Genomic DNA, 72,089 nt, shown 5'->3' with positions numbered 1-72,089 from the left:
CAGTCTCTATTGCACTCCACACTGCCCTTTCCCACCTGGACAAGAGGGACACCTATGTGTGAATGTTATTCATTGACATTGATGCTAGTTAGGCGGGCGGGTGCTGGCAGCGAACGGTTGAAAAGCATGCATTTGGTTTTACTAGTGTTTAAGAGCAGTTGGAGGCTCGGAAAGAAGTGTTGTATGGCATTGAAGCTCATTTAAAAATACATTTAAAAAAATAAAACATTTGGAGGTTAGTTAACACAGTGTATAGAGGTGGATCAGAGAATCACCAGCAGCAAATGCGACATTGTTGATGTATACAGAGAAATGAGTCGGCCCGAGAATTGAACCCTGTGGCACCCCATAGAGACTGCCAGAGGTCCGGACAACAGGCCCTCAGATTTGACACACTGAACAATGTCTGAGAAGTAGTTGGTGAAGCAGTCATTTGAGAAACCAAGGCGAATCTGCCGATAAGAATGTGGTGATTGACAGAGTCGAAAGCCTTGGCCAGGTCGATGAATACAGCTGCACAGTACTGTCTTTTATCGATGGCGGTTATGATATCGTTTAGTACCTTGAGCGTGGCTGTGGTGCACCCAGGACCAGCTCGGAAACCAGATTGCACAGCGGAGAAGGTATGGTGGGATTCGAAATGATCAGTGATCTGTTTATTAACTTGGCTTTCGAAGACTTTATAAAGGCAGGGTAGGATGGATATAGGTCTATAACAGTTTGGATCTAGAGGCAGGGTAGGATGGATATAGGTCTATAACAGTTTGGGTCTAGAGGCAGGGCAGGGTAGGATGGATATAGGTCTAACAGTTTGGGTCTAGAGGCAGGGCAGGATGGATATAGGTCTATAACAGTTTGGGTCTAGAGGCAGGGCAGGGCAGGATGGATATAGGTCTGTAACAGTTTGGGTCTCGAGGCAGGGCAGGATGGATATAGGTCTGTAACAGTTTGGGTCTAGAGGCAGGGCAGGGTAGGATGGATATAGGTCTATAACAGTTTGGGTCTAGAGGCAGGGCAGGATGGATATAGGTGTGTAACAGTTTGGGTCTAGAGGCAGGGTAGGATGGATATAGGTCTATAACAGTTTGGGTCTAGAGGCAGGGCAGGATGGATATAGGTCTATAACAGTTTGGGTCTAGAGGCAGGGTAGGATGGATATAGGTCTATAACAGTTTGGGTCTAGAGGCAGGGCAGGATGGATATAGGTCTATAACAGTTTGGGTCTAGAGGCAGGGCAGGGCAGGATGGATATAGGTCTGTAACAGTTTGGGTCTCGAGGCAGGGCAGGATGGATATAGGTCTGTAACAGTTTGGGTCTAGAGGCAGGGCAGGGTAGGATGGATATAGGTCTATAACAGTTTGGGTCTAGAGGCAGGGCAGGATGGATATAGGTGTGTAACAGTTTGGGTCTAGAGGCAGGGTAGGATGGATATAGGTCTATAACAGTTTGGGTCTAGAGGCAGGGCAGGATGGATATAGGTCTGTAACAGTTTGGGTCTAGAGGCAGGACAGGGCAGGATGGATATAGGTCTGTAACAGTTTGGGTCTAGAGGCAGGGCAGGATGGATATAGGTCTGTAACAGTTTGGGTCTAGAGGCAGGACAGGGCAGGATGGATATAGGTCTGTAACAGTTTGGGTCTAGAGGCAGGGCAGGATGGATATAGGTCTGTAACAGTTTGGGTCTAGAGGCAGGACAGGGCAGGATGGATATAGGTCTGTAACAGTTTGGGTCTAGAGGCAGGGCAGGATGGATATAGGTCTGTAACAGTTTGGGTCTAGAGGCAGGACAGGGCAGGATGGATATAGGTCTAACAGTTTGGGTCTAGAGGCAGGGCAGGATGGATATTGGTCTGTAACAGTTTGGGTCTAGAGGCAGGGCAGGGCAGGATGGATATAGGTCTAACAGTTTGGGTCTAGAGGCAGGGCAGGATGGATATAGGTCTGTAACAGTTTGGGTCTAGAGGCAGGGCAGGATGGATATAGGTCTAACAGTTTGGGTCTAGAGGCAGGGCAGGGTAGGATGGATATAGGTCTGTAACAGTTTGGGTCTAGAGGCAGGGCAGGATGGATATAGGTCTGTAACAGTTTGGGTCTAGAGGCAGGGCAGGATGGATATAGGTCTGTAACAGTTTGGGTCTAGAGGCAGGGCAGGATGGATATAGGTCTATAACAGTTTGGGTCTAGAGGCAGGGCAGGGCAGGATGGATATAGGTCTGTAACAGTTTGGGTCTAGAGGCAGGGCAGGGCAGGATGGATATAGGTCTGTAACAGTTTGGGTCTAGAGGCAGGGCAGGGTGGATATAGGTCTGTAACAGTTTGGGTCTAGAGGCAGGGCAGGATGGATATAGGTCTATAACAGTTTGGGTCTAGAGGCAGGGCAGGATGGATATAGGTCTGTAACAGTTTGGGTCTAGAGGCAGGGTAGGATGGATATAGGTCTATAACAGTTTGGGTCTAGAGGCAGGGCAGGGCATGATGGATATAGGTCTGTAACAGTTTGGGTCTAGAGGCAGGGCAGGATGGATATAGGTCTATAACAGTTTGGTTCTAGAGGCAGGGCAGGGTAAGATGGATATAGGTCTATAACAGTTTGGGTCTAGAGGCAGCGCAGGATGGATATAGGTGTGTAACAGTTTGGGTCTAGAGGCAGGGCAGGATGGATATAGGTCTATAACAGTTTGGGTCTAGAGGCAGGGCAGGATGGATATAGGTGTGCAACAGTTTGGGTCTAGAGGCAGGGCAGGATGGATATAGGTGTGCAACAGTTTGGGTCTAGAGGCAGGGTAGGATGGATATAGGTCTAACAGTTTGGGTCTAGAGGCAGGGCAGGGTAGGATGGATATAGGTCTATAACAGTTTGGGTCTAGAGGCAGGGCAGGATGGATATAGGTGTGTAACAGTTTGGGTCTAGAGGCAGGGCAGGATGGATATAGGTCTGTAACAGTTTGGGTCTAGGGGCAGCGCAGGATGGATATAGGTCTATAACAGTTTGGGTCTAGAGGCAGGGTAGGGCAGGATGGATATAGGTCTGTAACAGTTTGGGTCTAGAGGCAGGGTAGGATGGATATAGGTCTAAGAGTTTGGATCTAAAGGCAGGGTAGGATGGATATAGGTCTGTAACAGTTTGGATCTAGAGGCAGGGCAGGGCAGGATGGATATAGTTCTGTAACCGTTTGGGTCTAGAGGCAGGGCAGGGCAGGATGGATATAGTTCTGTAACCGTTTGGGTCTAGAGGCAGGGTAGGATGGATATAGGTCTATAACAGTTTGGGTCTAAAGGCAGGTTTTGTTTTAAATAAAAGCCTATCTAAGGGGAAAATCACTCATTTCTGCCTCCAGGACAAGACTCATCACAATAAATGTTAACCTGCATAATGACCCAGATCAGTCCTAATTCTCTCTCTCTGTTTTGGTATTAACCAGCAGCATTAGGGAGAGGCCTAACTGGCCCGATGATTTCATCCATGTGTAGGATTTCAATGCTTTCTCAGTGGGAGTCCTATGGTGACGGTCAGCGAAGAGGACACGTCCTCATCCATACAATTTACATCCATTTCCACAGACGAAAAGTTCAGACGACTTAAACTTTTCACGGGCCAATGGAATGCATTAGCATAATGGAATGCGTTAGCATAATAGAATGCGTTAGCATAATAGAATGCGTCTAACCAATAGAATTAGCCAACGGAATGCATTAGCCAATGGAATGCGTTTAGCATAATGGAATGCGTTTAGCATAATGGAATGCGTTTAGCCCAATGGAATGCGTTTAGCATAATGGAATGCGTTTAGCATAATGGAATGCGTTTAGCCCAATGGAATGCGTTTAGCATAATGGAATGCGTTTAGCATAATGGAATGCGTTTAGCATAATGGAATGCGTTTAGCATAATGGAATGCGTTTAGCATAATGGAATGCGTTTAGCCCAATGGAATGCGTTTAGCCCAATGGAATGCGTTTAGCATAATGGAATGCGTTTAGCATAATGGAATGCGTTTAGCATAATGGATTGCTTTTAGCCCAATGGAATGCATTTAGCATAATGGAATGCGTTTAGCCCAATGGAATGCATTAGCCAATGGAATGCGTTTAGCATAATGGAATGCGTTTAGCCCAATGGAATGCATTAGCCAATGGAATGCATTTAGCATAATGGAATGCATTAGCCAATGGAATGTGTTTAGCATAATGGAATGCGTTTAGCCCAATGAAATGCATTAGCCAATGGAATGCATTAGCCAATGGAATGCATTAGCCAATGGAATGCATTTAGCGTAATGTAATGCATTAGCCAATGGAATGCATTAGCCAATGGAATGCATTAGCCAATGGAATGCGTTTAGCATAATGTAATGCATTAGCCAATGGAATGCATTAGCCAATGGAATGAGTTTAGCATAATGTAATGCGTTAGTCAATGGAATGCATTAGCCAATGGAATGCGTTTAGCATAATGTAATGCATTAGCCAATGTAATGCATTAGCCAATGAAATGCGTTTAGCCAATTAGACACACTCCACAAGCGCATAGACCAAAATGTATCCGTTGTAATTTGGTTTCCGTTCTCCACAGATCCGTCTGAGGGCGCTCTTACAAGTCCTGTCACTGAACGACACTCACCTTGTTATCCCTATGAGCTATGACATAGGTCTCCATTCTGTCTAGGTGTGGCCGGATGGTGTCGCGCTCGGCTAGTTGATCTGAGCGACACTCGCCTCATCTCCATTCTGTCTAGGTGTGGCCGGATGGTGTCGCGCTCGGCTAGTTGATCTGAGCGACTCTCACCTTATCTCCATTCTGTCTAGGTGTGGCTGGATGGTGTCACGCTCGGCTAGTTGATCTGAGCGACACAATTCCAGAACCAACTGATGGAGTAAAAAAAAAAAAAAAAAAAGTCTGATTTTTAAGAATTCAAATCAAATTAGACTGGTGGGCGGAGCCAGGGAAAAATAAACATCATATCGACTGCAGTAGAGATGATCCATTTCTCTTTTCAATCCTATTGGTAGACGCTTCATGTTTCAGGAAATAAGAAACGTGTGCAAGTGGGAGAAGACTTTTTCATGGGACTATACCTGTTTCTATAGCAATACAAGGCTGTGGGCTCCCCGAGTGGCGCAGTGCTCTAAGGGACTGAGTCTCAGTGCTAGAGGCGTCACTACAGACCCTGGTTCGATCCTGGGCTGTATCACAACCGGCTGTGATTTGGAGTCCCATAGGGCGTCGCATTGGCCTATTGTCGTCCGGGTTAGGGTTTGGCCCGGGGTAGTCCGGGTTTGGCCCGGGGTAGTCCGGGTTTGGCCCGGGGTAGGCCGGGTTTGACCCGGGTTTGACCGGGGGTAGGCCGGGTTTGACCCGGGTTTGGCCGGGTTTGGCCCGGGGTAGGCCGGGTTTGGCCCGGGGTAGGCCGTCATTGTAAATAAGAATTTGTTCTTAACTGACTTGTCTAGTTAAATAAAGGTTAAATAATAATAAAAAGTATAGCCTAGTTGACCGGCTAATTATGCCATATAGAACTACTCAGATTATAACCAAACGACATGCATCTAATGAAGTGACCTTACCCCCGGTGTTGAAACAAGACGTTCTCCTGAGTCTCGCCTTTCCATTACCCATCAGCCCCCTCTCTCACCTGTGCTCTCAGATCCATGACGAGTTGGACTTTCTCTCTGTAACGCATCAGATCAGAAACTAGGTCCAACACAGTGGTGACAAACTCCTCCACCGAGCCGTAGTCCAAGACATCTCTCCTCCGAACAACATAGAGCAGCAGACACCAGCTGCAGTGGACGAACCAAGAGAAGCAGAGACGATAGGGGGACCTACAATAGACACCAGCTGCAGTGGACGAACCAAGAGAAGCAGAGACGATAGGGGGACCTACAGCAGACACCAGCTGCAGTGGACGAACCAAGAGAAGCAGAGACGATAGGGGGACCTACAGTAGACACCAGCTGCAGTGGACGAACCAAGAGAAGCAGAGACGATAGGGGACCTACAGCAGACACCAGCTGCAGTGGACGAACCAAGAGAAGCAGAGACGATAGGGGAACCTACAGTAGACACAAGCTGCAGTGGACGAACCAAGAGAAGCAGAGACTATAGGGGGACCTACAGCAGACACCAGCTGCAGTGGACGAACCAAGAGAAGCAGAGACGATAGGGGGACCTACAGTAGACACCAGCTGCAGTGGACGAACCAAGAGAAGCAGAGACGATAGGGGGACCTACAGCAGACACCAGCTGCAGTGGACGAACCAAGAGAAGCAGAGACGATAGGGGGACCTACAGCAGACACCAGCTGCAGTGGACGAACCAAGAGAAGCAGAGACGATAGGGGGACCTACAGCAGACACCAGCTGCAGTGGACGAACCAAGAGAAGCAGAGACGATAGGGGGACCTACAGTAGACACCAGCTGCAGTGGACGAACCAAGAGAAGCAGAGACTATAGGGGACCTACAGTAGACACCAGCTGCAGTGGACGAACCAAGAGATGCAGAGACTATAGGGGGACCTACAGTAGACACCAGCTGCAGTGGACGAACCAAGAGAAGCAGAGACTATAGGGGGACCTACAGTAGACACCAGCTGCAGTGGACGAACCAAGAGAAGCAGAGACTATAGGGGGACCTACAGCAGACACCAGCTGCAGTGGACGAACCAAGAGAAGCAGAGACGATAGGGGACCTACAGCAGACACCAGCTGCAGTGGACGAACCAAGAGAAGCAGAGACGATAGGGGGACCTACAGCAGACACCAGCTGCAGTGGACGAACCAAGAGAAGCAGAGACGATAGGGGACCTACAGTAGACACAAGCTGCAGTGGACGAACCAAGAGATGCAGAGACTATAGGGGGACCTACAGCAGACACCAGCTGCAGTGGACGAACCAAGAGAAGCAGAGACTATAGGGGGACCTACAGTAGACACCAGCTGCAGTGGACGAACCAAGAGAAGCAGAGACGATAGGGGGACCTACAGCAGACACCAGCTGCAGTGGGACGAACCAAGAGAAGCAGAGACGATAGGGGGACCTACAGCAGACACCAGCTGCAGTGGACGAACCAAGAGAAGCAGAGACGATAGGGGACCTAGAGTAGACACAAGCTGCAGTGGACGAACCAAGAGAAGCAGAGACTATAGGGGACCTACAGCAGACACCAGCTGCAGTGGACGAACCAAGAGAAGCAGAGACGATAGGGGACCTACAGCAGACACCAGCTGCAGTGGACGAACCAAGAGAAGCAGAGACGATAGGGGGACCTACAGCAGACACCAGCTGCAGTGGACGAACCAAGAGAAGCAGAGACGATAGGGGACCTACAGCAGACACCAGCTGCAGTGGACGAACCAAGAGAAGCAGAGACGATAGGGGGACCTACAGTAGACACCAGCTGCAGTGGACGAACCAAGAGAGGCAGAGACTATAGGGGGACCTACAGTAGACACCAGCTGCAGTGGACGAACCAAGAGATGCAGAGACTATAGGGGCACCTACAGTAGACACCAGCTGCAGTGGACGAACCAAGAGAAGCAGAGACTATAGGGGGACCTACAGTAGACACCAGCTGCAGTGGACGAACCAAGAGAAGCAGAGACTATAGGGGGACCTACAGTAGACACCAGCTGCAGTGGACGAACCAAGAGAAGCAGAGACGATAGGGGGACCTACAGCAGACACCAGCTGCAGTGGACGAACCAAGAGAAGCAGAGACGATAGGGGGACCTACAGTAGACACCAGCTGCAGTGGACGAACCAAGAGAAGCAGAGACGATAGGGGGACCTACAGCAGACGCAAGCTGCAGTGGACGAACCAAGAGATGCAGAGACTATAGGGGGACCTACAGCAGACTCCAGCTGCAGTGGACGAACCAAGAGATGCAGAGACTATAGGGGGACCTACAGTAGACACCAGCTGCAGTGGACGAACCAAGAGAAGCAGAGACGATAGGGGGACCTACAGTAGACACCAGCTGCAGTGGACGAACCAAGAGAAGCAGAGACGATAGGGGGACCTACAGCAGACACCAGCTGCAGTGGACGAACCAAGAGAAGCAGAGACGATAGGGGGACCTAGAGTAGACACAAGCTGCAGTGGACGAACCAAGAGAAGCAGAGACTATAGGGGGACCTACAGCAGACACCAGCTGCAGTGGACGAACCAAGAGAAGCAGAGACTATAGGGGACCTACAGTAGACACAAGCTGCAGTGGACGAACCAAGAGAAGCAGAGACGATAGGGGTTCTAGAGTAGACACAAGCTGCAGTTGACGAACCAAGAGAAGCAGAGACTATAGGGGGACCTACAGCAGACACCAGCTGCAGTGGACGAACCAAGAGAAGCAGAGACGATAGGGGGACCTACAGCAGACACCAGCTGCAGTGGACGAACCAAGAGAAGCAGAGACTATAGGGGGACCTACAGTAGACACCAGCTGCAGTGGACGAACCAAGAGAAGCAGAGATGATAGGGGACCTACAGTAGACACCAGCTGCAGTGGACGAACCAAGAGAAGCAGAGACGATAGGGGGACCTAGAGTAGACACAAGCTGCAGTGGACGAACCAAGAGAAGCAGAGACTATAGGGGGACCTACAGCAGACACCAGCTGCAGTGGACGAACCAAGAGAAGCAGAGACTATAGGGGGACCTACAGTAGACACAAGCTGCAGTGGACGAACCAAGAGAAGCAGAGAATATAGGGGACCTACAGCAGACACCAGCTGCAGTGGACGAACCAAGAGAAGCAGAGACGATAGGGGACCTACAGCAGACACCAGCTGCAGTGGACGAACCAAGAGAAGCAGAGACTATAGGGGGACCTACAGTAGACACAAGCTGCAGTGGACGAACCAAGAGATGCAGAGACTATAGGGGGACCTACAGTAGACACCAGCTGCAGTGGACAAACCAAGAGAAGCAGAGACTATAGGGGGACCTACAGTAGACACCAGCTGCAGTGGACGAACCAAGAGAAGCAGAGACTATAGGGGGACCTACAGCAGACACCAGCTGCAGTGGACGAACCAAGAGAAGCAGAGACTATAGGGGGACCTACAGCAGACACCAGCTGCAGTGGACGAACCAAGAGAAGCAGAGACGATAGGGGACCCACAGCAGACACCAGCTGCAGTGGACGAACCAAGAGAAGCAGAGACGATAGGGGGACCTACAGCAGACACCAGCTGCAGTGGACGAACCAAGAGAAGCAGAGACGATAGGGGGACCTACAGCAGACACCAGCTGCAGTGGACGAACCAAGAGAAGCAGAGACTATAGGGGACCTACAGTAGACACAAGCTGCAGTGGACGAACCAAGAGATGCAGAGACTATAGGGGACCTACAGTAGACACCAGCTGCAGTGGACAAACCAAGAGAAGCAGAGACTATAGGGGGACCTACAGTAGACACCAGCTGCAGTGGACGAACCAAGAGAAGCAGAGACTATAGGGGGACCTACAGCAGACACCAGCTGCAGTGGACGAACCAAGAGAAGCAGAGACTATAGGGGACCTACAGCAGACACCAGCTGCAGTGGACGAACCAAGAGAAGCAGAGACGATAGGGGGACCTACAGCAGACACCAGCTGCAGTGGACGAACCAAGAGAAGCAGAGACGATAGGGGGACCTACAGCAGACACCAGCTGCAGTGGACGAACCAAGAGAAGCAGAGACGATAGGGGACCTACAGTAGACACCAGCTGCAGTGGACGAACCAAGAGAAGCAGAGACGATAGGGGACCTACAGTAGACACAAGCTGCAGTGGACGAACCAAGAGAAGCAGAGACTATAGGGGGACCTACAGTAGACACCAGCTGCAGTGGACGTACCAAGAGAAGCAGAGACTATAGTGGGACCTACAGTAGACACCAGCTGCAGTGGACGAACCAAGAGATGCAGAGACTATAGGGGGACCTACAGTAGACACCAGCTGCAGTGGACGAACCAAGAGAAGCAGAGACTATAGGGGACCTACAGTAGACACCAGCTGCAGTGGACGAACCAAGAGATGCAGAGACTATAGGGGGACCTACAGCAGACACCAGCTGCAGTGGACGAACCAAGAGATGCAGAGACTATAGGGGGACCTACAGCAGACACCAGCTGCAGTGGACGAACCAAGAGAAGCAGAGACTATAGGGGGACCTACAGTAGACACCAGCTGCAGTGGACGAACCAAGAGAAGCAGAGACGATAGGGGGACCTACAGTAGACACCAGCTGCAGTGGACGAACCAAGAGAAGCAGAGACGATAGGGGGACCTACAGCAGACACCAGCTGCAGTGGACGAACCAAGAGAAGCAGAGATGATAGGGGACCTACAGTAGACACCAGCTGCAGTGGACGAACCAAGAGAAGCAGAGACTATAGGGGGACCTACAGTAGACACCAGCTGCAGTGGACGAACCAAGAGAAGCAGAGACGATAGGGGACCTACAGCAGACACCAGCTGCAGTGGACGAACCAAGAGAAGCAGAGACGATAGGGGACCTACAGCAGACACCAGCTGCAGTGGACGAACCAAGAGAAGCAGAGACGATAGGGGGACCTACAGCAGACACCAGCTGCCGTGGACGAACCAAGAGAAGCAGAGACGATAGGGGACCTACAGTAGACACCAGCTGCAGTGGACGAACCAAGAGAAGCAGAGACGATAGGGGACCTACAGCAGACACCAGCTGCAGTGGACGAACCAAGAGAAGCAGAGACGATAGGGGGACCTACAGTAGACACCAGCTGCAGTGGACGAACCAAGAGAAGCAGAGACTATAGGGGGACCTACAGTAGACACCAGCTGCAGTGGACGAACCAAGAGATGCAGAGACTATAGGGGCACCTACAGTAGACACCAGCTGCAGTGGACGAACCAAGAGAAGCAGAGACTATAGGGGACCTACAGTAGACACCAGCTGCAGTGGACGAACCAAGAGAAGCAGAGACTATAGGGGGACCTACAGTAGACACCAGCTGCAGTGGACGAACCAAGAGAAGCAGAGACGATAGGGGACCTACAGCAGACACCAGCTGCAGTGGACGAACCAAGAGAAGCAGAGACGATAGGGGGACCTACAGCAGACACCAGCTGCAGTGGACGAACCAAGAGAAGCAGAGACGATAGGGGGACCTACAGTAGACACAAGCTGCAGTGGACGAACCAAGAGATGCAGAGACTATAGGGGACCTACAGCAGACACCAGCTGCAGTGGACGAACCAAGAGAAGCAGAGACTATAGGGGGACCTACAGTAGACACCAGCTGCAGTGGACGAACCAAGAGAAGCAGAGACGATAGGGGGACCTACAGCAGACACCAGCTGCAGTGGACGAACCAAGAGAAGCAGAGACGATAGGGGGACCTACAGCAGACACCAGCTGCAGTGGACGAACCAAGAGAAGCAGAGACGATAGGGGACCTAGAGTAGACACAAGCTGCAGTGGACGAACCAAGAGAAGCAGAGACTATAGGGGACCTACAGCAGACACCAGCTGCAGTGGACGAACCAAGAGAAGCAGAGACTATAGGGGGACCTACAGTAGACACAAGCTGCAGTGGACGAACCAAGAGAAGCAGAGACGATAGGGGGACCTAGAGTAGACACAAGCTGCAGTTGACGAACCAAGAGAAGCAGAGACTATAGGGGACCTACAGCAGACACCAGCTGCAGTGGACGAACCAAGAGAAGCAGAGACGATAGGGGGACCTACAGCAGACACCAGCTGCAGTGGACGAACCAAGAGAAGCAGAGACTATAGGGGACCTACAGTAGACACCAGCTGCAGTGGACGAACCAAGAGAAGCAGAGATGATAGGGGACCTACAGTAGACACCAGCTGCAGTGGACGAACCAAGAGAAGCAGAGACGATAGGGGGACCTAGAGTAGACACAAGCTGCAGTGGACGAACCAAGAGAAGCAGAGACTATAGGGGACCTACAGCAGACACCAGCTGCAGTGGACGAACCAAGAGAAGCAGAGACTATAGGGGACCTACAGTAGACACAAGCTGCAGTGGACGAACCAAGAGATGCAGAGACGATAGGGGGACCTACAGCAGACACCAGCTGCAGTGGACGAACCAAGAGAAGCAGAGAATATAGGGGGACCTACAGCAGACACCAGCTGCAGTGGACGAACCAAGAGAAGCAGAGACGATAGGGGGACCTACAGCAGACACCAGCTGCAGTGGACGAACCAAGAGAAGCAGAGACTATAGGGGGACCTACAGTAGACACAAGCTGCAGTGGACGAACCAAGAGATGCAGAGACTATAGGGGACCTACAGTAGACACCAGCTGCAGTGGACAAACCAAGAGAAGCAGAGACTATAGGGGGACCTACAGTAGACACCAGCTGCAGTGGACGAACCAAGAGAAGCAGAGACTATAGGGGACCTACAGCAGACACCAGCTGCAGTGGACGAACCAAGAGAAGCAGAGACTATAGGGGGACCTACAGCAGACACCAGCTGCAGTGGACGAACCAAGAGAAGCAGAGACGATAGGGGGACCTACAGCAGACACCAGCTGCAGTGGACGAACCAAGAGAAGCAGAGACGATAGGGGGACCTACAGCAGACACCAGCTGCAGTGGACGAACCAAGAGAAGCAGAGACGATAGGGGACCTACAGTAGACACCAACTGCAGTGGACGAACCAAGAGAAGCAGAGACGATAGGGGGACCTACAGTAGACACAAGCTGCAGTGGACGAACCAAGAGAAGCAGAGACTATAGGGGACCTACAGTAGACACCAGCTGCAGTGGACGTACCAAGAGAAGCAGAGACTATAGTGGGACCTACAGTAGACACCAGCTGCAGTGGACGAACCAAGAGATGCAGAGACTATAGGGGACCTACAGTAGACACCAGCTGCAGTGGACGAACCAAGAGAAGCAGAGACTATAGGGGGACCTACAGTAGACACCAGCTGCAGTGGACGAACCAAGAGATGCAGAGACTATAGGGGGACCTACAGTAGACACCAGCTGCAGTGGATGAACCAAGAGAAGCAGAGACTATAGGGGACCTACAGCAGACACCAGCTGCAGTGGACGAACCAAGAGAAGCAGAGACTATAGGGGGACCTACAGTAGACACCAGCTGCAGTGGACGAACCAAGAGAAGCAGAGACGATAGGGGGACCTACAGCAGACACCAGCTGCAGTGGACGAACCAAGAGAAGCAGAGACGATAGGGGGACCTACAGCAGACACCAGCTGCAGTGGACGAACCAAGAGAAGCAGAGACGATAGGGGGACCTACAGTAGACACCAGCTGCAGTGGACGAACCAAGAGAAGCAGAGACTATAGGGGGACCTACAGTAGACACCAGCTGCAGTGGACGAACCAAGAGAAGCAGAGACGATAGGGGGACCTACAGCAGACACCAGCTGCAGTGGACGAACCAAGAGAAGCAGAGACGATAGGGGGACCTACAGCAGACACCAGCTGCAGTGGACGAACCAAGAGAAGCAGAGACGATAGGGGGACCTACAGCAGACACCAGCTGCAGTGGACGAACCAAGAGAAGCAGAGACGATAGGGGGACCTACAGTAGACACCAGCTGCAGTGGACGAACCAAGAGAAGCAGAGACGATAGGGGGACCTACAGCAGACACCAGCTGCAGTGGACGAACCAAGAGAAGCAGAGACGATAGGGGGACCTACAGTAGACACCAGCTGCAGTGGACGAACCAAGAGAAGCAGAGACTATAGGGGGACCTACAGTAGACACCAGCTGCAGTGGACGAACCAAGAGATGCAGAGACTATAGGGGCACCTACAGTAGACACCAGCTGCAGTGGACGAACCAAGAGAAGCAGAGACTATAGGGGACCTACAGTAGACACCAGCTGCAGTGGACGAACCAAGAGAAGCAGAGACTATAGGGGACCTACAGTAGACACCAGCTGCAGTGGACGAACCAAGAGAAGCAGAGACGATAGGGGGACCTACAGCAGACACCAGCTGCAGTGGACGAACCAAGAGAAGCAGAGACGATAGGGGGACCTACAGCAGACACCAGCTGCAGTGGACGAACCAAGAGATGCAGAGACGATAGGGGGACCTACAGCAGACACCAACTGCAGTGGACGAACCAAGAGATGCAGAGACTATAGGGGGACCTACAGCAGACACCAGCTGCAGTGGACGAACCAAGAGAAGCAGAGACTATAGGGGACCTACAGTAGACACCAGCTGCAGTGGACGAACCAAGAGAAGCAGAGACGATAGGGGGACCTACAGCAGACACCAGCTGCAGTGGACGAACCAAGAGAAGCAGAGACGATAGGGGGACCTACAGTAGACACCAGCTGCAGTGGACGAACCAAGAGAAGCAGAGACGATAGGGGACCTAGAGTAGACACAAGCTGCAGTGGACGAACCAAGAGAAGCAGAGACTATAGGGGACCTACAGCAGACACCAGCTGCAGTGGACGAACCAAGAGAAGCAGAGACTATAGGGGGACCTACAGTAGACACAAGCTGCAGTGGACGAACCAAGAGAAGCAGAGACGATAGGGGACCTAGAGTAGACACAAGCTGCAGTTGACGAACCAAGAGAAGCAGAGACTATAGGGGACCTACAGCAGACACCAGCTGCAGTGGACGAACCAAGAGAAGCAGAGACGATAGGGGGACCTACAGCAGACACCAGCTGCAGTGGACGAACCAAGACAAGCAGAGACTATAGGGGGACCTACAGTAGACACCAGCTGCAGTGGACGAACCAAGAGAAGCAGAGATGATAGGGGGACCTACAGTAGACACCAGCTGCAGTGGACGAACCAAGAGAAGCAGAGACGATAGGGGACCTAGAGTAGACACAAGCTGCAGTGGACGAACCAAGAGAAGCAGAGACTATAGGGGGACCTACAGCAGACACCAGCTGCAGTGGACGAACCAAGAGAAGCAGAGACTATAGGGGGACCTACAGTAGACACAAGCTGCAGTGGACGAACCAAGAGATGCAGAGACGATAGGGGGACCTACAGCAGACACCAGCTGCAGTGGACGAACCAAGAGAAGCAGAGAATATAGGGGACCTACAGCAGACACCAGCTGCAGTGGACGAACCAAGAGAAGCAGAGACGATAGGGGGACCTACAGCAGACACCAGCTGCAGTGGACGAACCAAGAGAAGCAGAGACTATAGGGGGACCTACAGTAGACACAAGCTGCAGTGGACGAACCAAGAGATGCAGAGACTATAGGGGACCTACAGTAGACACCAGCTGCAGTGGACAAACCAAGAGAAGCAGAGACTATAGGGGGACCTACAGTAGACACCAGCTGCAGTGGACGAACCAAGAGAAGCAGAGACTATAGGGGACCTACAGCAGACACCAGCTGCAGTGGACGAACCAAGAGAAGCAGAGACTATAGGGGACCTACAGCAGACACCAGCTGCAGTGGACGAACCAAGAGAAGCAGAGACGATAGGGGACCTACAGCAGACACCAGCTGCAGTGGACGAACCAAGAGAAGCAGAGAAGATAGGGGGACCTACAGCAGACACCAGCTGCAGTGGACGAACCAAGAGAAGCAGAGACGATAGGGGGACCTACAGTAGACACCAGCTGCAGTGGACGAACCAAGAGAAGCAGAGACGATAGGGGGACCTACAGTAGACACAAGCTGCAGTGGACGAACCAAGAGAAGCAGAGACTATAGGGGACCTACAGTAGACACCAGCTGCAGTGGACGTACCAAGAGAAGCAGAGACTATAGTGGGACCTACAGTAGACACCAGCTGCAGTGGACGAACCAAGAGATGCAGAGACTATAGGGGGACCTACAGTAGACACCAGCTGCAGTGGACGAACCAAGAGAAGCAGAGACTATAGGGGGACCTACAGTAGACACCAGCTGCAGTGGACGAACCAAGAGATGCAGAGACTATAGGGGGACCTACAGTAGACACCAGCTGCAGTGGACGAACCAAGAGAAGCAGAGACTATAGGGGACCTACAGCAGACACCAGCTGCAGTGGACGAACCAAGAGAAGCAGAGACTATAGGGGGACCTACAGTAGACACCAGCTGCAGTGGACGAACCAAGAGAAGCAGAGACGATAGGGGACCTACAGCAGACACCAGCTGCAGTGGACGAACCAAGAGAAGCAGAGACGATAGGGGACCTACAGCAGACACCAGCTGCAGTGGACGAACCAAGAGAAGCAGAGACGATAGGGGACCTACAGTAGACACCAGCTGCAGTGGACGAACCAAGAGAAGCAGAGACTATAGGGGGACCTACAGTAGACACCAGCTGCAGTGGACGTACCAAGAGAAGCAGAGACTATAGGGGACCTACAGTAGACACCAGCTGCAGTGGACGAACCAAGAGAAGCAGAGACTATAGGGGACCTACAGTAGACACCAGCTGCAGTGGACGAACCAAGAGATGCAGAGACTATAGGGGGGACCTACAGTAGACACCAGCTGCAGTGGACGAACCAAGAGAAGCAGAGACTATAGGGGGACCTACAGTAGACACCAGCTGCAGTGGACGAACCAAGAGAAGCAGAGACGATAGGGGGACCTACAGCAGACACCAGCTGCAGTGGACGAACCAAGAGAAGCAGAGACGATAGGGGACCTACAGCAGACACCAGCTGCAGTGGACGAACCAAGAGAAGCAGAGACGATAGGGGGACCTACAGTAGACACCAGCTGCAGTGGACGAACCAAGAGATGCAGAGACTATAGGGGACCTACAGTAGACACCAGCTGCAGTGGACGAACCAAGAGAAGCAGAGACTATAGGGGGACCTACAGCAGACACCAGCTGCAGTGGACGAACCAAGAGAAGCAGAGACTATAGGGGGACCTACAGTAGACACCAGCTGCAGTGGACGAACCAAGAGAAGCAGAGACGATAGGGGACCTACAGCAGACACCAGCTGCAGTGGACGAACCAAGAGAAGCAGAGACGATAGGGGGACCTACAGCAGACACCAGCTGCAGTGGACGAACCAAGAGAAGCAGAGACGATAGGGGACCTACAGTAGACACCAGCTGCAGTGGACGAACCAAGAGAAGCAGAGACGATAGGGGACCTACAGTAGACACCAGCTGCAGTGGACGAACCAAGAGAAGCAGAGACGATAGGGGACCTACAGTAGACACAAGCTGCAGTGGACGAACCAAGAGAAGCAGAGACTATAGGGGGACCTACAGTAGACACCAGCTGCAGTGGACGTACCAAGAGAAGCAGAGACTATAGGGGGACCTACAGTAGACACCAGCTGCAGTGGACGAACCAAGAGAAGCAGAGACGATAGGGGACCTACAGTAGACACCAGCTGCAGTGGACGAACCAAGAGAAGCAGAGACGATAGGGGGACCTACAGTAGACACCAGCTGCAGTGGACGAACCAAGAGATGCAGAGACTATAGGGGACCTACAGTAGACACCAGCTGCAGTGGACGAACCAAGAGAAGCAGAGACGATAGGGGACCTACAGTAGACACCAGCTGCAGTGGACGAACCAAGAGAAGCAGAGACGATAGAGGGACCTACAGTAGACAAGCTGCAGTGGACGAACCAAGAGATGCAGAGACTATAGGGGGACCTACAGTAGACACAAGCTGCAGTGGACGAACCAAGAGAAGCAGAGATGATAGGGGGACCTACAGTAGACACCAGCTGCAGTGGACGAACCAAGAGAAGCAGAGATGATAGGGGGACCTACAGTAGACACCAGCTGCAGTGGACGAACCAAGAGAAGCAGAGACGATAAGGGGAAGAGGGGGACCTACAGTAGACACCAGCTGCAGTGGACGAACCAAGAGAAGCAGAGACGATAAGGGGAAGAGGGGGACCTACAGCAGACACCAGCTGCAGTGGACGAACCAAGAGATGCAGAGACGATAAGGGGAAGAGGGGGACCTACAGTAGACACCGATTCTGAAAAGGAGACAGACATACTGTACATTCAGACCCAAGATGATTGGCACCTTTGATGGCCATGTTCTGTTATAATCTCCACCCGGCACAGCCAGAAGAGGACAGGCCAACCCCACATAGCCTGGTTCCTCTCTAGGTTTCTTCCTAGGTTTTGGCCTTTTCTAGGGAGTTTTTCCTAGCCACCGTGCTTCTACACCTGCATTGCTTGCTGTTTGGGGTTTTAGGCTGGGTTTCTGTACAGCACTTTGAGATATCAGCTGATGTACGAAGGGCTATATAAATAAAATTTGATTGATTGATAAGGATGTGCAAAAAAATACATAATACCAACACTGAGCTATGCTGTACGCTAAAAAAAAAGGAACAATTTTACTAAGACAAATTGATCAGAGAAAAATATTTTATTTAATAAGTAATATATTTATTTTCTGAAAAATATTTTGGGCACCCCTGTTTTCAATAACGTTTTCTTTCTTCCCCCTGGTTAAAAAAAGGGGCGTGTCAATGGGCGTGGTCAGTCCGGCATGGCTGAATTTCAGAAGAAAAAAATAAGAAGAGGCCCCCCATCTTGGCAGTCGACAGGATCTTCGACCATTCCTCTATACAGAATCTTTACAGATCCTTGATATCCGAGCGTCTGCGCTTATAGCCCGCCCTCTTCAATTCAAACTACAGGTTTTAAATGGTCAATTCACCATTTCTTTGTTCATTTTTATGTGTTGCTTGGTGTTTTTGTCTTGCTGGAAGATCCACTTCTGAACAGAGGCAACCAACCAGGTTTTTGATGCCGTTGACCTTCATTTTTAATTTTTATTTTACCTTTATTGCAAGTCAGTTAAGAAGAAATTCTTATTTTCAATGATGGCCTAGGAACAATGGGTTAACTGGTCTAGGAACAGTGGGTTAACTGGTCTAGGAACAGTGGGTTAACTGGTCTAGGAACAGTGGGTTAACAGGTCTAGGAACAGTGGGTTAACTGGTCTAGGAACAGTGGGTTAACAGCCTCTTCAGGGGCAGAACGACAGATTTGTACCTTGTCAGCTCGGGGATTCGAACTTGCAACCTTTCGGTTACTAGTCCAACGCTCTAACCACTAGGCTACCCTGCCGCCCCTCCACTCTAACCACTAGGCTACCCTGCCGCCCCTCCACTCTAACCACTAGGCTACCCTGCCGCCTCTACACTCTAACCACTAGGCTACCCTGCCACCTCTACACTCTAACCACTAGGCTACCCTGCCGCCCCTCCACTCTAACCACTAGGCTACCCTGCTGCCTCTACACTCTAACCACTAGGCTACCCTGCCACCCTCCACTCTAACCACTAGGCTACCCTGCTGCCCCTCCACTCTAACCACTAGGCTACCCTGCCACCTCTACACTCTAACCACTAGGCTACCCTGCCACCTCTACACTCTAACCAATAGGCTACCTGCTGCCTCTACACTCTAACCACTAGGCTACCCTGCCACCCCTCCACTCTAACCACTAGGCTACCCTGCTGCCCCTACACTCTAACCACTAGGCTACCCTGCCGCCTCTACACTCTAACCACTAGGCTACCCTGCCTCCTCTACACTCTAACCACTAGGCTACCTGCCACCCCTCCACTCTAACCACTAGGCTACCCTGCTGCCCCTACACTCTAACCACTAGGCTACCCTGTCACCTCTACACTCTAACCACTAGGCTACCCTGCTGCCCCTACACTCTAACCACTAGGCTACCCTGCCGCCTCTACACTCTAACCACTAGGCTACCCTGCCTCCTCTACACTCTAACCACTAGGCTACCTGCCCCCTCTACACTCTAACCACTAGGCTACCCTGCCTCCTCTACACTCTAACCACTAGGCTACCCTGCCTCCTCTACACTCTAACCACTAGTCTACCCTGCCTCCTCTACACTCTAACCACTAGGCTACCCTGCCGCCTCTACACTCTAACCACTAGGCTACCTGCCGCCTCTACACTCTAACCAATAGGCTACCTGCCGCCTCTACACTCTAACCTATAGGCTACCTGCTGCCTCTACACTCTAAGCAAAATTAGAACTCTCCACACATCCACCCCTTAAACACACACACACACACACACACACACACACACACACACACACCTGCTCCATTTAACTATTTAACTTAAATCAAACCTTTATTTTATATACTATTGATTCATCTGCTCAAACCAAGACACTATTCATATTATATTTGTAACACTCATACTTGACATAACATTCATTTCTACTGTATCTTCCAGGTTGTAAATTCTACATGTCAGTTATTCAGCTGACGCGGTTATCCAGAGAGACACCCGAGTGTCCCGGGGATTTACTGAACAATGTGAGCCACGACGACAAAACAGAAACAGCAGTACAATTAGAGCAACGGGTTTATTAGAAAACTGCATGGTTAGAGAAGAAGAGGCAGGAGGGACAGTTCAGGACACATTCAGAGAGATGGAAAACGGCACATTTCGTTAGACATTCTGGGTATGTCCCATTTTAGACACGGGTTCCCTCTATTACAGGGTACCATTTTAGACACGGGTTCCCTCTATTACAGGGTACCATTTTAGACACGGGTTCCCTCTATTACAGGGTACCATTTTAGACAACACGGAACTTGTAAATCTATAACGTCCGAATTCAGAAATCGTCGTGGAGTTCTCCTGAAGATCTCACCATCACAATTTTTGATGTTGTTTTTTTTGTTGTTGAATTTTTACCCCCTTTTTCATGGTGTCCAATTGTTTTAGTAGCTACTATCTTGTCTCATCGCTACAACTCCCGTACGGGCTCGGGAGAGACGAAGGTTGAAAGTCATGCGTCCTCCGATACACAACCCAACCAAGCCGCACTGCTTCTTAACACAGAGCGCATCCAACCCGGAAGCCAGACGCACCAAGGTGTCGGAGGAAACAGTCCACCATTTTTAACAGTCAGACTATAATTCAGATTATCATTTTTATTATATTATAAAGTTCCCAGTTGTCTTGAAGGCACCAGATGTAGTGAATAGGCATCTCCTCGTTGTTATAATTTAGAGTTTAGACTTCATCATGGACATCATCTTCTCCATCTTGATAGCCAGGGTCATGTCTCCTTTAATCATCAGCTTCCCTGACATAAAGGCCATGGTGGGCTTTAGTTTGCCTGGAGAGAGAGAACCACAACATGTTACGAGAGAGAGAGAGAGAGAGAGAGAGAGAGAGAGAGAGAGAGAGAGAGAGAGAGAGAGAGAGAGAGAGAGAGAGAGAGAGAGAGAGAGAGAGAGAGAGAACCACAACATGTTACGAGAGAGAGAGAGAACCACAACATGTTACGAGAGAGAGAGAGAACCACAACATGTTACGAGAGAGAGAGAGAACCACAACATGTTACGAGAGAGAGAGAAACCACAACATGTTACGAGAGAGAGAGAGAACCACAACATGTTACGAGAGAGAGAGAGAACCACAACATGTTACGAGAGAGAGAGAACCACAACATGTTACGAGAGAGAGAGAACCACAACATGTTACGAGAGAGAGAGAGAGAGAGAGAGAGAGAGAGAGAACCACAACATGTTACGAGAGAGAGAGAGAGCCACAACATGTTACGAGAGAGAGAGAGAGAGAGAGAGAGAACCACAACATGTTACGAGAGAGAGAGAGAGCCACAACATGTTACGAGAGAGAGAGAGAGAGAGAGAGAGAGAGAGAGAACCACAACATGTTACGAGAGAGAGAGAGAGAGAGAGAGAGAGAGAGAGAGAGAACCACAACATGTTACGAGAGAGAGAGAGAGAACCACAACATGTTACGAGAGAGAGAGAGACAGAGAGAGAGAGAGAACCACAACATGTTACGAGAGAGAGACAGAGAGAGAGAGAACCACAACATGTTACGAGAGAGAGAGAGAGAGAGAGAGAGAGAGAACCACAACATGTTACGAGAGAGAGAACCACAACATGTTACGAGAGAGAGACAGAGAGAGAGAGAACCACAACATGTTACGAGAGAGAGAGAGACAGAGAGAGAGAGACAGAGAGAGAGAGAACCACAACATGTTACGAGAGAGAGAGAGCCACAACATGAAGAAAGCGGCACCATGTGTATCACTAAAGAGAGAACTATAGTGGCAAAGACATCAGAAATAACTAATGAAAAAAAAGCAAACGTGGCCGTGTTCATCAGGCAAACAGAAACGTTTCTCATTGGACCCGTCTAGAGTCATATTCAATATTCAATAGTCATATTCAATAGGAACCAAATGTTGCAAAAATGGTTTGCTACGGTGAATAGGACCCAGGTGAGCGGCAGGTATTCCCCTTGCTGTTTCAGTTCTGTTTTCATCCGTTTCGTACCCAATGAACACGACCCAGCTATCCAGTCAGTCACACTAACCTGCAAACATCTTGGTGAAGTCGGCGCTGTCCATGGTCATGACCACGTCAGCTTTGACTGGGGGTTCTCCACTACCCGCACTGCCCCCACCGTTCTTCATGTCTATGAACCACACTCCTGCATGCTCACCTGGAACACAGACACACTACTATAGCCTCCCCTTCACAACAACTGAAGATGGAGACTAATGGACAGTCAAACATCACAAAATAATCACTTTCGGAGTTGCCTGCGTTGTCCACCGAGTGTAATGCAACAGGAGAGTAGAGGAAGTGATGAAACAGGGGAGTAGGGGAAGTGATGAAACAGGGGAAGTGATGAAACAGGGAGATGGGGAAGTGATGAAACAGGGGAAGTGATGAAACAGGGGAAGTGATGAAACAGGGGAAGTGATGAAACAGGGGAAGTGATGAAACAGGGGAAGTGATGAAACAGGGGAGTAGGGGAAGTGATGAAACAGGGGAGTAGGGGAAGTGATGAAACAGGGGAGTAGGGGAAGTGATGAAACAGGGGAGTAGGGGAAGTGATGAAACAGGGGAGTAGAGGAAGTGATGAAACAGGGAAGTGATGAAACAGGGGAGTAGAGGAAGTGATGAAACAGGGGAAGTGATGAAACAGGGGAGTAGGGGAAGTGATGAAACAGGGGAGTAGGGGAAGTGATGAAACAGGGGAGTAGGGGAAGTGATGAAACAGGGGAGTAGAGGAAGTGATGAAACAGGGGAGTAGAGGAAGTGATGAAACAGGGGAAGTGATGAAACAGGGGAGTAGGGGAAGTGATGAAACAGGGGAGTAGAGGAAGTGATGAAACAGGGGAGTAGAGGAAGTGATGAAACAGGGAAGTGATGAAACAGGGAGTAGGGGAAGTGATGAAACAGGGGAGTAGGGGAAGTGATGAAACAGGGGAGTAGAGGAAGTGATGAAACAGGGGAAGTGATGAAACAGGGGAAGTGATGAAACAGGGGAGTAGGGGAAGTGATGAAACAGGGGAGTAAGAGGAAGTGATGAAACAGGGGAGTAGGGGAAGTGATGAAACAGGGGAGTAGGGGAAGTGATGAAACAGGAGAGTAGGGGAAGTGATGAAACAGGGGAGTAGGGGAAGTGATGAAACAGGGGAGTAGGGGAAGTGATGAAACAGGGGAGTAGGGGAAGTGATGAAACAGGGGAGTAGGGGAAGTGATGAATGGCTTCTTATCCACAGAGGACCCGTGTGGGTACAGGGTTGTGTTGCATGAACTCTTATCCACAGAGGACCAGTGTGGGTACAGGGTTGTGTTGCATGACCTCTTATCCACAGAGGACCAGTGTGGGTACAGGGTTGTGTTGCATGACCTCTTATCCACAGAGGACCAGTGTGGGTACAGGGTTGTGTTGCATGACCTCTTATCCACAGAGGACCCGTGTGGGTACAGGGTTGTGTTGCATGACCTCTTATCCACAGAGGACCAGTGTGGGTACAGGGTTGTGTTGCATGACCTCTTATCCACAGAGGACCAGTGTGGGTGCAGGGTTGTGTTGCATGACCTCTTATCCACAGAGGACCAGTGTGGGTACAGGGTTGTGTTGCATGACCTCTTATCCACAGAGGCCCAGTGTGGGTACAGGGTTGTGTTGCATGACCTCTTATCCACAGAGGACCAGTGTGGGTACAGGGTTGTGTTGCATGACCTCTTATCCACAGAGGACCAGTGTGGGTACAGGGTTGTGTTGCATGAACTCTTATCCACAGAGGACCAGTGTGGGTACAGGGTTGTGTTGCATGACCTCTTATCCACAGAGGACCAGTGTGGGTACAGGGTTGTGTTGCATGGCTTGTTATCCACAGAGGACCAGTGTGGGTACAGGGTTGTGTTGCATGGCTTCTTATCCACAGAGGATCAAGCAAAAACACACCTGATTCAACTACCAATGTTTTGAAGTCTAGGATTAGTTGAAATCAGGTGTTTCCTGGTTGGTAAGAACCAAAGCCTGTAGATATGATTGGACCCCCCCCTGTTATGATGAATAATAATGATCTGTTTATTTGAATAACTTCAGGTGAGGTGACGATAATCTTACATAAGACATGTTTGTAAGTTAACATTTGGAAATGAATAAAAAGGTATTATTTAAAGGGGTGGTATTATTTAAAGGGGTGGTATTATGTAAGGGGGTGGTATTATGTAAAGGGGTGGTATTATGTAAAGGGGTGGTATTATGTAAAGGGGTGGTATTATGTAAAGGGGTGGTATTATGTAAAGGGGTGGTATTATTTAAAGGGGTGGTATTATTTAAAGGGTGGTATTATTTAAAGGGGCGGTATTATTTAAAGGGGCGGTATTATTTAAAGGGGTAGTATTATTTGGAACAGCCATGGGCTTAAAGGGTACACTCAGTAACCATTAAACACAGTCCGGAATTATTTTAATCAAATATTTTCTTTAAAAATACATTTTAAGTGATAACTTCACATGAGACTCATCTTTCATTTTATCTCCACAGTACATGTTAGAAAAAAAATTAAGTTAGATTTTGTTGGGTTTAGTAGGTACACTTTCCTCAACACCTAGTTGGCAGTCCTAGGGTTGTGACAACATACCATCTATACTAAAGGTCGACCGATAATGATTTTTCAACGCCGATACCGATTAATTGGCCGATTAATTAATTTATTTGTAATAATGACAATTACAACAATACTGAACGAACACTTATTTTAACTTAATATAATACATAAATTAAATCAATTTAGTCTCAAGTAAATAATGAAACATGTTCAATTTGGTTTAAGTAATGCAAAAACAAAGTGTTGGAGAAGAAAGTAAAAGTGCAATATGTGCCATGTAAGAAAGCTAACGTTTCAGTTCCTTGCTCAGAACATGAGAACATATGAAAACTGGTGGTTCCTTTTAACACGAATCTTCAATATTCCCAGGTAAGAAGTTTTAGGTTGTAATTATTATAGGAATTATAGGACTATTTCCTTCTATACCATTTGTATTTCATTAACCTTTGACTATTGGATGTTCTTATAGGCACTTTAGTATTGCCAGTCTAGCAGTATAGCTTCCGTCCCTCTCCTCGCCCCTAACTGGGCTCGAAACAGCAACACAACGACAACAGCCACCATCAGAGCAGCGTTACCCATGCAGAGCAAGGGGAACAACTACTAGAAGGCTCAGAGCGAGTGACATTTGAAACGCTATTAGCGCGCGCTAACTAGCTAGCCATTTCACTTCGGGTCACACCAGCCTCATCTCGGGAGTTGATAGGCTTGAAGTCATAAACAGTGCAATGCTTGACGCACAACGAAGAGCTGCTGGCAAAACGCACGAAAGTGCTGTTTGAATGAATGTTTACGCGCCTGCTTCTGCCTACCACCGCTCAGTCAGATTATATGTAACGCAGGACACGCTAGATAATATCTAGTAATATCATCAACCATGTGTAGTTAACTAGTGATTATTATTGATTGTTTTATATAAGATAAGTTTAATGCTAGCTAGCAATTTACCTTGGCTTCTACTGCATTTGCGTAACAGGCAGTCTCCTTGTGGAGTGCAACGAGAGAGAGGCAGGTTGTTATTGCGTTGGACTAGTTAACTGTAAGGTTGCAAGATTGGATCCCCGAGCTGACAAGGTGAAAATATGTCGTTCTGCCCCTGAACGAGGCAGTTAACCCACTGTTCCCAGGCCGTCATTGAAAATAAGAATGTGTTCTTAACTGACTTGCCGAGTTAAATAAAGATTAAATAAAAGGTGGAAAAAATTAAATAATACAAAAATAATAATAATAAAAATCGGCACCAAAAATACAGATTTCCGATTGTTATGAAAACTTGAAATCGGCCCAAATTAATCGGTTGACCTCTAGTCTATACAGCGCCTTCGGAAAGTGATCAGACCGGTCGACCTCTGATCTATACAGCGCCTTCGGAAAGTAATCAGACCCTTGACCTTTTCCACATTTTGTTACAGCCTTATTCTAAAATGGAATAAGACTGGGGTGAAGGTTCACCTTCCAACAGGACAACGACCCTATGCACACAGCCAAGACAACACTGGAGTGGCTTCGGGACAAGTCTCTGAATGTCCTTGAGTGGCCCAGGCGGAGCCCGGACTTGATCGAACATCTCTGGAGAGACCTGAAAATATCTGTGCAGCAACACTCCCCATACAACCTGACAGAGCTTGAGAGGATCTGCAGAGAAGAATGGGAGAAACTCCCCAAATACAGGTGTGCCAAGCTTCTAGCTTCACACCCAAGAAGACTTGAGGCTGTAATCACTACCAAAGGTTCTTCAACAAAGTACCGAGTAAAGGGTCTGAATACTTATGGAAATGAATATGAAATGTTATTTTAATATAAATTAGCAATCATTTCTAATTCAGTTTTTGCTTTGTCATTATGGGGTGTTGTGTGTAGATTGAGGGGGGAAAAAACCTATTTGATATTATTATGATCTTATCCTAAAATAAGTATTACAAACATTCATACAATGCTGAAAACAGGTTTCTTACCAGACAGGTCGAATTTGTAGACTCCTCCAGTGGATTTGACAATGTCCGGGTTGAGGACTCCCTTGATGATGTTGAATGTTTCTGCTATGGGCCCACTGGTAGCAGCGCTGCGTGGGTCACCCTTAACCACTGGGATGACAACCTGATCCCCCATGTTCTGCATCAGAGCCTCAGCCTCATCCAGGAAGAAGTCTGGGAGCAGTGCATTACCTGTGGAGAGACACACTGTTAGCATAACCCACCCGGTACGGCCAGAAGACGACTGGCCGCCCCTCGGAGCCTGGTTCCTCTTTAGGTTTCCTCCTTTCCGTTTCTTAGTCACTGTGCGTCTGCATCATTGTCTCTTGGGGTTTTAGGGTAAAAATGGGACAACATAACCACACCTCTGCTCTGCGGACAACATAACCACACCTCTGCTCTGCGGACAACATAACCACACCTCTGCGGACAACATAACATAACCACACCTCTGCTCTGCGGACAACATAACCACACCTCTGCTCTGCGGACAACATAACCACACCTCTGCTCTGCGGACAACATAACCACACCTCTGCTCTGCGGACAACATAACCACACCTCTGCTCTGCGGACAACATAACCACACCTCTGCTCTGCGGACAACATAACCACACCTCTGCTCTGCGGACAACATAACCACACCTCTGCTCTGCGGACAACATAACCACACCTCTGCTCTGCGGACAACATAACCACACCTCTCCTCTGCTCTGCGGACAACATAACCACACCTCTGCTCTGCGGACAACATAACCACACCTCTGCTCTGCGGACAACATAACCACACCTCTGCTCTGCGGACAACATAACCACACCTCTGCTCTGCGGACAACATAACCACACCTCTGCTCTGCGGACAACATAACCACACCTCTGCTCTGCGGACAACATAACCACACCTCTGCTCTGCGGACAACATAACCACACCTCTGCTCTGCGGACAACATAACCACACCTCTGCTCTGCGGACAACATAACCACACCTCTGCTCTGCGGACAACATAACCACACCTCTGCTCTGCGGACAACATAACCACACCTCTGCTCTGCGGACAACATAACCACACCTCTGCTCTGCGGACAACATAACCACACCTCTGCTCTGCGGACAACATAACCACACCTCTGCTCTGCGGACAACATAACCACACCTCTGCGGACAACATAACCACACCTCTGCGGACAACATAACCACACCTCTGTGGACAACATAACCACACCTCTGCTCTGCGGACAACATAACCACACCTCTGCTCTGCGGACAACATAACCACACCTCTGCGGACAACATAACCACACCTCTGCGGACAACATAACCACACCTCTGCGGACAACATAACCACACCTCTGCTCTGCGGACAACATAACCACACCTCTGCTCTGCGGACAACATAACCACACCTCTGCTCTGTGGACAACATAACCACACCTCTGTGGACAACATAACCACACCTCTGTGGACAACATAACAACACCTCTCCTCTGCTCTGTGGACAACGTAACCACACCTCTGTGGACAACATAACCACACCTCTGTGGACAACATAACCACACCTCTGTGGACAACATAACCACACCTCTGTGGACAACATAACCACACCTCTGTGGACAACATAACCACACCTCTGTGGACAACATAACCACACCTCTGTGGACAACATAACCACACCTCTGTGGACAACATAACCACACCTCTGTGGACAACATAACCACACCTCCTTAAAACAGTCTAAGATGTTGGGGTGGAGGGGAAGAGGTTATAAACTGACATGTTTAATTATTTTAAGACGGTCATACTATAGATTATTTATTTAGCCATTTGATTTAGAATTATAGGTATAAAACAAAATATATATATATATAAAAATACATATTTGATAATATTGACTGGCCTTTAGTACCAAATCCCATAGAAACACATTGAAATGACATTCATAAATAGCAACAAGAAAGACGAGTCAAAACGTACATGAGGAAGAAAGACGAGTCAAAACGTACATGAGGAAGAAAGACGAGTCAAAACGTACATAAGGAAGAAAGACGAGTCAGAACGTACATAAGGAAGAAAGACGAGTCAAAACGTACATAAGGAAGAAAGACGAGTCAAAACGTACATGAGGAAGAAAGACGAGTCAAAACGTACATGAGGAAGAAAGACGAGTCAAAACGTACATGAGGATGAAAGACGAGTCAAAACGTACATAAGGAAGAAAGACGAGTCAAAACGTACATAAGGAAGAAAGACGAGTCAAAACGTACATGAGGAAGAAAGACGAGTCAAAACGTACATGAGGAAGAAAGACGAGTCAAAACGTACATGAGGAAGAAAGACGAGTCAAAACGTACATGAGGAAGAAAGACGAGTCAAAAACGTACATGAGGAAGAAAGACGAGTCAAAACGTACATGAGGAAGAAAGACGAGTCAAAACGTACATGAGGAAGAAAGACGAGTCAAAACGTACATGAGGAAGAAAGACGAGTCAAAACGTACATGAGGAAGAAAGACGAGTCAAAACGTACATGAGGAAGAAAGACGAGTCAAAACGTACATGAGGATGAAAGACGAGTCAAAACGTACATGAGGAAGAAAGACGAGTCAAAACGTACATGAGGATGAAAGACGAGTCAAAACGTACATAAGGAAGAAAGACGAGTCAAAACGTACATAAGGAAGAAAGACGAGTCAAAACGTACATAAGGAAGAAAGACGAGTCAAAACGTATAAGGATGAAAGACGAGTCAAAACGTACATAAGGATGAAAGACGAGTCAAAACGTACATAAGGAAGAAAGACGAGTCAAAACGTACATAAGGAAGAAAGACGAGTCAAAACGTACATAAGGAAGAAAGACGAGTCAAAACGTACATAAGGAAGAAAGACGAGTCAAACGTACATAAGGAAGAAAGACGAGTCAAAACGTACATAAGGAAGAAAGACGAGTCAAAACGTACATAAGGATGAAAGACGAGTCAAAACGTACATAAGGATGAAAGACGAGTCAAAACGTACATAAGGATGAAAGACGAGTCAAAACGTACATAAGGAAGAAAGACGAGTCAAAACGTACATAAGGAAGAAAGACGAGTCAAAACGTATAAGGATGAAAGACGAGTCAAAACGTACATAAGGAAGAAAGACGAGTCAAAACGTACATAAGGAAGAAAGACGAGTCAAAACGTACATAAGGAAGAAAGACGAGTCAAAACGTACATAAGGAAGAAAGACGAGTCAAAACGTACATAAGGAAGAAAGACGAGTCAAAACGTACATAAGGAAGAAAGACGAGTCAAAACGTACATAAGGATGAAAGACGAGTCAAAACGTACATAAGGAAGAAAGACGAGTCAAAACGTACATAAGGAAGAAAGACGAGTCAAAACGTACATAAGGAAGAAAGACGAGTCAAAACGTACATAAGTAAGAAAGACGAGTCAAAACGTACATAAGTAAGAAAGACGAGTCAAAACGTACATAAGGATGAAAGACGAGTCAAAACGTACATAAGTAAGAAAGACGAGTCAAAACGTACATAAGGAAGAAAGACGAGTCAAAACGTACATAAGGAAGAAAGACGAGTCAAAACGTACATAAGGAAGAAAGACGAGTCAAAACATACATAAGGAAGAAAGACGAGTCAAAACATACATAAGGAAGAAAGACGAGTCAAAACGTACATAAGGATGAAAAGACGAGTCAAAACGTACATAAGGATGAAAGACGAGTCAAAACGTACATAAGGAAGAAAGACGAGTCAAAACGTACATAAGGAAGAAAGACGAGTCAAAACATACATAAGGAAGAAAGACGAGTCAAAACGTACATAAGGAAGAAAGACGAGTCAAAACGTACATAAGGAAGAAAGACGAGTCAAAACGTACATAAGGAAGAAAGACGAGTCAAAACGTAAGGAAGAAAGACGAGTCAAAACGTACATAAGGAAGAAAGACGAGTCAAAAAACGTACATAAGGAAGAAAGACGAGTCAAAACATACATAAGGAAGAAAGACGAGTCAAAACGTACATAAGGAAGAAAGACGAGTCAAAACGTACATAAGGATGAAAGACGAGTCAAAACGTACATAAGGATGAAAGACGAGTCAAAACGTACATAAGGAAGAAAGACGAGTCAAAACATACATAAGGAAGAAAGACGAGTCAAAACATAAGTAAGAAAGACGAGTCAAAACATAAGTAAGAAAGACGAGTCAAAACATACGTAAGAAAGACGAGTCAAAACATACATAAGTAAGAAAGACGAGTCAAAACATACATAAGGAAGAAAGACGAGTCAAAACATACATAAGGAAGAAAGACGAGTCAAAACGTACATAAGGAAGAAAGACGAGTCAAAACGTACATAAGGAAGAAAGACGAGTCAAAACGTACATAAGGAAGAAAGACGAGTCAAAACGTATAAGGAAGAAAGACGAGTCAAAACGTACATAAGGAAGAAAGACGAGTCAAAACATAAGGAAGAAAGACGAGTCAAAACATAAGGAAGAAAGACGAGTCAAAAACGTACATAAGGAAGAAAGACGAGTCAAAACGTACATAAGGAAGAAAGACGAGTCAAAACATACATAAGGAAGAAAGACGAGTCAAAACATACATAAGGAAGAAAGACGAGTCAAAACGTACATAAGGATGAAAGACGAGTCAAAACGTACATAAGTAAGAAAGACGAGTCAAAACGTACATAAGGATGAAAGACGAGTCAAAACGTACATAAGTAAGAAAGACGAGTCAAAACGTACATAAGTAAGAAAGACGAGTCAAAACGTACATAAGGAAGAAAGACGAGTCAAAACGTACATAAGGAAGAAAGACGAGTCAAAACGTACATAAGGAAGAAAGACGAGTCAAAACATACATAAGGAAGAAAGACGAGTCAAAACATACATAAGGAAGAAAGACGAGTCAAAACGTACATAAGGAAGAAAGACGAGTCAAAACGTACATAAGGAAGAAAGACGAGTCAAAACGTACATAAGGAAGAAAGACGAGTCAAAACGTACATAAGGAAGAAAGACGAGTCAAAACATACATAAGGAAGAAAGACGAGTCAAAACGTACATAAGGAAGAAAGACGAGTCAAAACGTACATAAGGAAGAAAGACGAGTCAAAACATAAGGAAGAAAGACGAGTCAAAACGTACATAAGGAAGAAAGACGAGTCAAAACGTACATAAGGAAGAAAGACGAGTCAAAACGTACATAAGGAAGAAAGACGAGTCAAAACATACATAAGGAAGAAAGACGAGTCAAAACATACATAAGGAAGAAAGACGAGTCAAAACGTACATAAGGAAGAAAGACGAGTCAAAACGTACATAAGGATGAAAGACGAGTCAAAACGTACATAAGGAAGAAAGACGAGTCAAAACGTACATAAGGAAGAAAGACGAGTCAAAACATAAGTAAGAAAGACGAGTCAAAACATAAGTAAGAAAGACGAGTCAAAACATAAGTAAGAAAGACGAGTCAAAACATACATAAGTAAGAAAGACGAGTCAAAACATACATAAGGAAGAAAGACGAGTCAAAACGTACATAAGGAAGAAAGACGAGTCAAAACATACATAAGGAAGAAAGACGAGTCAAAACATACATAAGGAAGAAAGACGAGTCAAAACGTACATAAGGATGAAAGACGAGTCAAAACATACATAAGGAAGAAAGACGAGTCAAAACGTACATAAGGATGAAAGACGAGTCAAAACATACATAAGTAAGAAAGACGAGTCAAAACGTACATAAGGAAGAAAGACGAGTCAAAACGTACATAAGGAAGAAAGACGAGTCAAAACATAAGGAAGAAAGACGAGTCAAAACGTACATAAGGAAGAAAGACGAGTCAAAACGTACATAAGGAAGAAAGACGAGTCAAAACGTACATAAGGAAGAAAGACGAGTCAAAACATACATAAGGAAGAAAGACGAGTCAAAACATACATAAGGAAGAAAGACGAGTCAAAACGTACATAAGGATGAAAGACGAGTCAAAACGTACATAAGGATGAAAGACGAGTCAAAACGTACATAAGGAAGAAAGACGAGTCAAAACATACATAAGGAAGAAAGACGAGTCAAAACATAAGTAAGAAAGACGAGTCAAAACATAAGTAAGAAAGACGAGTCAAAACATAAGTAAGAAAGACGAGTCAAAACATACATAAGTAAGAAAGACGAGTCAAAACATACATAAGGAAGAAAGACGAGTCAAAACGTACATAAGGAAGAAAGACGAGTCAAAACGTACATAAGGAAGAAAGACGAGTCAAAACGTACATAAGGAAGAAAGACGAGTCAAAACGTACATAAGGAAGAAAGACGAGTCAAAACGTACATAAGGAAGAAAGACGAGTCAAAACATAAGGAAGAAAGACGAGTCAAAACGTACATAAGGAAGAAAGACGAGTCAAAACGTACATAAGGAAGAAAGACGAGTCAAAACGTACATAAGGAAGAAAGACGAGTCAAAACATACATAAGGAAGAAAGACGAGTCAAAACATACATAAGGAAGAAAGACGAGTCAAAACGTACATAAGGATGAAAGACGAGTCAAAACATACATAAGTAAGAAAGACGAGTCAAAACGTACATAAGGATGAAAGACGAGTCAAAACATACATAAGTAAGAAAGACGAGTCAAAACGTACATAAGGAAGAAAGACGAGTCAAAACGTACATAAGGAAGAAAGACGAGTCAAAACGTACATAAGGATGAAAGACGAGTCAAAACGTACATAAGGAAGAAAGACGAGTCAAAACGTACATAAGGAAGAAAGACGAGTCAAAACGTACATAAGGAAGAAAGACGAGTCAAAACGTACATAAGGATGAAAGACGAGTCAAAACGTATAAGGATGAAAGACGAGTCAAAACGCGTACATAAGGAAGAAAGACGAGTCAAAACGTACATAAGGAAGAAAGACGAGTCAAAACGTACATAAGGAAGAAAGACGAGTCAAAACGTACATAAGTAAGAAAGACGAGTCAAAACGTAAGGAAGAAAGACGAGTCAAAACGTACATAAGGAAGAAAGACGAGTCAAAAAACGTACATAAGGAAGAAAGACGAGTCAAAACATACATAAGGAAGAAAGACGAGTCAAAACGTACATAAGGAAGAAAGACGAGTCAAAACGTACATAAGGATGAAAGACGAGTCAAAACGTACATAAGGAAGAAAGACGAGTCAAAACGTACATAAGGAAGAAAGACGAGTCAAAACATACATAAGGAAGAAAGACGAGACAAAACATACATAAGGAAGAAAGACGAGTCAAAACGTACATAAGGATGAAAGACGAGTCAAAACGTACATAAGGATGAAAGACGAGTCAAAACGTACATAAGGATGAAATACGAGTCAAAACGTACATAAGGAAGAAAGACGAGTCAAAACATACATAAGGAAGAAAGACGAGTCAAAACGTACATAAGGAAGAAAGACGAGTCAAAACATAAGGAAGAAAGACGAGTCAAAACATAAGGAAGAAAGACGAGTCAAAACATACATAAGGAAGAAAGACGAGTCAAAACGTACATAAGGAAGAAAGACGAGTCAAAACGTACATAAGGAAGAAAGACGAGTCAAAACATACATAAGTAAGAAAGACGAGTCAAAACATACATAAGGAAGAAAGACGAGTCAAAACGTACATAAGGAAGAAAGACGAGTCAAAACATACATAAGGAAGAAAGACGAGTCAAAACGTACATAAGGAAGAAAGACGAGTCAAAACATACATAAGGAAGAAAGACGAGTCAAAACATAAGTAAGAAAGACGAGTCAAAACATAAGTAAGAAAGACGAGTCAAAACATAAGTAAGAAAGACGAGTCAAAACATACATAAGTAAGAAAGACGAGTCAAAACATACATAAGTAAGAAAGACGAGTCAAAACGTACATAAGGAAGAAAGACGAGTCAAAACATACATAAGGAAGAAAGACGAGTCAAAACGTACATAAGGAAGAAAGACGAGTCAAAACGTACATAAGGAAGAAAGACGAGTCAAAACGTACATAAGGAAGAAAGACGAGTCAAAACATAAGGAAGAAAGACGAGTCAAAACATAAGGAAGAAAGACGAGTCAAAACGTACATAAGGAAGAAAGACGAGTCAAAACGTACATAAGGAAGAAAGACGAGTCAAAACATACATAAGGAAGAAAGACGAGTCAAAACATACATAAGGAAGAAAGACGAGTCAAAACGTACATAAGGATGAAAGACGAGTCAAAACATACATAAGTAAGAAAGACGAGTCAAAACGTACATAAGGATGAAAGACGAGTCAAAACATACATAAGTAAGAAAGACGAGTCAAAACGTACATAAGGAAGAAAGACGAGTCAAAACGCACATAAGGAAGAAAGATGAGTCAAAACGTACGGGTTGGAAGTGTCTGTCCGAAATCTACGAGATATAAGAAAACTCAGGAAACAAACTGTAAGTAATTGTATCTGGTGGGGGGTGGCACAAAACTACATCAATACTTCCATTCATTTTCTTTAAAACTGGTACCCGGTTACCTTTAGACGAGGGCTGTGGCACGCGTGGGGGTCGTAGAGGAGGTCATATCAGTTTATGGGCCTATTTTCGGGAACGTCCAACGGGCTGACAAATACCGCTGCAGCTCGGCCAACTTCCACCGCAGATCCATCCAATGAAATAAACATCTCTCATCTTAAAACTGACTGGTTCAGACGGTGATTTCTGTATTATGTCACTGATATTGACCCACCAGCGCATCAAGAGACTCTAGGGGGTGGAAGGATTACTGTATCGGGCTGTTTTACACCTGTGACGTTAATTAAACCTCACTTCGCCGTGCACGTACCTGGAGCGACGGCGTAAATGTCAAAGTCTTTAATTCCCTCGGTCTTCAGAATCTCCTCGTCGATGAGGAAGTTTCCGGTGTAGCTGCGTGGCTTCCCGAGGATGGCGTAGGCTGCGTCTGCCATGATGTCAACGTTGCGACACTGGTTACCCACCTCCGCGCCACCGAGCATTTCCATAGCAGCAGTCTGGATGGCTGGAGGACACGGCGCAACATTCATTAAGAAAAATAAATACATCTTTCTTTGAATTAAACCAGTTTTTATTTTAAATTACTTCAAAATACATTATTTTAGAAAGAACTGATGAGATTTCAGATGACAACAAAGAGACAAACTAGTCTTCTCGTGTCTACTTGTGGATCATTAAAACGGGTTAAACCGTGTAAATGGTATCTTACAACACATACCCGTCTTAGGCCACAAGGCATTGACAGCGATGGACCCTCTGAACTCTTCGGCCATGCCCAGAACACACATGGACATGCCATACTTGGCCATTGTGTACGCTAAAAGGGAAAACATCATCAACAACAACAACAACAACAACGAACAGGTTAAAAACACAAGTCAGTGATTTGAAAACAAGATCTTTCTCAGTGCAGAGCAAACAGAGGGGGTACGGTCCCAACAAGCTCTCCTTTCTCCTCAACTTGTTCACTACTACCCACAAATCGAAAAAAAAAAAAAAAGCATTGGATTGGTGGAGGCAGGTGCTAAAGGGAGTTTCCATCTTATTTCCTATAGAAGCCATTTTCTGTTTAAAATCAGTGAAGGGAAGTTTGGGTAAAAAGGACTGATAGTCGAGACTCAGACAGCGGATGAAGCCTTCCTTACCCGTGTGGTTTTTGAACCAGATGGGGTTCAGGTTAAGGGGTGGGCTGAGGTTCAGGATGTGAGGGTTCTTACTCTTCAACAGATGTGGGATGCACAGCTTAGACCTGGCAAAACAACAAGTCAGAAATACATTTTTTCAGAAAAGGCTTCTTCGTCAAATGAAACCCTCTCGAAGTACTGAGTCAAGGGTCTGAATACTTATGCAAATGTCATTTTTTATGATATACACTAAAATCAACATTTCTGAAAACCTGTTTATGCTTTGTCATTATGGGGTATTGTGTGTAGATAGATGAGGGGGATTTTTTTAAAATACATTTTAGAATAAGGCTGTAACGTAACAAAATGTGGAAAAAGTGAAGGAATTAAGCGCAAGGACAGAGAGAGAGGGAGAGTATCGGTGACTTTGCATACAGTTACCGCTCCCTGTGCCGACGGTGGAAACCTGGCACTGAGGAGGAAGGAGTCATTAAATTGATCTTGAAGAACATCATTCCGGCCAGTCAACTCAGAAAGAGTCTGACTGGTTAGACTGGGACAGCAGTTTGAGAAGGGTAGAGGATGTCAACAGCAATATGAACAGAGAAAGAAACATGCTAGAACCACAGCCAGAGTCTCTCCAGTCAAGACCCCTCAACACTTGTTGAGTGCGGTCTTCATGCCTGCATCGGTTTGTGCTGGTAAATAGACAGCAATGAAAATTAGATAAACTCTTGGGAAATAGCGTACTCTACAGTTTATCATGAGGTATTCTACCTCAGGCCAACAAAACCTTGAGCATTCCTTAATAGTAGAGCTCATGCACCAGCGGGTGTTGACAAAATGACAACACCAACCCTCATCTTACTAGAAGTCGCTGTGCCGTCTTGCCGAGGCACGGAAAACCCAGCCAACTGTAGATTTTAATTTTATTTCACCTTTATTTAACCAGGTAGGCTAGTTGAGAAAAATGTTCTCATTTGCAACTGCGACCTGGCCAAGATAAAGCAAAGCAGTTCGACACATATAACACAGAGTTACACATGGAGTAAAACAAACATACAGTCAATAATACAGTAGAAAAACAACAAAGTCTATATACAATGAGTGCAAATGAGGTCAAACAAGGGAGTTAAGGAAATAAATAGGCCATGGTGGCGAAGTAATTACAATATAGCAATTAAACACTGGAATGGTAGATCAGCAGAAGATGGATGTGCAAGTAGAGATACTGGGGTGCAAAGGAGCAAGATAAATAAATACAGTATGGGGATGAGGTAGATAGATGGGCTGTATACAGATGGGCTATGAACAGGTGTAGTGATCTGTGAGCTGCTCTGACAACTGGTGCTTAAAGCTAGTGAGGGAGATGTGAGTCTCCAGCTTCAGTGATTTTTGTAGTTTTGCATTATCCATGTCCTCGTTCTGCCAAGACTGAAACATAAGATATTACAGTTTTTAAATGTCCCTTTGGTAGGATAGTCTTGAATGGCACTTTTCCAGTTTATTCTCCAGTAGGATGGATTGTAAAGGCAGATTATCCACTCGCACTCGCATCTCACCAAGCACCCGTATCGTTGGGCCTGGTCCGAGAAGGGAGCCGTAAATCTTTCACCTGCGATTTGTAAATAATAAAATATAATTACAAAGTTTTTGTCCAGTCCGAGGTGAGTAATCGCTGTTCAGAAGCTCTTTCACAAGAGACGGTGGCAGAAACATTATGTACAACAACAACAAAAAGGTAAACAATGCAACAAAACAAAAACCGAACAGCACAATTGGTTACGGAACTCGTAAACGGCAGCCATCTCCTCCGGCGCCATTACCACTTCCAGGTCAGTGATCGGGTGTCGCTACACTTCCAGGTCAGTGATCGGGTGTCGCTACACTTCCAGGTCAGTGATCGGGTGTCGCTACACTTCCAGGTCAGTGATCGGGTGTCGCTACACTTCCAGGTCGGTGATCGGGTGTCGCTACACTTCCAGGCCGGTGATCGGGTGTCGCTACACTTCCAGGCCAGTGATCGGGTGTCGCTACACTTCCAGGTCAGTGATCGGGTGTCGCTACACTTCCAGGTCAGTGATCGGGTGTCGCTACACTTCCAGGTCAGTGATCGGGTGTCGCTACACTTCCAGGCCAGTGATCGGGTGTCGCTACACTTCCAGGCCAGTGATCGGGTGTCGCTACACTTCCAGGCCAGTGATCGGGTGTCGCTACACTTCCAGGCCAGTGATCGGGTGTCGCTACACTTCCAGGCCAGTGATCGGGTGTCGCTACACTTCCAGGCCAGTGATCGGGTGTCGCTACACTTCCAGGTCAGTGATCGGGTGTCGCTACACTTCCAGGTCAGTGATCGGGTGTCGCTACACTTCCAGGTCAGTGATCGGGTGTCGCTACACTTCCAGGTCAGTGATCGGGTGTCGCTACACTTCCAGGTCAGTGATCGGGTGTCGCTACACTTCCAGGTCAGTGATCGGGTGTCGCTACACTTCCAGGTCGGTGATCGGGTGTCGCTACACTTCCAGGTCGGTGATCGGGTGTCGCTACACTTCCAGGCCGGTGATCGGGTGTCGCTACACTTCCAGGCCAGTGATCGGGTGTCGCTACACTTCCAGGTCAGTGATCGGGTGTCGCTACACTTCCAGGTCAGTGATCGGGTGTCGCTACACTTCCAGGTCAGTGATCGGGTGTCGCTACACTTCCAGGCCAGTGATCGGGTGTCGCTACACTTCCAGGCCAGTGATCGGGTGTCGCTACACTTCCAGGCCAGTGATCGGGTGTCGCTACACTTCCAGGCCAGTGATCGGGTGTCGCTACACTTCCAGGCCAGTGATCGGGTGTCGCTACACTTCCAGGTCAGTGATCGGGTGTCGCTACACTTCCAGGTCAGTGATCGGGTGTCGCTACACTTCCAGGTCAGTGATCGGGTGTCGCTACACTTCCAGGTCAGTGATCGGGTGTCGCTACACTTCCAGGTCAGTGATCGGGTGTCGCTACACTTCCAGGTCAGTGATCGGGTGTCGCTACACTTCCAGGTCAGTGATCGGGTGTCGCTACACTTCCAGGTCAGTGATCGGGTGTCGCTACACTTCCAGGTCAGTGATCGGGTGTCGCTACACTTCCATCCGTACTTAAAAGCTGAAAAAAATAATTCTTAGCCAAGCTCACTCCTAAATGGCAAGAACCATATAGGATTGTGGAGCAGAATGGCCCTCCGAACTACCGAGTGGTGAAGATATGGCACTTGCATCCTTGGAAAACAGTTTGCCCGGTGCAATGTTGAGATGTTCTCTGAATCGTTCAACGCAAACGGACGTTGAATTTCTAGTGGTGGCCTAGTGGTTAGAGCATTGGACTAGTAACCGAAAGGTTGCAAGTTCAAATCCCGAGCTGACAAGGTACAAAATCTGTCGTTCTGCCCCTGAACAGGCAGTTAACCCACTGTTCCTAGACCAGTTAACCCACTGTTCCTAGACCAGTTAACCCACTGTTCCTAGTCTGACATTGAAAATAAGAATCTGTTCTTAACTGACTTGCCTAATCAAATAAAGGTACAATTTTAAAAAATATGGCCGTTGTCCATGTCTCACGCCTTAAGGCTTGTTACCCCTTAGCCGAGGAATTGGAGGAGATTGAACAGCGCAAGGTCCTGAATATATTTAAAGAAGAAAGTGATGGATGTGTTTCTCGGATTCCCCGACGACATCTCACACGTTAAGTCCCGTTAGCCCTCAGCTGATGTCATGAATATCATTGAGGAGTAAAAGTGAGGAAGACTTTTCTCAGTTTCCCAGACCAATATGTACCTTCCATTGCATTGGTTGGCTTTTTCCAAGGGGAAGGGGTGTGTGTGTGTGACGGCCCTGAATTTGTCTAAACCGTCTCAGTGCTTCTCCCCCCGATGGCGTGCTTTCCCTTCAATTCCCTATTAAAAAGCCAGCATCAGATGAGCAAAAGTTTGGGGTGACAGTGGTGCGAATGAGGAACCCTCAGTTCCAAAGCTCCTCTGTTGTGTTGCAAGACTACTTATCTCCTTTGGTCTCCGCTGTGGCCTCTCTCCTCTGAAGATCTGTTGGTAGATGGGATGGGCTGACTGTCCCCACTGACGACAACCTTTTTCCCCCTCCTCTCCTCTGAAGATCTGTTGGTAGATGGGATGGACTGACTGTCCCCACTGACTACAACCTTTTTCCCCTCCTCTCCTCTGAAGATCTGTTGGTAGATGGGATGGACTGTCTGTCCCCACTGACGACAACCTTTCCCCCCCTCCTCTCCTCTGAAGATCTGTTGGTAGATGGGATGGACTGACTGTCCCCACTGACGACAACCTTTTCCCCCCTCCTCTCCTCTGAAGATCTGTTGGTAGATGGGATGGACTGACTGTCCCCACTGACGACAACCTTTTCCCCCCTCCTCTCCTCTGAAGATCTGTTGGTAGATGGGATGGACTGTCTGTCCCCACTGACTACAACCTTTTTTAGTGTTTAGTTGTAGGTGAAGATGTACTGACATTTACTGATCATGTTTATAACAATCTGATTGTATGAATGAGACCGGTTTTACACATGTATTTATTGCGTGACTGAAGGTCAGTTGGTTTCCCTCAATTATTTACCGGGACAATATTTTTTATGCCCGAGGTACGGGACATTAAGAGGTATGCCCGAGGTACGGGACATTAAGAGGTATGCCCGAGGTACGGGACATTAAGAGGTATGCCCGAGGTACGGGACATTAAGAGGTATGCCCGAGGTACGGGACATTAAGAGGTATGCCCGAGGTACGGGACATTAAGAGGTATGCCCGAGGTACGGGACATTAAGAGGTATGCCCGAGGTACGGGACATTAAGAGGTATGCCCGAGGTACGGGACATTAAGAGGTATGCCCGAGGTACGGGATCATTTACAAGTGAAAGATATTATTTTGAGATTGTGATGTTATTGTGCATTATCATTTATGTTGGTAATACAACCAATAGATAAACAGTTGTTTTGAAGTTATTTCTAATGGTTTGAAGGGTTTATGGAAAGATTATTTTCCTTTCTGACTCCTACAAAAGGTAGTCAGCTGATGACTCTGGACTACAGAAGGTAGTCAGCTGATGACTCTGGACTACAGAAGGTAGTCAGCTGATGACTCTGGACTACAGAAGGTAGTCAGCTGATGACTCTGGACTACAGAAGGTAGTCAGCTGATGACTCTGGACTACAGAAGGTAGTCAGCTGATGACTCTGGACTACAGAAGGTAGTCAGCTGATGACTCTGGACTACAGAAGGTAGTCAGCTGATGACTCTGGACTACAGAAGGTAGTCAGCTGATGACTCTGGACTACAGAAGGTAGTCAGCTGATGACTCTGGACTACAGAAGGTAGTCAGCTGATGACCCTGGACTACAGAAGGTAGTCAGCTGATGACCCTGGACTACAGAAGGTAGTCAGCTGATGACCCTGGACTACAGAAGGTAGTCAGCTGATGACCCTGGACTACAGAAGGTAGTCAGCTGATGACCCTGGACTACAGAAGGTAGTCAGCTGATGACCCTGGACTACAGAAGGTAGTCAGCTGATGACCCTGGACTACAGAAGGTAGTCAGCTGATGACCCTGGACTACAGAAGGTAGTCAGCTGATGACCCTGGACTACAGAAGGTAGTCAGCTGATGACCCTGGACTACAGAAGGTAGTCAGCTGATGACCCTGGACTACAGAAGGTAGTCAGCTGATGACCCTGGACTACAGAAGGTAGTCAGCTGATGACCCTGGACTACAGAAGGTAGTCAGCTGATGACCCTGGACTACAGAAGGTAGTCAGCTGATGACCCTGGACTACAGAAGGTAGTCAGCTGATGACTCTGGACTACAGAAGGTAGTCAGCTGATGACTCTGGACTACAGAAGGTAGTCAGCTGATGACTCTGGACTACAGAAGGTAGTCAGCTGATGACCCTGGACTACAGAAGGTAGTCAGCTGATGACCCTGGACTACAGAAGGTAGTCAGCTGATGACCCTGGACTACAGAAGGTAGTCAGCTGATGACCCTGGACTACAGAAGGTAGTCAGCTGATGACCCTGGACTACAGAAGGTAGTCAGCTGATGACCCTGGACTACAGAAGGTAGTCAGCTGATGACCCTGGACTACAGAAGGTAGTCAGCTGATGACCCTGTACTGCAGAAGAGAGTCAACACATTGCAGCTCAGTTTATACTGCCACCTGCTGGCATGAAATAGTGATGAATAAACAATTACTTCTTAACGTTAAGATCACCGTATTCTTCAAGGTCCCAACCCACATTTCTGCTCCCATGGAACAGTTGTTGTGTGTGTGTGTGTGTGTGTGTGTGTGTGTGTGTGTGTGAGTGGTGGTGAGTGAGTGAGTGAGTGAGTGAGTGAGTGAGTGAGTGAGTGGTGAGTGAGTGAGTGAGTGAGTGAGTGTGTGTGTGGACATCTAGGATTTGATACCAGTAACCCTCCAGTTGCCAGCTCATTTCCCACCAGATCTTCCCCATCAGACCCGGGATTCAAACTGGCAACGGGTTACCGGCTCGCTCCTAACTGCTAGGCGACCAATACCAATGCTTAGAGAGTTTTCTAGAATAAATCAAGAATAGCACACAATCAAACGGATTGCATAGATGACGGCCAAGTCGACCATCCCGTTTGTTAGCAGGTATTCAGGTATTCATTCACTCACGTCAGATAGGTCCCTCTGAGGTTGACGCCCAACATGAGGTCCACTTTCTTCATGGGCGTCTCCAGGGTCCCCGTCAGATTAATGGCACTGGCATTGTTCACCAGGATATCAATACCTGGATACAGACTTATGTTCAAACAAGGGACACTTCACTTTTACAAATGAAAAAGTCTTGTCAGATGTTTTCAGATCTCAAAAGTAGACTAATTTCAAGACGAAATGACGTTCAAATGACATTGTTTGTGTAGATCCGGCTATACGCCTAAATCCACAAACAAACAAACAAACGGAAAAGATAAGCCCAGTTTAATCTCGTGGACAGATCAACGTAAACATAACTGATAGAATCTGTCAGGAAAGAACAGAATACGTTAGCTAACAAGATTCGACCCGTAATTTGCAAAGAGAGAAGGTGGAGCTCCTGGTTCTAGTTCTCCTGGTTTCCCTTCTTACCCGAATGGACCCAGAACTTAACGGAGCAGCCCACCAATTACGCAATATTTTATTTATTTATCTAGTTAAGCCAGATAAGAACAAATTCTTATTTACAATGACAGGCCTACACCGGCCAAACCGTAACCCGGACGATGCTGGGCCAATTGTGCACCGACCTATGGGACTCCCGATCACGGCCGGATGTGATACAGCCCAGGATCGAACCAGGCTCTGTAGTGACGCTTCTAGCACTGTGATGCAGTGCCTTCCTTTACTTTAGTTCTGCGTTAACCGATATTAAACGCGGTCTAATTGACTAATGCTCTTGGTTATTCTGTGCTTTTTCCCCTTCATTTGGGGTGTAATGTCTCGTTGTTACTCACCTCCAAACTTCCGCACGGCCTGATCCACTGCCTCGCCGATCTGCTTCTCATCTCTGACGTCTACGATACAAGGCAAAGCTTTGCCTCCCAACGCCTCGACTAGGCAACACGCACAGGGATAAGCAACACATACCAATGCACTTATTATCACAGAATTCACAAAGTCAAGAAGCTCAAGAATTCCTGGTAAACTGGGAGGGACTAAATGGTGAAAATAGACGGAAAGTTACATGTCAGAAGTGTGAAAATGTGGTCGAAGCCTAAAGCCAGATAAAAGCTAAAGGTAAAGTCAAGCTGTACTCACTTTCTTCTGCAGCGGTGTAGATGGTTCCGGGTAGTTTGGGGTGGGCTTGTGCTGTTTTAGCAGCTATGACAACATTGGCACCATCCTTAGCAGCTTTGAGTGCGATGGCTTTGCCAATACCACGACTTGCCCCTGTAATGAACAGGGTTTTCCCCGCTAGCTTTCTGTAGTTCACAAACAACAAAGGAACAGGTTGTTCGGCAGGATGGACTACGTTCAGGAGGACTGCTGCCACTACATTGTGCATTAGGTCAGGATGGGTTCAGGAGGACTGCTGCCACTACATTGTGCATTAGGTCAGGATGGGTTCAGGAGGACTGCTGCCACTACATTGTGCATTAGGTCAGGATGGGTTCAGGAGGACTGCTGCCACTACATTGTGCATTAGGTCAGGATGGGTTCAGGAGGACTGCTGCCACTACATTGTGCATTAGGTCAGGATGGGTTCAGGAGGACTGCTGCCACTACATTGTGCATTAGGCCAGGATGGGTTCAGGAGGACTGCTGCCACTACATTGTTCATTAGGTCAGGATGGGTTCAGGAGGACTGCTGCCACTACATTGTGCATTAGGCCAGGATGGGTTCAGGAGGACTGCTGCCACTACATTGTTCATTAGGTCAGGATGGGTTCAGGAGGACTGCTGCCACTACATTGTGCATTAGGTCAGGATGGGTTCAGGACTGCTGCCACTACATTGTGCATTAGGTCAGGATGGGTTCAGGAGGACTGCTGCCACTACATTGTGCATTAGGTCAGGATGGGTTCAGGAGGACTGCTGCTGCCACTACATTGTGCATTAGGTCAGGATGGGTTCAGGAGGACTGCTGCTGCCACTACATTGTGCATTAGGTCAGGATGGGTTCAGGAGGACTGCTGCTGCCACTACATTGTGCATTAGGTCAGGATGGGTTCAGGAGGACTGCTGCTGCCACTACATTGTGCATTAGGTCAGGATGGGTTCAGGAGGACTGCTGCTGCCACTACATTGTGCATTAGGTCAGGATGGGTTCAGGAGGACTGCTGCTGCCACTACATTGTGCATTAGGTCAGGATGGGTTCAGGAGGACTGCTGCCACTACATTGTGCATTAGGTCAGGATGGGTTCAGGAGGACTGCTGCCACTACATTGTGCATTAGGTCAGGATGGGTTCAGGAGGACTGCTGCCACTACATTGTGCATTAGGTCAGGATGGGTTCAGGAGGACTGCTGCTGCCACTACATTGTGCATTAGGTCAGGATGGGTTCAGGAGGACTGCTGCCACTACATTGTGCATTAGGTCAGGATGGGTTCAGGAGGACTGCTGCCACTACATTGTGCATTAGGTCAGGATGGGTTCAGGAGGACTGCTGCCACTACATTGTGCATTAGGTCAGGATGGGTTCAGGAGGACTGCTGCCACTACATTGTGCATTAGGTCAGGATGGGTTCAGGAGGACTGCTGCCACTACATTGTGCATTAGGTCAGGATGGGTTCAGGAGGACTGCTGCCACTACATTGTGCATTAGGTCAGGATGGGTTCAGGAGGACTGCTGCCACTACATTGTGCATTAGGCCAGGATGGGTTCAGGAGGACTGCTGCCACTACATTGTGCATTAGGTCAGGATGGGTTCAGGAGGACTGCTGCCACTACATTGTGCATTAGGTCAGGATGGGTTCAGGAGGACTGCTGCCACTACATTGTGCATTAGGTCAGGATGGGTTCAGGAGGACTGCTGCCACTACATTGTGCATTAGGTCAGGATGGGTTCAGGAGGACTGCTGCCACTACATTGTGCATTAGGTCAGGATGGGTTCAGGAGGACTGCTGCCACTACATTGTGCATTAGGTCAGGATGGGTTCAGGAGGACTGCTGCCACTACATTGTGCATTAGGTCAGGATGGGTTCAGGAGGACTGCTGCCACTACATTGTGCATTAGGTCAGGATGGGTTCAGGAGGACTGCTGCCACTACATTGTGCATTAGGTCAGGATGGGCTCAGGAGGACTGCTGCCACTACATTGTGCATTAGGTCAGGATGGGTTCAGGAGGACTGCTGCCACTACATTGTGCATTAGGTCAGGATGGGTTCAGGAGGACTGCTGCCACTACATTGTGCATTAGGTCAGGATGGGTTCAGGAGGACTGCTGCCACTACATTGTGCATTAGGTCAGGATGGGTTCAGGAGGACTGCTGCCACTACATTGTGCATTAGGTCAGGATGGGTTCAGGAGGACTGCTGCCACTACATTGTGCATTAGGTCAGGATGGGTTCAGGAGGACTGCTGCCACTACATTGTGCATTAGGTCAGGATGGGTTCAGGAGGACTGCTGCCACTACATTGTGCATTAGGTCAGGATGGGTTCAGGAGGACTGCTGCCACTACATTGTGCATTAGGTCAGGATGGGTTCAGGAGGACTGCTGCCACTACATTGTGCATTAGGTCAGGATGGGTTCAGGAGGACTGCTGCCACTACATTGTGCATTAGGCCAGGATGTAAGAAATTAGAGCAAAAATCCATACAGAACACCTTCGGGGAGGTGGCATCATCCAATCAAGAGATAATTCCATCTTTGTCTCCTCAAGTAGTGAAAGTGTAACCGACGGGTATGGGCGAGGGGATGGACTTAAATTATACGATGTGGAATTCTATCAAGAGTCTACCAGGGTTGGGTTCAGTTCCATGTACCTGAATTTAACACAATGAATTCATTCAATTCAAGTTGGCTGAGGGCCAGTCTGTTTGCCAAACATGAAGAAAAAATATATATATACATAAAAAAGGGTCTTGACAATGACAGAAAAGGAGTTGGCACGACAACACAAAGAGATTGGCTAATACTCAAGGACAGAATCACTTTGGCATAATATGACAAGAGGCCATTCATTAAAATGAGGGGCGGTTATCAAAGACAGGCTAAAACTGCTTATCCAATAGAAATCCTCTTATCACAGTTGTAAGCGGTGTCATGGCGACTTTGGCTCGCTGAACTCAGGCGTAGAAACACCTAAAAGGTCCGTCTCGCAACAGAACGGCTGGCCGTCAAAAATCAAAAGACACTCACTCATTCGATAAGTGTTTTTTTTTTTTACATATTAAAAATGTCAGTTTGTCATTTTCACGAGTTTGGGGGTAATAACATGTTCAACTACTTAAGACATTGCCACGAAACCAGGTTGTGCCTTTAGATTGAGAGAAAATGAACGACTAAGGATGAATTTTTCAATTATTTCACCGACTTCTCAAATCCCTGACCAGGCGTACCTGGAAGTCTCGCGATGTTGTGACCGTGGTGTGAGATAGAGGTCACTCATTGGTTGGCTGTTACACTCCGGTGACCTTTAGCCTGAATCTCCATTCCCAATCAGGTCTTTGTGACATTTTTATATTATTTACCCAGGCATTCACCTACATGATACAATGCCTGCTAAGTTTACAACCAGTCAAAAAACAAACAAATCTAAGTCTAGCTGTTTGAAATATATAGTTACATAACTAGTAGGTACACATTGTAACGGTGATATGTACAGGATAAGAGGATGCGTGTGAAAGACAAAACAGCAAAGTTCACTGACAACTCACTCACCTTTCTTTATCGTAGCCAGATTACTTGCTTTAAATATATATATATATATATATTTCACCTTTATTTAACCAGGTAGTCGAGTTGAGAACAAGTTCTCATTTACAACTGCTTACAACCCTGGCTAGCTAACATTTCAACACAGTTTATGTTACAATTTCTGGACAAAATGTATTTCGTAATGCTCGTCGAAAAATGTTACTCTTACAGCTTAGCTAATTGGTTACATGCAAGTAATCAACCACTTACGAAAAGCTTGAAGGAGAAAACTAGACAACTATATAGTATGTTATGTAGCCAAGAGGCTAACGTTAGCAGGCTAGCTAGCTGATGTTACTTACCCTGTGTTTTGCAACATTTTGAAACGTCTGATTTCTCTTGCAGATATGTTTTTAAACGCAGAGAATGTGAACGGACGATTCAAGTCAGTTCAGAAACAAAGTCCAGTTTCCAACTTTGCTATAAAAATAAAAAACTATCCGGATACAATGTGACCAACGGATGACAGCAGCCGAAGTGGCCTTTACCCCAGTTAGAGATGTTCTTCTTCTTTGGTATAATCTTGGCGTTCGCCCATTGTGTTTCTGCATGCCGCCACCTACTGTGCGATAGTGTATATGTTCAATCACGGTACATTTGTGATACAAAAATAAAAAAAGAGAGAAATTCTAATAATCGCACCAACAACCAACCCTAACACCTACAGTGCCTTCGGAAAATACTCAGATCCCTTGACTTTTCCAACATTTAGTTACGTTATAGCCTTATTCTAAAATGTATTAGATACATTTAAAAAATGAGCAATCTACACACAATATTCCCATAATTATAAAGGGAAAACAGGTTTTTAGACATTTTTACCAAAACATTTCGGCAGCATTGAAGGTCCTCAAGAACACAGTGGCCTCCATCATTCTTAAATGCAAGAAGTTGGAACCACCAAGAATTCGTAGAGCTGGCCACCAGGCCAAACTGAGCAATCAGGGAGAAGGGCCTTGGTCAGGAGTCAGTGACCAAGAACCTGATGGTCACTCTGACAGTGCTCCAGAGTTCCACTGTGAAGATGGGGAACCTTCCAGAAAGATAACCATCTCTGCAGCACTCCACCAATTAGGCCTTTATGGTAGCGTGGCCAGAAGGAAGCCACTCCTCAGGAAAAGGCTCATGACAACCCGCTTGGTGTTAGCCAAGGGGCACCTAAAGACTCTCAGACCATGAGAAACAAGATTCTGTGGTCTGATGAAACGAAGATTGAACTCTTTGGCCTGAATGCCAAGCGTCACGTCTGGAGGAAACCTGGCACCATCCCTACGGTGAGGCATGGTGGTGGCAGCATCATGCTGTGGGGATGTTTTTCAGCGGCAGGGAATAGGAGACTAGTCAGGATCGAGGAAGAGATGAACGGAGCAAAGTACAGAGAGATCCTTGATGAAAACCTGCTCCAGAGTGCTCAGGACCTCAGACTGGGGCGAAGGTTCACCTTCCAACAGGACAACGCAGGAGTGGCTTCGGGACAAGTTTCTGAATGTCCATGAGTGGCCCAGCCAGAGCCCGGACTTGAACCCGATCGAACATCTCTGGAGAGACATGAAAATAGCTCCCCATACAACCTGACAGAGTTTGAGAGGATCTGCAGAGAAGAATGGGAGAAACTCCCCAAGTACAGGTGTGCCAAGCTTGTAGCATCATACCCAAGAAGACTTGAGGCTGTAATCGTTGCCAAAGGTGCTTCAACAAAGTACTGAGTAAAGGGTCTGAATACTTATGTAAATGTCATATTTCAGTTAATTTTAAATAAATAAATGAACAAACATGTCTAAAACCCTGTTTTTGCTTTGTCATTATTGGGTATTGTGATGTCATTATTGGGTATTGTGATGTCATTATTGGGTATTGTGATGTCATTATTGGGTATTGTGATGTCATTATTGGGTATTGTGATGTCATTATTGGGTATTGTGATGTCATTATTGGGTATTGTGTGTAGATTGATGAGGGGGGAAAAAACAATTTAATCCATTTTTAAACAGGGCTGTGATTTCACAAAATGTGGAAAAAGTTAAGGGGTCTAAATACTTTATAAGGCCAATTTTCCTTATGGGCCAGTTAGCACGTTTTTGGTATTCTGCTGTAAGATTTAGCATAGGTAACGTTAGTTGGCTAGCTAGCTGTCGCTATGCTAAATCATCCAGCACAATTTTGGTATCCAAAAAGCAAAACAAATTGAATGGAAAATCTACACGACATGACCAAAAGTATGTGGACCCCTGCTCGTCGAAGATCGCATTCCAAAATCATGGGCATTAATATGGAGTTGGTCCCCCCCTTTGCTGCTATAACAGCCTCCACTCTTCTGGGAAGGCTTTCCACTAGATGTTGGAACATTGCTGCTATAACAGCCTCCACTCTTCTGGGAAGGCTTTCCACTAGATGTTGGAACATTGCTGCTATAACAGCCTCCACTCTTCTGGGAAGGATTTCCACTAGATGTTGGAACATTGCTGCTATAACAGCCTCCACTCTTCTGGGAAGGCTTTCCACTAGATGTTGGAACATTGCTGCTATAACAGCCTCCACTCTTCTGGGAAGGCTTTCCACTAGATGTTGGAACATTGCTGCTATAACAGCCTCCACTCTTCTGGGAAGGCTTTCCATTAGATTTTGGAACATTGCTGTTATAACAGCCTCCACTCTTCTGGGAAGGCTTTCTACTAGATGTTGGAACATTGCTGTGGGCACTTGCATCCATTCAGCAACAAGAGCATTAATGAGGTAGGAGCACTGATGTTGGGCGATTAGGCCTGGCTCGCAGACGACGTTCCAATTCAACCCAAAGGTGTTCGATGGGGTTAAATTCAGGGCTCTGTGTAAGCCAGTCAAGTTCTTCCACACCGATCTCAACAAACCACTTCTGTAGGGACCTCGTTTTGTGCATCCTTCCCCAAACTGTTACAACAAAGTTGGAAGCACAGAATCATCTAGAATGTCATTGTATTCTGTAGCGTTAAGATTTCCCTTCACTGGAACTCAGGGTTCTAGCCCGAACCATGAAAAACAGCCCCAGACCATTATTCCTGCTCCACCAAACTTTACAGTCAGCACTATTCATTGGGGCAGGTAGCGTTTTCTGGCAGCCGCCAAACCCACATTTGCCTGTCGGACTGCCAGATGGTGAAGTGTGATTCATCACTCCAGAGAACTTGTTTCCACTGTTCCAGAGTCCAATGGTGGTGAGCTTTACACCACTCCAGCCGACGCTTGGCATTGGTGATTTTAGGCTTGTGTGCGGCTGCTCGGCCATGGAAACCCATGACATTGCTTCCAGAGGCAGTTTGGAACTCGCTAGGGAGTGTTGCAACCGAGGAAAGATGATTTTTAGGTCCCGTTCTGTGAGCTTGTGTGGCCTACCACTTTGTGGCGGCTGAGATTGTTGCTCCTAGACGTTTCCACTTCACAATAAAAGGCCTTACTTGTTGACCGTGGCAGCTGTAGCAGGTTGGACATTTGACAAACTGACTTGTTGAAAAGGTGGCATCCTATGACGGTGCCACGTTGAAAGTCACTGAGCTCTTCAGTAAGGCCATTCTACTGCCAATGTTTGTCTATGGAGATCGCATGGTGGTGTGCTCGATTTTATACACCTGTCAGCAATGGGTTGTGGCTGATTTGGCAAATCCACTCATTTGAAGGGGTGTCCACATACTTTTGTATATACAGTGTACCTTCTCTCTCCTTTGTGGACATTTTGGGCTCCTCTACAACACTTGGTTTCTTTCACAGTAATCTGGTCTGGGATTTTGCACACAACATTCTTCTCGATCCCGGCTCTTTGTGTCCTGCCACTATCAACCAGTGGGCTTGTTCAGCATTGTAGGCGACTGCAGACTGATCTACAAAGAATCTTACATTATAAATAACTATTCATTATTATTTGTACATCGGTCAGTCATAATTTAACTATGATACATTACGGTTTTGATCCTCTAGAACACGGCTATTATCAACACAAATAGTGGGAACATTCAAGGTTGTCTTTATTTCGAGCGCGTTGCGCAGATGGGCAGATCTTTACGTGATGCTATAATTCGTACCATGCGTAACTTGCAAACCTGGAGTTTCTGGGAGTGGGCGTGTCGATAGAAGTGGGAGGATCAACCGAAGTGGGTGTATGGAAAGTGGATCAGCTAATTCAGCGAATGTGTTGCCACTCAACACCGTTCTGCGTGGCTGCTGTGTTATCAAACTTTCTGAGGAATTTCCTTTAGGCTAACATTTTGCCATTCACATTGAGCTGTGTCTTTGGTGGTGTAAGTTCTTCATAGATGTATACTAGCTTTTTATTTCTGTCTAACATTAACGTGGCTATAATTAACGTGGCACACATTGGACATATATTTTTCAATTTTTCTTTTGTGTTATTGACTGTATGTTTGTTTATGTGTAACTCTGTTGTTGTTTGTGTCGCACTGCTTTGCTTTATCTTGAACAGGTCGCAGTTGAAAATGAGAACTTGTTCTCAACTGGCCTCCCTGGTTAAATCATTAAATAAAGGTGAAATAAAAATGAAATATATAAAAAAATTATCTACCAAGCTAAAGTTAGTTAACCTGTCCAGTTAAAGTAGCTATATCATCACTGAGAGTCCGGTTCTCTGTGAGCAATTGTTAACTAACGTTATTGACGCATCTAACTAACTAGCTAACTATCTTATTAAACTATTTGTAATTTATGTTTGTGTTTTACAGCATATCACAGTTTTTAAAGCTGCTGATGGCCGAGTGGTTTTATCCCAGTGCCATTGCATTGCTCTTTCTGCCAGTGTAACAGTACAACTTTTACGTCCGTCCCCTCGCCCATACCCGAGCGCGAACCATCAGACAACAGTCACCCTCGAAGCATCGTTACCCATCGCTCCACAAAAGCCGCGGCCCTTGCAGAGCAAGGGGAACTAGTACTTCAAGAGCAAGTGACGTAACCAATTGAAACGCTATTTAGCGCGCACCGCTAACTAAGCTAGCCGTTTCACATCCATTACACGAGGCCCGAAAATATGCCCGTTTGCGGGCACACATTAAGTCTCACATAGTTGAGTCTGTGCCGCAGAATTGCGTCAACATATTTTAAAAAATCACATATGAAAATGATGATTTCACAGTAAGTGTATTTATTAAGTATCTCCAGTAGTTCCTGCCAAGGCAACAGCTACACTTCACAGGGGTTTATAATGGGTTTGAAATATGTGATGTCTGCGTGCTGTTTTTTCACTGACAGATTTGCCTCGCGTTCCCGAAGATATTGATCCTCTCTCTGTGGCTAAATTATAGGCCTTTTCGTGGTGTAGTAGGCTATTCTGAATTATTTAATTCATTTATGAACAGTCACCATTAATTCTAGAACTGTGGAAAATGTATTTCAATTTATCAGAGGTGCTGCAGTTAGTTCAGAACCCTTCATGTTGGTATGATTCTATAAGGAAATAAATGATGAAGTGCAACGCTGGAGAGATTAGAGTTGCAGGTTCATGTCTATCAGAGCAGAGAGAGGGAGATAGATAATAGAAAGTGAATCTCATTCTAGTTATATGAGCGATAAAGGCGCGCTTCTCACACGGCCACAGCCATACGTTGATCTCAAACATAGGTGTTACACTGTTGCGCAAACCATAATAACGGAACAAACCAACTCAACTCTTAGAATATTAGGCCCGGGCTACTTTTTCACATTACGTTTATTTGTGGGGTGCAGGAGAATTAATGGAGAGGCAACTCAAATTAACTTTGATCGCTTTTATTAACGTACCGGATCCGGCCAAATAGGTTCTGGAATAAAACAGTCCAAAACGGAGAGGTGCCGGATCCTATTTCTGATCGGATCCGGTTCAAATTAAGCACCGGACGACATTCACTGCTATAAACCTGTCTCCAATATAACCACATAATTTACACAGACTCGCCGCAGATCTTCGTGTGAATAGGCGTTCCATGGTCTGTTTTGTCAACGAGCTCAATGTATTCCAATGGCCTGTGGTAACAAGATGATCCCAATAATTTAGGTAGCCTAGTGGATGGAACATTTTATTGAGACGATACTAGGCGCACATGATGTTGCGCGCCAGCAGATAATCGGGTATTTGTGGCATCATCGGGCACACATGAGATACAATAATAAGCGACTCATTTTCAAACCTTGAGCAATAAGACATTTAATTGATTACAAATTACATAACCCTCCCCGGGATCAATTGAAAAAAAAAAAAAAAAAAAAAAAAGTACTAACCCTCCTCCTGACTGACATTTTAAAAGCATGACCCTCCCCCATTTTCCTCCCGTAACTATTGTGTACATTTCAACCCCCCACCCCTTAATTTGGCCATAACTGTGTATTAATGTGTTACACCTTGTATTTATATTTGAGTCGTAGGTCATTTAGTGATCAGAACGGGCTTATCCAGAATGACTTACAGGAGGAGCAATTAGCGTTAAGTGCTTTACTTAAGGACACGTCGACAGATTTGTCACCTTGTCGGCTCTGGGATTCGAAACAATAGATCCAGTTTTAAATAGGAATGAATCAGAAATGCTTATAGGCTAACAGCCGCTAGAAACAATGAAGCATTCAACACTGTTGGGGGTTTGTATGCTAATGTTTATAGAACAACTCATGGAAGAGATATCCTGTAGGGCAGGCTACAGCCTGAATAAATCATATATTTTCAGAGCTATACAAGTAATGCTATTCCTCAGATTACTGGTCGATGAATGTCACATGGTCTTGTAGTGACCATGTGACATGGGTCACACACACACACACGGGATGAGCGAGCGAGGCAGCAAAACATTTGAAAGTCTCGCTCTCATTGGATGTGTTTACAAAACTCCAGTACGTCCAGTCAGACTGGAGCAACACGTTTCTACATGCCTCAGTGCTCACTGGTGCTGCATGGCTGGAACCGTGATCAAACAACTGTTGACATGCAGGAAAACACAGATGGGATTTTGCACAAGGAATGCAGTCATCTGATGTAAAACTCTACAGGCTATAATCCAGGGACCTAATGTCGTAGTAAATGGTTGACACATACTCCAATTAATGTTTATCGTTGACTGTCTGTTTGTGTGTGTGTGTGTGTGTGTGTGTGTGTGTGTGTGTGTGTGTGTGTGTGTGTGAACCACACAGACGATAGCAAGATCACTGTTAGTAACAACCTGTGATAGAAGAAACAGGCCAGGATATGTTTATTATTCCTTTATTATCTTATATAATGTATATTACAGGCTTATATAATGTATATTACAGACTTATTACAGGCTTATATAATGTATACTACAGGCTCATTACAGGCTTATTACAGGCTTATATAATGTATACTACAGGCTCATTACAGGCTTATTACAGGCTTATATAATGTATACTACAGGCTCATTACAGGCTTATTACAGGCTTATATAATGTATACTACAGGCTCATTACAGGCTTATTACAGGCTTATATAATGTATACTACAGACTCATTACAGGCTTATATAATATATACTACAGGCTCATTACAGGCTCATTACAGGCTTATTATAGGCTTATTACAGGCTTATTACAGGCTTATTACAGGCTTATATAATGTATATTACAGACTCATTACAGGCTTATATAATGTATACTACAGACTCATTACAGGCTTATTACAGGCTTATTTAAGCTTATATAATGTATATTACAGACTCATTACAGGCTTATATAATGTATACTACAGACTCATTACAGGCTTATATAATGTATACTACAGACTCATTACAGGCTTATATAATGTATACTACAGGCTCATTACAGGCTTATATAATTTGTAAGTCGCTCTGGATAAGAGCGTCTGCTAAATGACTTAAATGTAAATGTAAATGTATATTACAGACTTATTACAGGCTTATATAATGTATACTACAGACTCATTACAGGCTTATTACAGGCTTATATAATGTATACTACAGGCTCATTACAGGCTTATATAATGTATACTACAGATTCATTACAGGCTTATATAATATATACTACAGGCTCATTACAGGCTTATTATAGGCTTATTACAGGCTTATTACAGGCTTATATAATGTATATTACAGACACATTACAGGCTTATATAATGTATACTACAGACTCATTACAGGCTTATTACAGGCTTATTTTAGGCTTATATAATGTATATTACAGACTCATTACAGGCTTATATAATGTATACTACAGACTCATTACAGGCTTATATAATGTATACTACAGACTCATTACAGGCTTATATAATTTGTAAGTCGCTCTGGATAAGAGTGTCTGCTAAATGACTTAAATGTAAATGTATATTACAGACTTATTACAGGCTTATATAATGTATACTACAGACTTATTACAGGCTTATATAATGTATATTACAGACTTATTACAGGCTTATATAATGTATACTACAGACTCATAACAGGCTTATATAATGTATATTACAGACTCATTCCAGGCTTATATAATGTATATTACAGACTCATTACAGGCTTATATAATGTATAATACAGACTCATTACAGGCTTAATACATGTATACTACAGACTCATTACAGGCTTATATAATGTATATTACAGACTCATTACAGGCTTATATAATGTATATTACAGACTCATTACAGGCTTATATAATGTATATTACAGACTCATTACAGGCTTATATAATGTATATTACAGACTCATTCCAGGCTTATATAATGTATATTACAGACTCATTACAGGCTTATATAATGTATATTACAGACTCATTACAGGCTTAATACATGTATACTACAGACTCATTACAGGCTTATATAATGTATATTACAGACTCATTACAGGCTTATATAATGTATATTACAGACTTATTACAGGCTTATATAATGTATACTACAGACTCATTACAGGCTTATATAATGTATATTACAGACTCATAACAAGCTTATTACAGGCTTATATAATGTATATTACAGACTCATTACAGGCTTATTACAGGCTTATATAATGTATATTACAGACTCATTACAGGCTTATATAATGTATACTACAGACTCATTACAGGCTTATTACAGGCTTATATAATGTATATTACAGACTCATTACAGGCTTATATAATGTATACTACAGACTCATTACAGGCTTATATAATGTATACTACAGTCTCATTACAGGCTTATATAATGTATATTACAGACTCATAACAGGCTTATATAATGTATACTACAGACTCATTACAGGCTTGCTTATATAATGTATACTACAGTCTCATTACAGGCTTATATAATGTATATTACAGACTCATAACAGGCTTATATAATGTATACTACAGACTCATTACAGGCTTAATACATGTATATATTTTTATTTGATTTTATCTTCATTTAACTAGGGACGTCAGTTAAGAACAAATTCTTATTTACAATGGCAGCCTGGGGACAGTGGGTTAACTGCCTTGCTCAGAACTGCAGATTTTTACCTTGTCAGTTCAGGGATTCGATCGAGCAACCTTTCGGCTACTGGCCCAACGCTCTAACCACTAGGCTACCTTCCACCCGAAATAAGAATACGTGGTACGGCTTTGTTGTGTGTCTCTCGGGGTAAATTAGTGTGGACTGTGGGAGATTGATTAAAATGGAGAGTCTTGGATCAGTGTGATCCATTAACTTGATTAAATAATACCTGCCGTTGAACAAGATTATCCCTGTTTAACTAACTCCTAGTCTGCAGCAGACAAGTGGCTCGACTCCAATCTTTCCCTACATGATAACCCCTCCCGCTATCTCTCTGACATGGCGGGGAAAGCTATATTCTAGCCGTATTTCTGTCCAAGCTGCGTGCGGGGAGATGGCGCGCTAGGGCGCAGATTGGTTTAGGCCTGCTTGGATGAGTGTTCGTTGTTGAAAGTGACAAAGGTGTGTCTCTTTTGGAGCTGCCTGAGAGGGGAGGCCATTTTGTACAGCGAGGCAGGCAGGCAGGCGTCTGTACATGTCTGTATGTCTGTGCTCACGTCAGGAACAGGAAGCGTGCCATTGTGCGTATGAGAGAGAACATTTTCTGTGTTGTGGGGGCGAGGGTTATACCAGAGGCGCTAGTAACAACACCCAAACCTATTTCTTCACTTTGCCGAGCGTTCACTGTCCTTTCTACACTGTTTCCTCTGTGCAATGGATGGGTATGTTGTTGTTTTTCTTTACAATATTTGCTGAATACACACACGCATGTAACATTGTTTTGCATAACACCTCGCACCATTTCATGTAGTTTATAGTGTGGAATTATAGGCACGGAAAGAACATTTCGAGAACTGAACGCGGTAGGATAGGGGGCGCAAACAAGCCCCTCTCAGCCAATTAAACCGTACATTTTGGTTCTTTTAAGAGTTTAGACAGATTCAATGGTGTTATTCTATTATATTAAAGACTTCAACTCGCTGAAAAAAACTATAGCATGTGGAGGAAATCCCGTTTTCCGTGTTTTTATGCGCATGGTTGTTTGCTTGTTCCATTATTTGAGTTTGATTTTGAGAAAGTGATAGACAACAACACATTTTCCTTTAATTATTGGGTTGTCTAGCTTTTTATATATTTGTTATTCATGCATGATGTTTATAGATACCTCAGCTCGCAGAGGGACAGTAAAATGAACATTAGATTAAGATACGCTGCCATTTTAAGATATGTAAGGGGCGTTTCTGTCTTGTTCGCGGAAAACAACAGCATGCTCTGATATATATAAAGCATCATTTAGAGAACACGTACAACTTGTTTGAAGAGACAACTCCTAAAGTAAAAGTATTATGTGATCTACTCGTAGATATACGTTGTATTATAGATGTTTAAACAACTAAACGGGAGCTATTCTATATCATTGTTTACAACTCGTGTGCGAGGAAAAGGAGCGACGGGTGAGGGGGCTGGTTGATATCAAATCTTCCTCCTAACCATTTCCTTACAACATTTTAATACATGTTTTTAGTTAGGCTTCATACGTCCAATTATGGGTTTAGGCTACGCTATAATTCATTAACAAGTATCTGGATGTAATACATTAGCAATAACATTATCATAGCCTGTAACGAACGCTTGAATCATATTTTCGCCTATAAGCCAACTTGCAATTGCTGACCATAACTGTGCAGTTTTGAAAGACAATTTGTACCAATTCCATGACAACTCCAACTTGTAATTGTCTGCCACGCTGCCTCTGCCATACCATGCCTTCTCTTCCTGAAACAAAAGACGCGGCCAGCTTGACCGCTCTGCTTCTCCCTTTGTGAGCTAATGTAACAAATGCAATGTAACGAAGTGGATCATCGGAGTTAAACCATTTAAACGAGTTGGGGTCCTCGTGTAGGAGGATATGGACATGAACGTTGTATTAAATGTAACCGATGATTCCAATGATTCCAATGATTCCAACAGGAGCTAGCTAGCTGTGTGTGGTGTGTTCTGTGAGCTTCTATACCAGAGATTGTACGGAAGCTGTCGGTGATAAGGCAGGCTATTCTTTATTTATTGTTTCTATTTTTTTATTTATTCCCACCTTAGGCTAGTTGAGAACAAGTTCTCATTTACAACTGGACCTGGCCAAGATAAAGCAAAGCAGTGACACAGACAACAACACAGAGTTACACATGGAGTAAAACAAACATACAGTCAATAATACAGTAGAAAAGTCTATATACAGTGTGTGCTAATGGAGTAAGGAGGTAAGGCAATAAATAGGCCATAGTAGCGAAGTAATTACAATTTAGCAATTAAACACTGGAATGATATATATGCAGATGATGATGTGCAAGTAGAAATACTGGTGTGAAAAATAGCAAAATAGCAAATCAAAACAATATGGGGATGAGGTAGGAAGTTGGTTGGATGGGCTATTTGCAGATGGGCTATTTACAGCGATCGGTAAGCTACTCTGACAGCTGATGCTTAAAGTTGGTGAGGGAGATATAAGTTTCCAACTTCAGTCATTTTTGCAATTCGTTCTAGTCAGTCACAGGCAGCAGAGAACTGGAAGGAAAGGCGGCCAAAGGAGGTGTTGGCTTTGGGGATGACCAGTGAGATATACCTGCTGGAGTGCGTGCTACGGGTGGGTGTTGTTATCGTGACCAGTGAGCTGAGATAAGGCAGAGCTTTACCTAGCATAGACTTATAGATGACCTGGAGCCAGTGGGTCTGGCGACGAATATGTAGCGAGGGCCAGCCAACGAGAGCGTACAGGTCGCAGTGGTGGGTATTATATGGGGCTTTGGTGACAAAACGGATGGCACTGTGATAGACTACATCCAGTTTGCTGAGTAGAGTGTTGGAGGCTATTCTGTAAATGACATCGCCAAAGTCGAGGATCGGTAGGATGGTCAGTTTTACGAGGGTGTGTTTGGCAGCGTGATGTGAAGGAGGCTTTGTTGCGAAATAGGAAGCCGATTCTAGATTTAACTTTGGATCGGAGATGCTTATTAATATGAGTCTGGAAGGAGAGTTTACAGTCTAGCCAGACACCTAGGTATTTGTAGTTGTCCACATATTCTAGGCATCCGTCTGTGATAAGGCAGGCTATTTTATAGGCTTATACTGAAAAGTGTGAGTAGGCAAGTTGGTTTGCCACGTCATCCCCATTCTTGATGTGAACCAAAACACAACAGTCCCAGTTATTGTAGAATGTGTCATCATAGCACAGTGATAATGTGTATGTAATCTTAATTCTTGAGTTCATAAATAAATGGATCTTGATAACAATAGTCATATTGTGTTTGCTGAACACATTGGTGTTAAACCCAACAATCTTTTGAATATTAAATATTGATCAAATATTGATTCACAGATGAATAATAACTGCTGTTGTTCATTTCTCTTTGGTCCTGTCTTGTTGGTTAAACCTGATAACTTTGGTCTTGTCTTGTTGGTTAAACCTGATAACTTTGATCCTGTCTTGTTGGTTAAACCTGATAACTTTGATCCTGTCTTGTTGGTTAAACCTGATAACTTTGACCCAGTCTTGTTGGTTAAACCTGATAACTTTGACCCTGTCTTGTTGGTTAAACCTGATAACTTTGGTCCTGTCTTGTTGGTTAAACCTGATAACTTTGGTCCTGTCTTGTTGGTTAAACCTGATAACTTTGACCCTGTCTTGTTGGTTAAACCTGATAACTTTGACCCTGTCTTGTTGGGTATGGGTGGTCCTTCTGTAGCTAAGTTGGTAGAGCATGGCGCTTGTAACGCCAGGGTAGTGGGTTCGATTCCCGGGACCACCCATACGTAGAATGTATGCACACATGACTGTAAGTCGCTTTGGATAAAAGCGTCTGCTAAATGGCATATATTATTATTATTATATTATTATTGTTGGTTAAACCTGATAACATTGACCCTGTCTTGTTGGTTAAACCTGATAACTTTGACCCTGTCTTGCCTATTAAACCTGATAACTTTGACCCTGTCTTGTTGGTTAAACCTGATAACATTGACCCTGTCTTGTTGGTTAAACCTGATAACATTGACCCTGTCTTGTTGGTTAAACCTGATAACTTTGACCCAGTCTTGTTGGTTAAACCTGATAACTTTGACCCAGTATTGCCTATTAAACCTGATAACTTTGACCCTGTCTTGCCTATTAAACCTGATAACTTTGACCCTGTCTTGCCTATTAAACCTGATAACTTTGGCCCTGTCTTGTTGGTTAAACCTGATAACTTTGACCCTGTCTTGCCTATTAAACCTGATAACTTTGACCCTGTCTTGTTGGTTAAACCTGATAACTTTGACCCTGTCTTGCCTATTAAACCTGATAACTTTGACCCTGTCTTGTTGGTTAAACCTGATAACTTTGACCCTGTCTTGTTGGTTAAACCTGATAACTTTGACCCTGTCTTGTTGGTTAAACCTGATAACTTTGACCCTGTCTTGTTGGTTAAACCTGATAACTTTGACCCTGTCTTGTTGGTTAAACCTGATAACTTTGACCCTGTCTTGTTGGTTAAACCTGATAACTTTGACCCTGTCTTGTTGGTTAAACCTGATAACTTTGACCCTGTCTTGCCGGTTAAACCTGATAACTTTGACCCTGTCTTGCCGGTTAAACCTGATAACTTTGACCCTGTCTTGCCTATTAAACCTGATAACTTTGACCCTGTCTTGCCTATTAAACCTGATAACTTTGACCCTGTCTTGCCTATTAAACCTGATAACTTTGGCCCTGTCTTGTTGGTTAAACCTGATAACTTTGACCCTGTCTTGTTGGTTAAACCTGATAACTTTGACCCTGTCTTGCCTATTAAACCTGATAACTTTGACCCTGTCTTGTTGATTAAACCTGATAACTTTGGCCCTGTCTTGCCTATTAAACCTGATAACTTTGGCCCTGTCTTGTTGGTTAAACCTGATAACTTTGACCCTGTCTTGTTGGTTAAACCTGATAACTTTGACCCTGTCTTGCCGGTTAAACCTGATAACTTTGACCCTGTCTTGCCTATTAAACCTGATAACTTTGACCCTGTCTTGCCTATTAAACCTGATAACTTTGGCCCTGTCTTGTTGGTTAAACCTGATAACTTTGACCCTGTCTTGCCTATTAAACCTGATAACTTTGACCCTGTCTTGTTGGTTAAACCTGATAACTTTGACCCTGTCTTGCCTATTAAACCTGATAACTTTGACCCTGTCTTGTTGGTTAAACCTGATAACTTTGACCCTGTCTTGCCTATTAAACCTGATAACTTTGACCCTGTCTTGTTGGTTAAACCTGATAACTTTGACCCTGTCTTGTTGGTTAAACCTGATAACTTTGACCCTGTCTTGTTGGTTAAACCTGATAACTTTGACCCTGTCTTGTTGGTTAAACCTGATAACTTTGACCCTGTCTTGTTGGTTAAACCTGATAACTTTGACCCTGTCTTGCCGATTAAACCTGATAACTTTGACCCTGTCTTGCCGGTTAAACCTGATAACTTTGACCCTGTCTTGCCGGTTAAACCTGATAACTTTGACCCTGTCTTGCCGGTTAAACCTGATAACTTTGACCCTGTCTTGCCTATTAAACCTGATAACTTTGACCCTGTCTTGCCTATTAAACCTGATAACTTTGACCCTGTCTTGCCTATTAAACCTGATAACTTTGGCCCTGTCTTGTTGGTTAAACCTGATAACTTTGACCCTGTCTTGTTGGTTAAACCTGATAACTTTGACCCTGTCTTGCCTATTAAACCTGATAACTTTGACCCTGTCTTGTTGATTAAACCTGATAACTTTGGCCCTGTCTTGCCTATTAAACCTGATAACTTTGGCCCTGTCTTGTTGGTTAAACCTGATAACTTTGACCCTGTCTTGTTGGTTAAACCTGATAACTTTGACCCTGTCTTGCCGGTTAAACCTGATAACTTTGACCCTGTCTTGCCTATTAAACCTGATAACTTTGACCCTGTCTTGCCTATTAAACCTGATAACTTTGGCCCTGTCTTGTTGGTTAAACCTGATAACTTTGACCCTGTCTTGCCTATTAAACCTGATAACTTTGACCCTGTCTTGTTGGTTAAACCTGATAACTTTGACCCTGTCTTGCCTATTAAACCTGATAACTTTGACCCTGTCTTGTTGGTTAAACCTGATAACTTTGACCCTGTCTTGCCTATTAAACCTGATAACTTTGACCCTGTCTTGTTGGTTAAACCTGATAACTTTGACCCTGTCTTGTTGGTTAAACCTGATAACTTTGACCCTGTCTTGTTGGTTAAACCTGATAACTTTGACCCTGTCTTGTTGGTTAAACCTGATAACTTTGACCCTGTCTTGTTGGTTAAACCTGATAACTTTGACCCTGTCTTGCCGGTTAAACCTGATAACTTTGACCCTGTCTTGCCGGTTAAACCTGATAACTTTGACCCTGTCTTGCCGGTTAAACCTGATAACTTTGACCCTGTCTTGTTGGTTAAACCTGATAACTTTGACCCTGTCTTGCCTATTAAACCTGATAACTTTGACCCTGTCTTGCTTATTAAACCTGATAACTTTGACCCTGTCTTGCTTATTAAACCTGATAACTTTGGCCCTGTCTTGTTGGTTAAACCTGATAACTTTGACCCTGTCTTGTTGGTTAAACCTGATAACTTTGACCCTGTCTTGCCTATTAAACCTGATAACTTTGACCCTGTCTTGTTGATTAAACCTGATAACTTTGGCCCTGTCTTGCCTATTAAACCTGATAACTTTGGCCCTGTCTTGTTGGTTAAACCTGATAACTTTGACCCTGTCTTGTTGGTTAAACCTGATAACTTTGACCCTGTCTTGCCGGTTAAACCTGATAACTTTGACCCTGTCTTGCCTATTAAACCTGATAACTTTGACCCTGTCTTGCCTATTAAACCTGATAACTTTGACCCTGTCTTGCCTATTAAACCTGATAACTTTGACCCTGTCTTGCTTATTAAACCTGATAACTTTGGCCCTGTCTTGTTGGTTAAACCTGATAACTTTGACCCTGTCTTGTTGGTTAAACCTGATAACTTTGACCCTGTCTTGCCTATTAAACCTGATAACTTTGACCCAGTATTGCCTATTAAACCTGATAACTTTGACCCTGTCTTGCCTATTAAACCTGATAACTTTGACCCTGTCTTGCCTATTAAACCTGATAACTTTGGCCCTGTCTTGTTGGTTAAACCTGATAACTTTGACCCTGTCTTGCCTATTAAACCTGATAACTTTGACCCTGTCTTGTTGGTTAAACCTGATAACTTTGACCCTGTCTTGTTGGTTAAACCTGATAACTTTGACCCTGTCTTGTTGGTTAAACCTGATAACTTTGACCCTGTCTTGTTGGTTAAACCTGATAACTTTGACCCTGTCTTGCCTATTAAACCTGATAACTTTGACCCTGTCTTGCCGGTTAAACCTGATAACTTTGACCCTGTCTTGCCTATTAAACCTGATAACTTTGACCCTGTCTTGTTGGTTAAACCTGATAACTTTGACCCTGTCTTGCCTATTAAACCTGATAACTTTGACCCTGTCTTGTTGATTAAACCTGATAACTTTGACCCTGTCTTGCCTATTAAACCTGATAACTTTGACCCTGTCTTGTTGGTTAAACCTGATAACTTTGACCCTGTCTTGCCTATTAAACCTGATAACTTTGACCCTGTCTTGCTTATTAAACCTGATAACTTTGGCCCTGTCTTGTTGGTTAAACCTGATAACTTTGACCCTGTCTTGTTGATTAAACCTGATAACTTTGGCCCTGTCTTGCCTATTAAACCTGATAACTTTGACCCTGTCTTGTCTATTAAACCTGATAACTTTGACCCTGTCTTGTTGGTTAAACCTGATAACCCATACAGGGATGGTTCTGTGTTTTAGTCAGTCTCAGATATAAATGTCTACTCTGTTTTAGTTTTTTTTTACACGAGGTATAGTACATCAACTCACATCACATTGTATTGTTCACCTGCACCGAATACAACAGGTTTAGACTTCACAGGAAAATGCTTACTTACGAGCCCATTCCCAACAATGCAGAGTTAAAAAGTAAAAGCATTTGCAAATAAAAATATATAAAACAGTTACCTGATAAATAGCAATAAAAATGCAATATACAAGGAGTTCCGGTACAGAGTCAATGTGCAAGGGTACGAGGTAGTTGAGGTATTTGAGGTAATGTGTACATGTAGGTATGGGTAGAAGTGACTAGGCGTCAGGATAGATTATAAACAGTAGCAACGTGTCTGGAGAGTGTGAAAGACTCTGTCTGTGTGTGAGTGGCATCACTATCCGTGTGCGTGTGTTGTGTGTGTGTGTGTGAGCATACGTGTGTGTGTGAGCATATGTAGTGTGCCTGTATGTTGCAGTGTTAGTCTAAGTTTGTGTTATTGTGTTGGTAGAGTCCAGTGTGCTAGCCAGCTACATGTTGGTTGACATCCACACAGAGGGTCTAACATAGTTGAGTTATTGTGGATGAGGGACATACTAGTTTAGTTATTGTGGATGAGGGACATACTAGTTTAGTTATTGTGTATGAGGGACATAGTAGTTTAGTTATTGTGTATGAGGGACATACTAGTTTAGTTATTGTGTATGAGGGACATAGTAGTTTAGTTATTGTGTATGAGGGACATACTAGTTTAGTTATTGTGTATGAGGAACATACCAGTTTAGTTATTGTGTATGAGGGACATAGTAGTTTAGTTATTGTGTATGAGGGACATACTAGTTTAGTTATTGTGTATGAGGGACATACTAGTTTAGTTATTGTGTATGAGGGACATACTAGTTGAGTTATTGTGTATGAGGAACATAGTAGTTTAGTTATTGTGTATGAGGGACATAGTAGTTTAGTTATTGTGTATGAGAGACATACTAGTTTAGTTATTGTGTATGAGGGACATACTAGTTTAGTTATTGTGTATGAGGGACATACTGGTTTAGTTATTGTGTATGAGGGACATATTGTGTTGGTAGAGTCCAGTGTGTGTTATTGTGTTGGTAGAGTCCAGTGTGTTATTGTGTTGGTAGAGTCCAGTGTGTGTTATTGTGTTGATAGAGTACAGTGTGTGTTGGTAGAGTCCAGTGTGTGTTATTGTGTTGGTGGAGTCCAGTGTGTTATTGTGTTGGTAGAGTCCAGTGTGTGTTGGTAGAGTCCAGTGTGTGTTATTGTGTTGGTAGAGTCCAGTGTGTTATTGTGTTGGTAGAGTCCAGTGTGTGTTGGTAGAGTCCAGTGTGTTATTGTGTCGGTAGAGTCCAGTGTGTTATTGTGTTGGTAGAGTCCAGTGTGTGTTATTGTGTTGATAGAGTCCAGTGTGTGTTGGTAGAGTCCAGTGTGTGTTGGTAGAGTACAGTGTGTGTTGGTAGAGTACAGTGTGTGTTATTGTGTTGGTAGAGTCCAGTGTGTGTTGGTAGAGTCCAGTGTGTGTTATTGTGTTGGTAGAGTCCAGTGTGTGTTATTGTGTTGGTAGAGTCCAGTGTGTGTTGGTAGAGTCCAGAGTGTGTTATTGTGTTGGTAGAGTCCAGTGTGTGTTGGTAGAGTCCAGTGTGTGTTGGTAGAGTCCAGTGTGTGTTGGTAGAGTACAGTGTGTGTTATTGTGTTGGTAGAGTCCAGTGTGTGTTGGTAGAGTCCAGTGTGTGTTGGTAGAGTCCAGTGTGTGTTGGTAGAGTCCAGTGTGTTATTGTGTTGGTAGAGTCCAGTGTGTGTTATTGTGTTGGTAGAGTCCAGTGTGTGTTGGTAGAGTCCAGTATGTTATTGTGTTGGTAGAGTCCAGTGTGTGTTATTGTGTTGGTAGAGTCCAGTGTGTTATTGTGTTGGTAGAGTCCAGTGTGTGTTGGTAGAGTCCAGTGTGTGTTATTGTGTTGGTAGAGTCCAGTGTGTGTTGGTAGAGTCCAGTGTGTGTTATTGTGTTGGTAGAGTCCAGTGTGTGTTAGTGTGTTGGTAGAGTCCAGTGTGTGTTGGTAGAGTCAAGTGTGTGTTAGTGTGTTGGTAGAGTCAAGTGTGTGTTAGTGTGTCGGTAGAGTCCAGTGTGTTATTGTGTTGGTAGAGTCCAGTGTGTGTTATTGTGTTGGTAGAGTCCAGTGTGTTATTGTGTTGGTAGAGTACAGTGTGTGTTATTTTGTTGGTAGAGTCCAGTGTGTGTTAGTGTGTTGGTAGAGTCCAGTGTGTGTTATTGTGTTGGTAGAGTCCAGTGTGTGTTGGTAGAGTACAGTGTGTGTTATTGTGTTGGTAGAGTCCAGTGTGTGTTAGTGTGTTGGTAGAGTCCAGTGTGTGTTAGTGTGTTGGTAGAGTCCAGTGTGTGTTATTGTGTTGGTCACCAGCTCCCGGGGCTCTTATAGAAATAATATGTTTTGCGTGTTTAGTGAGGTGAAGACGTATGATGCGAGCGGACATCTGAAATTTGCACACCTGGACTCGTCTGACGGTAACCGGTACCGGTTTTAACAAAACGAATGGAAGTATGAAGATCGTTTCGTGCCTACTCCAACCCCCTCCAACCCCCCTCCAACCCCCCAACCCCCCCCAACTCCAACCCCTCCAACCCCCTACTCCAACCCCCTCCACCCCCATACTCCAACCCCCTCCCCCTCCAACCCCCCCCACACACATAAAAAAATGTGTAAAAATATATTAATATATTGCCTGAGGTGTTTTTACATCTCCTAGATTTAGAACAGACACTTAAAAATCTTGTTTGTTATGATGATTTATTTTGGTAATTTATGAGTGTGATATGGGCTTTAATAGTAAGGTATGTTTTTAATACCTGAAGGGGTCCTATAATTCTAAATCCAATAGCTAAATTAACCATAGTATAACCTTCATTTCCAGATGTCAGTTTAGCAGCTCCTTTCCCCCAATGTCTTAGACTCCAAAGAATTAACCTATATATTGTATGTCCTTTCTATTGTACACAATAACTAAACTACTATGTCCCTCATACACAATAACTAAACTAGTATGTCCCTCATACACAATAACTAAACTAGTATGTCCCTCATACACAATAACTAAACTAGTATGTTCCTCATACACAATAACTAAACTACTATGTCCCTCATACACAATAACTAAACTACTATGTCCCTCATACACTATAACTAAACTAGTATGTCCCTCATACACAATAACTAAACTAGTGTGTCCCTCATACACAATAACTAAACTAGTGTGTCCCTCATACACAATAACTAAACTAGTATGTCCCTCATACACAATAACTAAACTAGTATGACCCTCATACACAATAACTAAACTAGTATGTCCCTCATACACAATAACTAAACTAGTATGTCCCTCATACACAATAACTAAACTAGTATGTCCCTCATACACAATAACTAAACTAGTATGTCCCTCATACACAATAACTAAACTAGTATGTCCCTCATACACAATAACTAAACTAGTATGCCCCTCATACACAATAACTAAACTAGTATGCCCCTCATACACAATAACTAAACTAGTATGTCCCTCATACACAATAATTAAACTAGTATGTTCCTCATACACAATAACTAAACTAGTATGTCTCTCATACACAATAACTAAACTAGTATGTCCCTCATACACAATAACTAAACTAGTATGTCCCTCATACACAATAACTCAACTAGTATGTCCCTCATACACAATAACTAAACTAGTATGTCCCTCATACACAATAACTAAACTAGTATGTCCCTCATACACAATAACTAAACTAGTATGCCCCTCATACACAATAACTCAACTAGTATGTCCCTCACACACAATAACTAAACTACTATGTCCCTCATACACAATAACTAAACTAGTATGTCCCTCATACACAATAACTAAACTACTATGTCCCTCATACACAATAACTCAACTACTATGTCCCTCATACACAATAACTAAACTACTATGTCCCTCATACACAATAACTAAACTAGTATGTCCCTCATACACAATAACTCAACTACTATGTCCCTCATACACAATAACTAAACTAGTATGTCCCTCATACACAATAACTCAACTACTATGCCCCTCATACACAATAACTCAACTACTATGCCCCTCATACACAATAACTGAACTGCTATGTCCCTCATCCACAATAACTCAACTATGTCCCTCATACACAATAACTAAACTAGTATGTCCCTCATACACAATAACTAAACTAGTGTGTCCCTCATACACAATAACTAAACTAGTGTGTCCCTCATACACAATAACTAAACTAGTATGACCCTCATACACAATAACTAAACTAGTATGTCCCTCATACACAATAACTAAACTAGTATGTCCCTCATACACAATAACTAAACTAGTGTGTCCCTCATACACAATAACTAAACTAGTGTGTCCCTCATACACAATAACTAAACTAGTATGTCCCTCATACACAATAACTAAACTAGTATGTCCCTCATACACAATAACTAAACTAGTATGTCCCTCATACACAATAACTAAACTAGTATGTCCCTCATACACAATAACTAAACTAGTATGTCCCTCATACACAATAACTAAACTACTATGTTCCTCATACACAATAACTAAACTAGTATGTCCCTCATACACAATAACTAAACTAGTATGTCCCTCATACACAATAACTAAACTAGTATGTCCCTCATACACAATAACTAAACTAGTATGTCCCTCATACACAATAACTAAACTAGTATGTCCCTCATACACAATAACTAAACTAGTATGTCCCTCATACACAATAACTAAACTAGTATGTCCCTCATACACAATAACTAAACTAGTATGTCCCTCATACACAATAACTAAACTAGTATGTCCCTCATACACAATAACTAAACTAGTATGTCCCTCATACACAATAACTAAACTAGTATGTCCCTCATACACAATAACTAAACTAGTATGTCCCTCATACACAATAACTAAACTAGTATGCCCCTCATACACAATAACTAAACTAGTATGCCCCTCATACACAATAACTAAACTAGTATGTCCCTCATACACAATAATTAAACTAGTATGTTCCTCATACACAATAACTAAACTAGTATGTCTCTCATACACAATAACTAAACTAGTATGTCCCTCATACACAATAACTAAACTAGTATGTCCCTCATACACAATAACTCAACTAGTATGTCCCTCATACACAATAACTAAACTAGTATGTCCCTCATACACAATAACTAAACTAGTATGTCCCTCATACACAATAACTAAACTAGTATGCCCCTCATACACAATAACTCAACTAGTATGTCCCTCACACACAATAACTAAACTACTATGTCCCTCATACACAATAACTAAACTAGTATGTCCCTCATACACAATAACTAAACTACTATGTCCCTCATACACAATAACTCAACTACTATGTCCCTCATCCACAATAACTCAACTATGTTAGACCCTCTGTGTGGATGTCAACCAACATGTAGCTAGCTAGCTTATCTGTAGCCTTGTGTTCCGAAGAATGGCAGTGTGGTTTTATGAAGGCCTGTGGCTAGAAGTGGGAAAGAACAAGTTAATGGAATTTACATCCCTCACCTGGAGCGGTCGGGAAGGCTGCGTCCCATATTGGAATCCTATTCGGCAGGGTAGCCTAGTGGTTAGAGTGTAGAGGAGGCAGGTAGCCTAGTGGTTAGAGTGTAGAGGAGGCAGGGTAGCCTAGTGGTTAGAGTGTAGAGGAGGCAGGGTAGCCTAGTGGTTAGAGTGTAGAGGAGGCAGGGTAGCCTAGTGGTTAGAGTGTAGAGGAGGCAGGTAGCCTAGTGGTTAGAGTGTAGAGGAGGCAGGTAGCCTAGTGGTTAGAGTGTAGAGGAGGCAGGGTAGCCTAGTGGTTAGAGTGTAGAGGAGGCAGGGTAGCCTAGTGGTTAGAGTGTAGAGGAGGCAGGGTAGCCTAGTGGTTAGAGTGTAGAGGAGGCAGGGTAGCCTAGTGGTTAGAGTGTAGAGGCGGCAGGGTAGCCTAGTGGTTAGAGTGTAGAGGAGGCAGGGTAGCCTAGTGGTTAGAGTGTAGAGGTGGCAGGGTAGCCTAGTGGTTAGAGTGTAGAGGTGGCAGGTAGCCTAGTGGTTAGAGTGTAGAGGTGGCAGGTAGCCTAGTGGTTAGAGTGTAGAGGAGGCAGGGTAGCCTAGTGGTTAGAGTGTAGAGGCGGCAGGGTAGCCTAGTGGTTAGAGTGTAGAGGAGGCAGGGTAGCCTAGTGGTTAGAGTGTAGAGGCGGCAGGGTAGCCTAGTGGTTAGAGTGTAGAGGCGGCAGGGTAGCCTAGTGGTTAGAGTGTGGAGGCGGCAGGTAGCCTAGTGGTTAGAGTGTAGAGGCGGCAGGGTAGCCTAGTGGTTAGAGTGTAGAGGAGGCAGGGTAGCCTAGTGGTTAGAGTGTAGAGGCGGCAGGGTAGCCTAGTGGTTAGAGTGTAGAGGCGGCAGGGTAGCCTAGTGGTTAGAGTGTAGAGGCGGCAGGGTAGCCTAGTGGTTAGAGTGTAGAGGCGGCAGGGTAGCCTAGTGGTTAGAGTGTAGAGGCGGCAGGGTAGTCTAGTGGTTAGAGTGTAGAGGCGGCAGGGTAGCCTAGTGGTTAGAGCGTTGGACTAGTAACCGGAAGGCTGCGTCCTAGGGGGTACTGGTACAGAGTCAATGTGGAGGCTATATACAGGGGGTACTGGTACAGAGTCAATGTGGAGGCTATATACAGGGTGTTATGGTACAGAGTCAATGTGGAGGCTATATACAGGGGGTACCGGTACAGAGTCAATGTGGAGGCTA

The 72,089-nt window shown here is 45.0% G+C and overlaps 2 protein-coding genes across 12 annotated transcripts; both read right to left on the bottom strand.

Moving 5' to 3' along the window:
- Positions 1 to 20,292: 20,292 nt before the first annotated feature.
- LOC118380053 (hydroxysteroid dehydrogenase-like protein 2) lies at positions 20,293 to 48,425 on the bottom strand. Its single transcript, XM_052500901.1, has 10 exons — positions 48,216 to 48,425; positions 44,303 to 44,466; positions 43,999 to 44,097; positions 43,181 to 43,295; positions 36,509 to 36,612; positions 36,082 to 36,180; positions 35,674 to 35,868; positions 26,803 to 27,012; positions 22,306 to 22,434; positions 20,293 to 21,073 (listed from the first exon to the last, which is right to left on the bottom strand). The coding sequence occupies exons 1-10, from the start codon at positions 48,230 to 48,232 to the stop codon at positions 20,961 to 20,963; spliced, it is 1,245 nt and encodes a 414-aa protein (XP_052356861.1). The 5' UTR covers positions 48,233 to 48,425; the 3' UTR covers positions 20,293 to 20,960.
- On the bottom strand, positions 27,019 to 28,516 carry LOC127917840 (uncharacterized). Of its 11 annotated transcripts, none has more exons than XR_008097885.1 (4): positions 28,044 to 28,163; positions 27,555 to 27,974; positions 27,298 to 27,521; positions 27,019 to 27,241 (listed from the first exon to the last, which is right to left on the bottom strand). XR_008097885.1 is itself a non-coding variant. In XM_052500910.1 (4 exons), exons 1-4 carry the CDS (start codon positions 28,505 to 28,507, stop codon positions 27,117 to 27,119), a joined length of 996 nt encoding a protein of 331 aa, XP_052356870.1. In that variant the 5' UTR covers positions 28,508 to 28,516; the 3' UTR covers positions 27,019 to 27,116. The 11 variants fall into 11 exon arrangements, 8 of the variants coding, with proteins under 8 accessions (XP_052356870.1, XP_052356867.1, XP_052356866.1 ...); XR_008097886.1 differs by having other exon boundaries at positions 28,072 to 28,163; XM_052500910.1 differs by lacking the exon at positions 28,044 to 28,163 and adding an exon at positions 28,197 to 28,516 and having other exon boundaries at positions 27,639 to 27,974.
- Positions 48,426 to 72,089: the final 23,664 nt, after the last annotated feature.

The sequence above is a fragment of the Oncorhynchus keta genome, unplaced genomic scaffold (genome assembly GCF_023373465.1).
Source record: "Oncorhynchus keta strain PuntledgeMale-10-30-2019 unplaced genomic scaffold, Oket_V2 Un_contig_12263_pilon_pilon, whole genome shotgun sequence".
Classification (NCBI taxonomy): domain Eukaryota; kingdom Metazoa; phylum Chordata; class Actinopteri; order Salmoniformes; family Salmonidae; genus Oncorhynchus; species Oncorhynchus keta.
The sequence above is the reverse complement of the archived record's forward strand: the minus strand, read 5'-3'. Positions and strand labels throughout refer to the sequence as shown.

What these genes read in the sequence shown, in the direction of transcription:
- LOC127917840 (XM_052500902.1), bottom strand. Translation starts at nt 28,461, where the DNA reads ATGTTGTCCACAGAGGTGTGGTTATGTTGTCCACAGAGGTGTGGTTAT. An exon ending in ATGTTGTCCGCAGAGCAGAG is followed by an intron (nt 27,975 to 28,168) that starts GTGTGGTTATGT and finishes TTGTCCGCAGAG; the next exon opens with GTGTGGTTATGTTGTCCGCA. An exon ending in ATGTTGTCCGCAGAGCAGAG is followed by an intron (nt 27,242 to 27,297) that starts GTGTGGTTATGT and finishes TTGTCCGCAGAG; the next exon opens with GTGTGGTTATGTTGTCCGCA.
- LOC118380053 (XM_052500901.1), bottom strand. An exon ending in CTGGTTCAAAAACCACACGG is followed by an intron (nt 36,181 to 36,508) that starts GTAAGGAAGGCT and finishes TTTCCCTTTTAG; the next exon opens with CGTACACAATGGCCAAGTAT. An exon ending in CATTTACGCCGTCGCTCCAG is followed by an intron (nt 27,013 to 35,673) that starts GTACGTGCACGG and finishes GTCTCTCCACAG; the next exon opens with GTAATGCACTGCTCCCAGAC.